The sequence below is a fragment of the Eubalaena glacialis genome, chromosome 9, assembly GCF_028564815.1.
Source record: "Eubalaena glacialis isolate mEubGla1 chromosome 9, mEubGla1.1.hap2.+ XY, whole genome shotgun sequence".
In the NCBI taxonomy this organism is placed as follows: domain Eukaryota; kingdom Metazoa; phylum Chordata; class Mammalia; order Artiodactyla; family Balaenidae; genus Eubalaena; species Eubalaena glacialis.
The window spans coordinates 38,973,845-39,045,933 of NC_083724.1; the positions used below are offsets into that span (position 1 = coordinate 38,973,845).

The 72,089-nt window shown below is 38.6% G+C and overlaps 1 pseudogene; it reads left to right on the plus strand.

The window, feature by feature from the left end:
- The first annotated feature begins 14,018 nt into the window (after nt 1–14,018).
- LOC133097311 (small ribosomal subunit protein eS6-like) lies at nt 14,019–24,489 on the plus strand (annotated as a pseudogene).
- The last annotated feature ends 47,600 nt before the right edge of the window (nt 24,490–72,089 follow it).

A 72,089-nucleotide genomic window follows, 5' to 3' on the forward strand; every position in this document is an offset into this window, starting at 1 on the left:
AAAGAAATCAAAGATGACACAGATGGAGATGGAGAGATATACCATATTCTTGGATTGGAAGAATCAATATTGTGAAAATGACTATACTTCCCAAAGCAATCTACAGTTTCAGTGCAATCCCTATCAAATTACCAATGACATTTTTCACAGAATTAGAACAAAAAATTTCACAATTTGTATGGAAACACAAAAGACCCCCGAATAGCCAAAGCAATCTTGAGAAAGAAAAATGGAGGTGGAGAAATCAGGCTGCCTGACTTCATACTATACTACAAAGCTACAGTAGTCAAGACAGTATGGTACTGGCACAAAAACAGAAATATAGATCAATGGTACAGGATAGAAAGCCCAGAGATAAATCCATGCACATATGGTCACCTAATCTATGACAAAGGAGGCAAGAATATACCCTGGAGAAAAGACAGTCCCTTCAATAAGTGGTGCTGGGAAAACTGGATAGCTACATGTAAAAGAATGAATTTAGAACACTTCCTAACACCATACACAAAAATAAACTCAAAATGGATTAAATATATAAATGTAAGACTGGACACTATAAAACTCTTAGAGGAAAACATAGGCAGAACACTCATTGGCATAAATCACAGCAAGATCTTTTTTGAGCCACCTCCTACAGTAATGAAAATAAAAACAAAAATAAACAAATGGGACCTAATTAAACTTAAAAGCTTTTGCACAGCAAAGGAAACCATAAACAAGATGAAAAGACAACCCTCAGAATGGGAGAAAATATTTGCAAATGAAGCAACTGACAAAGGATTAATCTCCAAAATATACAAGCAGCTCATGCAGCTCAATATCAAAAAAACAAATAACCCAATTCAAAAATGGTCAGAAGACCTAAATAGACATTTCTCCAAAGAAGACATACAGATGGCCAAGAGGCACATGAAAAGATGCTCAACATCACAAATTATTAGAGAAATGCAAATCAAAATTACAATGAGTTATCACCTCACACCAGTGAGAATGGCCATCATCAAAAAATCTACAAACAATAAATGCTGGAGAGGATGTGGAGAAAAGGGAACCCTCTTGCACTGTTGGTGGGAATATACATCGATACAGCCACTATGGAGAACAGTAGGGAGGTTCCTTAAAAAACTAAAAATAGAACTACGGTATGACCCAGCAATCCCACTCCTGGGCATACACCCTGAGAAAACCATAATTCAAAAAGACACATGTACCCCAATGTTGAGTTCAGCACTATTTACAATAGACAGAACATGGAAGCATCCTAAATGCCCATTGACGGACGAATGGATAAAGGTGTGGTACATATATACAAATGGAATATTACTTAGCCATAAAAAGTAACAAAATTGGGTCATTTGTAGAGATGTGGATGGACCCAGAGTCTGTCATCCAGAGTGAAGTAAGTCAGAAAGAGAAAAACAAATACTGTATATTAACGCATATATTTGTAATCTAGAAAAATGGTACAGATGAACCTATTTGCAGGGCAGGAATAGAGACTTAGATGTAGAGAACAGAAGGATGGACACGGGGGAAGGGGAGGGTGCGATGAATTGGGAGCTTAGGATTGACATGTATACACTACCACGTGTAAAATAGATAGCTAGTGGGAACCTGCCGTATAGCACAGGGAGCTCAGCTCTGTGCTCTGTGATGACCTAGATGGGTGGTATGGGTGGGTGGGGTGGGAGCAACGTCCAAGAGGAAGGGGATATATGTATACATATAGCTGATTCACTTTGTTGTACAGCAGAAACTAACACAACATTGTAAAGCAATTATACTCGAATTAAAAAAAAAAAGAAAGAATCCCATTTACCATTGCATCAAAAAGAATAAAATACCTAGGAATAAATCTATCTAAGGAGACAAAAGACCTGTACTCTGAAAACTATAACATGCTGATGGAAGAAATCGATGATGACACAAACAGATGGAAAGAAGTACCATGTTCTTGGATTGGAAGAATCAATATTGTGAAAATGACTATACTACCCAAGGCAATCTACAGTTTCAATGCAATCCCTATCAAATTACCAATGGCATTTTTCACAGAACTAGAACAAAAAATTTTTAAGTTTGTATGGAGACAAAAAAGACCCTGAGCAGCCAGTGCAGTCTTGAGAAAGACAAACAGAGCTGAAGAAGTCAGGCTCCCTGACTTCAGACTATACTACAAAGCTACAGTAATCAAGACAGTATGGTACTGGCACAAAACCAGAAATATAGATCAATGGAATAGGACAGAAAACCCAGAGATAAACGCAAGCACCTATGGTCAATTAATCTATGATAAAGCAGGCAAGACTATACCATGGAAGAAAGACAGTCTCTTCAATAAGTGGTGCTGGAAAAATTGGACAGCTACATGTAAAAAAATGAAATTAGAACATTCTTTAACACCATACACAAAAATAAACTCAAAATGTATTAAAGACCTAAATGTGAGACCAGATACTATAAAACTCTTAGAGGAAAACATAGGCAAAACACTCTTTTACATGAATCGCAGCAATATCTTTTTCAAGCTGTCTCCTAGAGTAATGGAAATAAAAAGAAAAATAAACGGGACCTAATTAAACTTAAAAGCTTTTGCACAGCAAAGGAAACCATAAACAGAACGAAAAGACAACCCACGGAATGGGAGAAAATATTTGCAAATGATGCAACCGACAAGGGATTAGTCTCCAAAATTTACAAACAGTGCATGTGGCTCAATATCAAAAAAACAAACAACCCAATCAAAAAATGGACAGAAGACTTAAATAGACGTTTCTCCAAAGAAGACATACAGATGGTCAAGAGGCACATGAAAAGATGCTCAACATCACTAATTATTAGAGAAATGCAAATCAAAACTACAATGAAGTACCACCTCACACCAGTCAGAATGGCCATCATTAAAAAGTCTACAAATAACAAATGATGGAGAGGGTGTGGAGAAAATGGAACCCTCCTACACTGTTGGTGGGAATGTAAGTTGGTATAGCCACTGTGGAAAACAGTATGGAGCTTCCTTAAAAAACTGAAAATACAGCTACCATATGTTCCAGCAATCCCACTCCTGGGCATATATCCAGAGAAAAACATGGTTCAAAAGGATACATGCACCCCAATGTTCATTGCAGTGCTGTTTACAATAGCCAAGACATGGAAGCAACCTAAATATCCATTGACAGATGAATGGATAAAGAAGATGTGGCCCATATATACAATGGAATATTACTCAGCCATAAAGAAGAATGAAATAATGCCTTTTGCAGCATCATGGATGCAACTAGAGATTATCATATTAAGTGAAGTAAGTCAGAGAAAGACAAATTCCATATGGTATGACTTACATGTGGAATCTAAAAAAAATGATATAAATCAACTTATTTACAAAACGGAAACAGAGTCACAGACTTAGAGAACAAACTTATGGTTACCAGGGGGAAAGAATGAGAGGGAGAGATAGATTGGGAGTTTGGGATTGACATGTACACACTGCTATATTTAAAGTAGATAACCAGCAAGGACCTACTATATAGCACAGGGAACTCTGCTCAGTATTCTATAATAACCTAAATGGGAAAAGAATTTGAAAAAGAATAGATACATGTATATGTATAACTGAATGAAATTGGTGTACACCTGAAACTAACACAACATTGTTAATCAACTATAATATAAAATAAAAATTTTAAGAAGTCTACAAATAATAAATGCTGGAGAGGGTTTGGAGGAAAGGGAACCCTCCTACGCTGTTGGTGGGAATGTAAATTGGTATAGCCACTATGGAGAACAGTATGGAGGTTCCTCAAGAAAGTAAAAACAGAGCTACCATATGATCCTGCAATCCCACTCCTGTCATATATCCAGAGAAACAATAACCTGAAAAGATACAGGCACCCTAATGTTCACTGCAGCACTATTTACAATAGCCGAGACATGTAAACAACCTAAATGTCCATCGATAGATGAATGGATAAAGAAGACATGGTACGTATATACAATGGAATATTACTCAGCCATAAAAAAGAATGAAATAATGCCATTTGCAGCAACATGGATGGACCTAGAGATTATCATACTGAGTGAAGTAAGTGAGACAGAGAAAGACAAATATCATATGATATCGCTTATATGTGGAATGTAAAAAAATGAAACAAATGAACTTATTTACAAAACAGAAATAGACCCACAGACATAGAAAAGAAACTTATGGTTATCAAAGCAGGGGAGGAGAGATAAATTAGGAGTCTGGGATTAAAATATACACACTACTATATATATAAAATAGATTACCAATAAGGACCTACTATATAGCACAGGAAACTATAATCAATAACTTTTAATAACCTATAATGGAAGAGAATGTCAAACAATATATATACATATATATATGTATAACTGAATCACTTTGCTGTACATCTGAAACTAACACAACACTGTATATCAACTATATTTCTATAAAAATTTTTAAAAAGGCTTTCAGTAGAAAGGGGAGCTTATCATATTCATTTTAGTATTCCCAACCTAGCATAGTTCATAGAAATTAGTAGGTTCTCAATAAATATTTATTTTAAAAAAGATTTGGAAATAATCAAAGACTATGAATGCACTCTGCAGGTGTTAGAAAATAAAGAAATACAAAACGGAGTATTTGGAAATCTTTTGTGTGCAAAAAAAATGACTATCTTTCTGTCTACCTTTTTTGTCTATCTGTATCTGTCTGTCTTGTTTTGCATGAATTTATACCCACAAAAGCTCTTTTTTGTTAAGCCAACATATTACTAGTATGAAAGCAGCATAATATATACCAAGAAAAAACACGGGGTTAGAGGATTTTAAGAAAGTGTCTCAGTTTAGGGTTGGTAATTAGGGTGATTAGGGTGATCCTGATTGGGTGGGCTGCTCCTTCTTAATTATTTTCAATGCAATTCTTCTCAGTTGAATTTCAGCCACAATAGCTTGGTTTTATTCTGTTGCACTTACTGGGTCAATCAGTGTCTGGTCTTGACACCCTCACTAGTGCCATTCCTTGGCACTGTTCCTTTGCATGCAATGCTCTGTCCATTTTTGAAAAAATTTCAATACAGTTTTCAGAAAGTGCCCTGCTATTTTCATCTTTGAAAAACTTCACACACGTCATTTGCTCTCTCTGCCTGGTGCTTCCTTCCCCACCCACATTTTTGCATGACCAACTCTACTCATTTGACAAATATCCCACCTACTAGGACATTTCTGATTAACCTGTAGATCCCATTGCATTTTGCTTATCTATATCTTGTCTTTTAATTCATTTTTTTGCTTTTTAAGTTGTTTGCTGACATCAAGGAATATATATTCAGTTCTGTATCCACACTGCCTAACACAGAGCCTAATATATAGTTAATGTTCAAAATGGTATTTAATATCATTGTTTTTGTTAGAGACAGAACACACATCTGAATCTTAATTAATCAAGTTCCCACCATTTTAAAAGCACAGATATAAAACACCTTTACTGCTCCATATGGATGTATAACCATACCTATCACATCAAAATATTTTTATTTTCCCACACTGTCTGATGTTGATAAATTGTTAATAATACAATGGAAATCAATGTAAATTTACTGCATGGGGAAACTGCAAATTATCTTGCAGACCATGCAGGATTTCATAGAGTTGATGAAAGTGATTTTGGAGAACTACTAGATTCCATTCAAAGTCATTGAAAAACATGGCTGTCCAAATGAAAAGTAAAGAAGGTAAGTTTGCAAAGATGGCTCTATTGGTACTTCAAACAAGAATAATTAGTATGATAAAGGATTAAGAGAAACCCTTGAAAATGAGTATGTATGTTTATAAAAATTATAGTAATATTGTAAAAGTAAGATATGATGTTATAAACATTCTATCAATATTTCATATCTCTAAACATTTTTTTTACCTCTTGAGAAAAACTAATTCTAGCTTATAGATACAATTCTCAGCTAAATTTTATTAGAGGTATAAGATAAATACACTTTTTTCTATACTTTTAAGTTTCATTTTCAAAGTGCTGGCCCAATCAAAACACTTTTTTCACTTTTCACCATGAGATTTTGGTTTCCACTTTAAGTGGATTTCCTCTAAGTGGTCTTCTTTTTTGAGTACTGATTATCCTTATATATGGAGAACCTCTTGTAGTTTCAGGGACAAAACTAGAACTAAAATATAGCAATTGTAGGTAGATGACCAGGAGACTTTTGAGAATGAAAGGGTACACACTTAATAGTCGTATCGGGATGGTAGGTATAACCTAGAATTGCTCTGGGCAAACCAAGGCACACAGCCACTTTTATTTTAGGGAGTTATATGTGTTGAACTATTTATGGAAGACGTATTTTCTGGTAGTATGAGCAATCTCCTACTGTACTGACTTCCCTGCCATTGGAAGTACTCAACCAGATTATCTGTCAGCAATGATAGTGATGACATCTGAGGACCCCCTTCTAATCTCCGAGAGCACTGCTCTTTGAAACATACCCAAAGCCATTACAGGGTTTTGCTTGGCCGTAGAGAAACTTTTCATCTAAAAAAAGGCATTGCATCTTTGTCTCCTGCCTGCCCTGTGAAGCTACCTGAGGGATGAGGTTTTTGGTGCTTGATAACCTTGTTGCTGGCTTTTTTCAAGTTTCATTACATTCCTCACCTGAGTTCCCATTCTACCTTTGGCTGAAGCTTGGATTGCCCTAGCTGTCTATCCCAGGCAGTACCCAGCCTTATGGAACTAGATTCACAAAGGTGAGAATGGAAGGGGGGGGGAACTTCATGTCCGAGATTAAAGCTAAAGTTTTAAGTATCATGTTCTTTATAGATGAGGAAGTGGAAGAGTTTACCAATTGGTTAGTGTTTTCAAAATCAGAGGGATGTTTCTTACTCTTTCTATGAAGAGAAAAACTGGACAAAAGTTCTACCATTCTCTTCAAGCATTGGGGTTGATTCATATTTCCTAAAATAAATTTTATAACATATTCTACTAGATTTTGATTCAGAATAACAACCTGAAAACATGAGTGTATAATCTAGGACAGGGGTCCCCAACTCCCCGGGCCGTGGCCCTGTACTGGTCTGCAGCCTGTTGAGAACCGGGCCGCACAGCAGGAGGTAAGTGGCTGGCAGGCGAGCGAGTGAGCGAACGAAGCTTCATCTGCTGCTCCCCATCGCTCACATTACCGCCTGAACCATCACTCCGTCCGTGGAAAAACTGTCTTTCACAAAACCAGTCCCTGGTGCCTAAAAGGTTAGGGACCGCTGATCTAGGAGACAGTCATTTATTATCTCGATATCTACAAAATCTGGAATGAAGCAAGATTTTTTTTTCTTGAGCCCTGGTACTAAGATAGTGGCCCTAACTTCTGCCAATCATATTTTCAACTTACTTAGAAAAGACCTTATCTGTCAATAAAACCAAAAAACCCCAGAAGACAACAAGGAAAGAGGTAGAATAATTGGACAATTCCAAATATAGAACTTGAAATAATCCTGTGTGTTCATTACCACTTCTCACCTGTCCTTTCCATTTCACTTGTTGTAGCTTATACCTCTCAGGGTTTTTGCTGCTGCTATCATCTTCCTTCTAATCAGCAAGCAGATATCCTTGTGTGTAGTCTAGGGCGAGCATCTCTGCTCTGCTTTGTTTTTGAGTTTTTCAATAGCCTTCTGTCCTTGAGGAAGTTTTTAATAATATTTTGTGTACTGATGACTCGCTCTCTGCCTGTACATTGTAAAGTGAAGTAGAGGAGCCCCACCTACCTACATGGAACTTCTTATTGGCTTCCTGATACCCATACTTTAATGAATGGAAAATTAAGAATCACTAGACATTTAAGAAATCCTGAAGCATGGAAGAGGAAGACAAAAATAAATAAGTAGTTATAAAACAGAAAATTTATAGGTAACAGAATAGAACTTAAAAAAAATATGATTGAAGACCGATATAGACCGACAGACCGATATCTCTTCTGAACTGAGATGCAAATATCCTCAACAACTTATTAGCAAGTTGAATCTAACTATATATAAAAAGAATTATGCACCATGACCAAGTTGGATATATTCCAGGTATGCAAGTCTGATTCAACATTCAAAAATTAATCAATGTAATCTACCATATCAACAAGCTAAATAAGAAAATGCATATGATCATCTCAGTTAAGGCAGAAAAAAAACATTTAACAAAATTCAAAACATGTTAATGATATAAAAATTTCAGCAAGTTAGGAATAGAGGGAAATTACCTCAGCTTGATAAAGATCATCTACCAAAAAACCTACAGTTAATATCATGACGAGAGATAGAATGCTTGCCTTCTAAGATAAAGAATAAGGCAAGGATGTTCTTTCTTACCACTCTTATTCAACATAGTACTGGAAGTTCTAGCTACTGAAATGAAGCAAGAAAATAAAGTAAAAGGCATTTAGGTTGGAAAGGAAGAGATAAAATTGTCTCTTTTTGCAGATGACATGATAGTCTATATGTAAAATTTCAAAGAATCTATAAAAGAACACCTAGAACTAATAAATAAGTTCAGCAAGGTCACAGTATACAAGATCAACACGTACCAAGATCAATCCTATTTCTATATACTACAATGAGCATATAGAAACCTAAATGAAAAGGACAATACCATTTACAATCACTGCAAAGAAATTAAAATATTTAGGTATACATGTAACAAAACACATATAGGATCTGTATGCTGAAAATTACAAAATCCTGGTAAAAGAAATCAGGGAAGACCTAAATAAATGGAGAGACATGCAGTGTTCATGAATTGGAAGACTTGACATAGTAAAGATGTCAATTCTCCCCAAATTAATCTGTCAGTTTAATGCAATTTACATAAAAATCCCAGCTAGGGTTTCTATATACATAGACAAGCTTGTTCTAAAATTTATATGGAAAGGCACAAGCCCCAGGATAGCTAAAACGACCTTGACAAAGAAGGAAAAAGTGGGCGGAGTCACTCTATCACATATTAAGTCTTGCTATATATAGCTACATAACCAAGAGAGCATGGTATTGACAAAGGGATAGAAACATAGATCAATGGAACAGAAAAGAGCACCCGGAAACAGACCCACACAAATATGCCCAATTGATTTTGGCAAAGAACCAAAAGCAATTCACTAAAGGAAGGATGGCCTTTTCAACAAATGGTACTGGAGCAATTGGACATTCATAGACAACAAATTAAACCTCGACTAAAACCTCATATCTTTTACAAAAATTAACTCAAAATTAATCATAGACTTTTACATGTAAAATGTAAGTCTATAAAACTTTTAGAAAACGAAAACATAGGTAATAATCTTTGGGATCTAAGGATAGGCAGAAATTTCTTACACTTGACACCAAAAGCATGAAAAAAGGGAGGGAAAAGGAAAACCATAAATTTGACTTCATTAAAACTTAAAACTTTTGCTCTGCAATAGCCCATGTAAAGAGGCTGGAAAGGCAAACTACAGACTGGGGGAAATTTTTGCAAACCACATATCCAATAAAGAACTACTATCTAGAATATATAAAGAACTCCCACCCCAAAAAACCCAAAGAACCCAGTGAGAAAATGGGCAAAAGATATGTAGAGACACTTCACTGACATGAATATACAGATAATAAATAAGTACATGAAAAGATATTCATCATTAGCCATGAAGGAAATGCAAATTAAAAGTACAATGAGATATCACTACACACCTATCAGAGAGGCTAAAATAAGAAAGTAGTGATAACCTAGAAGGCTGGTGAAGATATGGAGAAAACCAGATCACTTGTACATTATTGGTGGTAATGTTCAATGGCACAGCTACTTTGCAATAGTGGCAGTAGTTCCTTATGAAACTAAATATGCATCTGCCATATGACCCAGAAATTGCACTCTTGGGTATTTATACATGTTCACACAAAACCTGTACATGAACGTTCATAGCAGTTTTACTCATAATAGCCAAAAACTGGAAACATCGCAGATGTCCTTTAGCTGGTAAGTGGTTAAACTGTGTTACATGCACATCATGGAATACTACTCAAAAATAAAAAAAAACAAAATATCAACACACATAACAACTTGGATGAATTTCCAGGTAATTCATGCTGAGTGAAAAATGCAAATCCCAAAAAGTTACATAATATATTATTTAATTTTGATAGCATTTTAAAGTGACAAAATTATTGAAATAGAGAACAGATGAATGGTTGTCAAGTAGAGATGAAGGGAGCTGTGAGGGAGGTGGGAGGTTATAAAAAGGCAACATGAAGGATCCTTGTGGTGATAGAACTGCTTAGTACCTTGACTGTGGTAAAGAATACACAAACCTTCACAAATGATAGAACTAAATACACATACACACATATATGAGTCCAGTCAAAACCGGGGAAATCTGAATAAGATGAGTGTATTGTCAATATCCTCACTGTGATATTATACTGCAGTTTTGCAAATTTCGAGGGGGGGAGTGGAAACTGGGTAAAGTATGCTTGGGATTTCTGTGTATTTTATAACTGCATATGAATCCCAGTTATCTCAATAAACATTTCAATTAAAAAAAAAAACTTGAAAAAAATGTGATTGGGATTCTCAGAGAGTCAAAATGGGATGTCAGCTATAAAACATGAACAGGTTGCTAAGAAATGAACAATAAGAGAAGATACAATACTCTTGTAAATTGAAACATGATTGCTATAATAACACATTTAACAGAAAAATTGGAAGATTCCAGAATGTAGAGTAAAAAGACAAAGAGAAAGAAAATACTATGGGAATAATAAAAGATGTGGAGGATCAGTCCAGGAGTTCAAGCCTCTAATAGGATATCCAGAGAGAAAGCAGAGAGAATATAGAGGAAAGTATTAAAGAAATAAGAGGACAAAAAGTCCCAAAGCTATGGAGTCCAGTAACCAATAAGCAGCATGAATAGAAAAACCCCAAAACACAAATGAGCAAAAAAACCCCAACCCACAATGAGTCACATTCTGAGCAAAACCAAAGCATTCCAAACATGCAAGAACTCAGGAAGTTTACTTCGTATTCACCATATCTAAGAAAATTACTTGAGGATATACTCTAGCACCCAAAGGAAGGAACTTGTTGAAATCATGAATCCAATAAAAGGAAATACTAAGACAGTAGCTAAAGTAGTTGGTATACAAAGCAGCAAGTCCAAATTAGAACATGGGGTTAGTGGGAGCCAAGTAAACTACCTTCAAAAGATAGGGATGTATATCAAGTAAAAGAATGAGAGCCTGCAAAACATTTGGCACGTAATGAAGGGATATATTTCTTTCAACTATAAAAAAAAGAACGGCAATAAGAAATGACAGGAAAAAAGTCCACTCATGGCCCAAATATAAAACAACCCAAAATATGGCATGGTTTTGATTTACTGTTAGAGGGAAAGAAAGGAGATATTTCACCAGTGACTTTGATACTAGGATCATGGTGATTCAAATGATGGAGGGAGGTGTGATGTTATAGGAAGTGCAGACAATGAAATTTAACTCTAGCATGCGCTTTGACTTCACGGTGAGCAATATTTGTATATTTACAAGTGGTTGTAAACTTGTGAAATCAACTTGTAGTCAAAATAAGAGCTGCAGTTAAATGTTTAAAAAAGATTGGGAGGTGGAAGGATGGGGTGAGGGAGTGGGAAGGATACATGCACTAAAAATTCTTATTTTACAATTTTGGGGATTCAATCCACGTTTTCAAAAATGTACAGAACATGAAATCAGGGGCTACGAATTTCATTTGCAGTTTCAAAAGTAACTATTAGCAGCACTAAAAAATAGTGGGATAACCATTAAAAACTGAGAGAAGGGAAAGAGGGTGTGGAAGATCATATTAAAGAGTACCCTTTTCAATCATATCAGGAAGTTAAATTGATGTAAAGTTTGTACATCAAAAATTAGCCCTAAAAACAAATTATTCAGACCCATGTCTAATGCTCAAAAAACCTAGAAACAGAAATAAACGTTACTGCCCTTGGAGAGTGCAGTGGGAAGCTCTGAGGTGATAGACTCTTGCTGTATTTTATAAGCCAGTCTCTTCTATTTGATTTCCTACTACGTGCATACATTACATTGATCAAGGAAAAAAATTTATAACAGATTCGCTAGCTGTTGCCTCATGAGAGGCCCTGACCCAGTATCATTCTGCAAAGGGATGTAAAGCAATACAAGGGGTGCACACTCAGGAAACACCTGCCACTGTGGTGGAATGTTGAGAAGGGAACAATAAAAGCCACAAATGAGAATCACAACCCAAACACCACATGTAGGAACACCTGTGTTAATTCTGACAAATTCTGCCGGTCATGGTTTGACCTCATCCATCACTGAAAAACACCTAACTCAAACAGGGTAAAAACAGCCTTGCGTTTGAGAGATTAATTCCATCTTATCAATATAGGTCCACGTGCATATTGACTATATAATGGAGATTAGGTATCGCTGGGGTAATTTCAGGGTGATTGCTCTGACAATCCCAAAGCACTCTACATTTATAACGGCTAGTTATTCTCTTTATGTACTACATCAATTCTCATGAGAGACTATAGCTTAAATGATTTCTGCTCTGACACATATACATGGTGAATTAGATTTCTAGACCATATTCATCTGTTATTAGTCATCCTTTTAAGTACATGCATCTAGGTACATTTGCAGATTCTACCTCTGTCATGATTCCCTTCGTCTCTCACTTCCTGCGGGAGAATGCAGCCTGTGTGATCTTGGCAGCCTCTCTGATGGCTGTTTAGGGAGTAGGGTCCTCAGAGCTGACTGCAGGCACCTGGGAGCTGAGCGGGTCTCGGTTCTGGGCCAGCTGGGCTCTGGTGTTTAGAGCAACCTCAAGAAGCACAGTAGGTGGAGCTCAGGTGCCACGTTATACGCTGACATCCTGCCTTTGGAGGGAGGGACTTGCTGTTGCTCTTAACCAATCAGCGCCTCCATTGACCCTTTCCGTGCAGGGAACGTGTCTCTGAGCTGAAAGGCACACAGACGTGAATAATTATGAGAAGAGAGCAATTCTTGGGGGAAGACTTCTGGCCCATCCTGTCAGAAGAAGATACGCAAAGGTCCCTTTGGAAGCTGCTATTGGGAGGATTTGGGGGAAACTACACAATTGAAAACGGGTTTCTGACAGCATTTACCATACCCTCCTCTTTCTTAGGAATAGAAGTTTATACTGTATTTTAATTAATCTGCCAAGTTATAGATCTGCAAGCTTTGTGTCGTTAGGAGTGCTTTTTGTTTTAAGTGTCTGAGTTCTGGAGTCAAATTGCCCAGGCTTAACCTCTGGCTCAACCACTTACGAGCTGTATAGCCTTGTTCAGGTGAGTTAACTTCTCTGTTAAATGGGATAATGATCATAATAGCCTCCTTAGGGGATTGTTGCAAGTGCATGAGGTAACCTGTGTGCTGGATGCTAGTACATACTCAATAATTAATAGCGATTATTATTTTTTCCACAAAACTTACACCAGGCACAGAAGGTGTGACAAGAATATCTTGAGAATGCAAGTTGCAGCTGGGGACTTGGAAGTGGGAGAATGGTGAGAAAATAACTTTTCATATAAACCCTTGGGGTTTCTTTTCTGGACTTTTCTGTATATGACACTTCCAGTCATCAGCCATCTACATTGCCTCAAGGAGAATTAGAGTGGCAGGAATATAAAGAGGAAACAAAGCAGTTAATGTTCCATCTTGGACTTCAAAATAAGCTTGTGAAGCCAGCCCCAGAAACCTACTTGCACAAACTTTTTGTTTGCAGGAGCTGATTTTGTGGAGATAAAAAGAGGTTTTTAAGAACCCAAGCACAATGCCCTGAAGGAGGCAAGGAATCAAGTTTGTGCTGTAACAACAGATCGCAAGAGAAGACTGGGGGCCTCAGACAATGACCTCCCCAGCAAGACTGGACGCGACTAGGGTGACCACATAACTTAATGTCCAAATGGGTTACTGCTGAGAATGAAAAGGGGCATTATTATTCATTATGCTTGCACCAAATGAGCAAGTCAGGACATGACCCAGGCAAATCAGGGAATGTGGCCACCTTAGCCAAGGTGCGCTGGACTGAGAAAGGGGAAGAGGAGCTGGATGAGGGAGGGAAGTGGCACCTGAGCATCGTACGGAGGAAAGCAGGATCAGCAGAAAGAGCCCAACATCATCTCTTGCCAGTACCACAGAGCTGTAAGGAACCAGCAAGGACCGGCAGCCCATTCATCAACATGAGAGTAAACCCCACTTGTCACCTGCCTGATGAGCCACATTGCCCTCTGGGGAGGGCCTTCTGCCTGTATCTGCCAGCATATTGCCTGTGTATCATCCCACAGAAGTGATGCGCATGCTTCCCATAGACTTTGCTGAGCCACATTCAAACGTCCCTACATGGACACTCTCTTTTTCAATAGCCCAGGATATTCAGAAGCCTCAAGGAGCAGAGAGAGGTGGATGAGGGAGTCCCCAGCATCCAGAGTTGGGTGAAATTAGATAGTGTTGTAACCCACCTCCTGTTACAACAGATTCTAGCTGAATTTCTTCAGCAATGGCAAACGGCATCTGGGCAGATGAGGGTGGGAGATGAGAAGATACCAGTGTGAAGACCAGGAGGATTGAGATCTACCAGAAAAATCTTAATGCCAGTTTTCCCAGCCCAAAAGAGAAATACAGCTCATTTCCCAGAGGTGAACATAAAACTTGCAGGTTGGTTGTTTTATTCTGGTATCAACATTGTAGGAGTCTTAATTTGACCTTAAGGGCATTTCTTACTAGATCAGTAAGAATATTGATGTTCACAATCACCTACTCTTGTAACTACCAGGAATCTTTTGGAAAACATTTCTTAGGGTGAATTATGTATTTATATGTAAAATACAAGCAAACATCCTTATGGCCATAACTTTTGGATGTTTTCAAACCAGATTATAGTAAGACAATGTATTTTATTCAGCAGATTTGTTTTAATCTAATTATGTAGGTGAATAAAAATTACTGCATGCTGGTGCATCTAATGTAAGTTATCTATTATTCACACCACATTTACTTTTAATATTCATGCAGATTCCCTTTGACATAATCTACTGTGTCACAGTTAATCCAATAAAGATAAAATATAGCTCAGCAAAACACTAGTCGATTCCAGCTTTCTGGTAATTATTAAAGACTATTTCACACTGGTTCCTTCAATCAGTATATTTCCCCTTGGATATGATGGCTCTCCTCTTTGAAGCTTTCAATCCTCCCAGTGGATTCAGAGGAATACTCAAGCCCCTTTTCAGTCTCCGGTCTCAGAGGTAGTTCAAAGAGCACAGCAAGGCTTCACAGGTTTATCCTCAAAGGCTGACACTGTCTGTTTGATGTATGGTGACTTAAAAAGTCATCTCTGGCAAAGCATGTGTTTGCTACCAGTCTATCGAATCAGCCATTTATCAACTTATCTGTATTCACCCAGTGCGCCTGCTAACAGCTCAAATGAGAATACACACTGTCTCCTGCTGGACTGACTATTGATTTGATTCCCTCCTCTAATTTTATATTGTTTTGCTGCCCTGTGGATGAAGCAACTCCTTTACTGGATGAAATGAACATGGAACCTGTGAACCAATGGCCTTTGGTTGTTGTGTTCAAGAGCCCCGAGGGCAACAGACTCTTCACAGGTTGAGGACAGCTGGCCTGGGAGAGTGGCTTTCCTGTCCCAGCATGCCTTGCTTTTCACTATTATCCACATCTCAGGTATCTCATTGTTGTATGGGCCCTGCTAGGAACTTCAGAGAGATGACTAGGAACTCCCAACCTCATCATCAGAAGCTGGACATATCCAATGTCTAACCAGTGCACGCAAACAGAACCCTGGATTGAAGATAGGGATACATCAAATTCCTCTCATTTTAATCACCTCACCTCAACCATCTCTATGCTCCAAGGAAAATTTCCTTTATTCTTTGTAATCCTAAGCACTTGATTCCAGCTGAGACTTTTCCCCTTCCACTTCTCTGTCATTACTTTTTAATTAAAATGAGGCTACCTCGCTGCATCATGAAAATTATTATTTATGAATGACCTCCTCAGTTTAATCTCTGATATAGTCATATAATTTGATTAACATTATAGTTAATGCTTCAACTATAGAAAACACTATTTTGATGGATTCTTACAGAAAAGGACAAAGATAAGATCAATATTTTTCTGTGTAATATATATATATACTTTGAATTTCATTTATTTTTTATACAGCAGGTTCTTATTAGTTATCTATTTTATACATATTAGTGTATATATGTCAATCCCAATCTCCCAGTTCATCCCACCACCACCACCCCTACCCCCCGCTTTCTCCCCTTGGGGTCCATAGGTTTGTTCTCTACATCTGTGTCTCTATTATTTTGAGATGGAAATAATTCTGTGATTGAAGAGTTAGTTGTAACATGAGGTAGATCTAAGATTATTATTTGTTCCTGATTCCCTTCCTACTTTTACAACAAATCATTCCCCCCCTTCCCTTTTTTAGTATGCCTTATAGATGGTGCAATCACCAAGATTCTATCCATAATACTCTTTTATTCTTGTTTTGTACACATTCTCTGGATGGTCTGATTCAATCATGGCTCCAATTACCATCTAAATACAGAAAACTCCTCCAAATCTATTTCCAGCTTTGATTTCTCTGCCAAGCACCAGCCCCTATTTCTCTCTGATAAATGTTTCCATTTAGATAGGTTGCAGGCAACTTAATCTCAACATGTGCAATACTCAACCCATTATCTTTACACATAATTTCTCCAGAATTCTTTGTCAGTAGCCTTGCTAGGTATTATGTCCCTTATCAATGGAGTCAACACCCTAGATGTAATTGATCTCCAAGTAGCATCCATTAAATCTTTCTCACATCTACCACTTTCTCTATACAACCATTGTCACAGGCCTGTCTCAGGGCCCTGTCATCTCTAGCTCTGACCACTTCAATAAACTCCAGATTCACCACCCATCTTCTTTATGATTGTTATTATATTTGTTTAAAACAAGATTTAACCATGAAACTCATGGTCTCATCTAACTTCTTTATTAAAAAGCAATAAAAACTCTAATTGCTTGCTTAAGTTGTTCTACTGCCTCCTTTTCCCTTTAGGATAAAGTACAAAATTACCTAGCAATGCATAGCAAACTGACCATAGCCAAGTAATTCATACAGTGAATCCTAGTTCTTTACAGTAAGCATTGGTAGTTTCAGTGGTTAGAGGCAGATGGAGGCCACCCTTACAAACTCCCTACCAGGTAGCACATGCCAATCAAAATCAGTCTCAGATCAAACTCAGTCAGACTCATGATCTTGAAGAACAAAATGCAAAGACTTACACTATCATATCACTTGTAATAAAGCTATAGTCATTAGCAGTGTAAGGATAGAGAACCAGATTGATGGAACAAGTAGTCCAAACATAAACTCACATATACATGGCCACTGATTGATGACAATTTGACACCACAGAGCAGTGGAGAAAGGGCAGTACTATCACTAAATAGTGCTGGGTCATTGGATAGCCACATGGAAAAAAGAATGATTCTTCAGCACTCCCTTATACCATATCCTAAATCAGTTGAGGAAAACTGTACATTTAAACGTGGAACATAAAACAATGCAGCTTCTAGAAGAGATATTCCAAGTGTGAGAAGGATTTGATGTGTTGTTGCTGGCTCTGAGATTGAGGGGGCCATGTACAAGGACTAAAGAGTGACCTGGAAGAACTAAAGGAAGCTTCCAGTTGACAGCCAGCAAGGAAACAGGGACCTCAGTCCTACAATTACAAGGGACAATCTTCTATCAACCACCAGAATGGGTAGGAAGCAATTTCTTTCCCAGAGCCTCTGGATAAGATCCCAGGCCAGCCAACACTTTGATTTCAGCCTTATAGGACCTGGAAGAAAGGAACTAGTTGAGCCCACCCGGACTTCTGGCCTACTGAACTGGGAGATAATAAATTTGTATTGTTTTAAGCTGCTAAATGTGTGATAATTTATTATAGCAGCAATAGAAAACTAGTATACTCGTTAAGAAGAAAATGGAGAGATAAATTGTAATAAATACTTACAATGGACTGCAATAGAGCAGGGGTCAGTAAACTATGACCCACAGGCCAAATCTGACCTATGCTTGCTTTTGAAAATAAAGTTTAATTGGAATAGAGCCAGGTCTATCCATCTGTGTATCATCTGGGGCTGCTTTCATGCTACAGCAGCAGAGTTGAGTAGTTTTACCAGAGCCCATATGGCAGCCAAAGCTGAAAAAATTTACTATCTGGCTCTTTAAAGAAAAAGTTTGTTGACTCTGGTAGACAGGAATGAGAAACAACTAACTACATATAATAATGTAGATGAATATCACAAAAATAATGGTGAATAAAGTTAGAAACAAAAGAGTACTTACTGCACAATTTTGTTTATGTAAAGTTTACAGCAGACAAAACTAATCTCTGCTTGTAAGAGTAAGGTTGGTTTGAGAAGGAGGACGGGGAAAATAGTGATTTAGACACGGGTGTGGGGAGGCTTCTGGGATGCTGGTAATATTCTCTTTCTTGGTCTGGACGGTGGTTAAATGGCTTTGTGAAAAACCCATGAAGCATAATCTACTCACTTATTATGTATGCTAGTTATTGGGTTGGCCAAAAAGTTCATTCAGGTTTTTCTGTAACATCTTACGGAAAAACCTGAACGAACTTTTTGGCCAGCCCAATACTTCCACAAAAAGGAAATTTAAAATAGTATGACTTTATTCAGACATTTAAAAGAATATATACTTATGAGGTCCTTAGTACCACTGAAATAAAATTCAAATCTTGTATTTAGAATGTCCTCTGGAGTTCATATGAGGACTTCACTGTCTCTAATATCTTTTTTTAAAATTTATTTAATTTTGGCTGCATTAGGTCTTTGTTGCTGCACACGGGCTTTCTCTAGTTGTGCCAAGCTGGGGCTACTCTTTGTTGCAGTGAGCGGGCTTCTCATGGCAGTGGCTTCTCTTGCTGCGGAGCACGGGCTCTAGGCACGTGGGCTTCAGTAGTTGTGGCGCATGGGCTCAGTAGTTGTGGCTCACGGGCTCTAGAGCACGGGCTCGGTAGTTGTGGTGCATGGGCTTAGTTGCTCCGCGGCCTGTGGGATCTTCCCGGACCAGGGCTCGAACCCGTGTCCCCTGCACTGGCAGGCGGATTCCTAACCACTGCGCCACCAGGGACGTCCCTCTAACATCTTGCTACTTGGACCAGTAGCATTGACATTGCCGGAGAGCTGGTTAGAAAGAATCTCAGCCCCACCCTAGACATGCTGAGTCAGAAACTGTATCTTAGTAAGAGCTCAGGTAATTCCTTTCCACATTAAAGTTTGAGAAGTACTGCTTGTATGGATTTGCTATTTCACTGCTGCTTATGCTTCACAAAACATATATTTCTACATGGACAAAAGTGCAGTTCTTGGCAGCCCACACGCCCCAAACTTCTCGCAGGCACCTGGACAGGACTGCTCTGGAAGCAAACATACCTGCGCATGCTACCTAAGTTCAAGCCCTCTGATCGCCACATGCTCAGGCATCAGAAGACACTAGGGCCCACATTTCCCTAATTTGCATTTGAATAGGCAAATAGAGCCCAGACGTATCTTTTTATAACAATAAAGGGAACAAACATGAGAAGCTTATCCGGAATAAATACGTCAGCCTCTTTCTCTATCTCCTTACAATTCAGACCTCAGGGGGAATATAAACATATCTGTGGATTATGTTTATAATCTCAAAGGGTCAGTTTTTCATCTTCAGAGAGTTTCATCTTCAGAGAGTCAAATAGAATGAGAAAAGTTGTCTCTGGGAGAGTAAGATCTCGTTCATGTAGGAAACAAAACAACATTTTCTTCTGTAGAAAACTAAAGAAAGGTTATATATCATAAAACTAGATGTGGGAAACATAATAATGTATGGTTCCATTAGAAGAGAAGAATGGAAAAATGACCCTTGCTGGCTAACAGTTCTTGTGTTAATGATTCACAGCATGAAAGTTAGAAAAGTTGTATTAGAAATTTCTAGCCAAAAGAAAAAGACAAAAAAGGCCTTCCCTGGTGGCGCAGTGGTTAAGAATCCACCTGCCAATGCAGGGGGACACGGGTTTGAGCCCTGGTCCGGGAAGATCCCACATGCCACAGAACAACTAAGCTGGTGCGCCACAGCTACTGAGCCTGCGCTCTAGAGCCCGCGAACCACAACTACTGAGCCCGTGCACCACAACTACTGAAGCCCACGTGCCTAGAGCCCATGCTCTGCAACGAGAAGCCCCCGCAATGAGAAGCCCGCACACCGCAATGAAGAGTAGCCCCCTCTCGCCGCAAGTAGAGAAAGCCTGCACGCAGCAACAAAGACCCAACGTGGCCAAAAAAGTAATAAAAAAAATTTCTAGATAATTGTCCTATGATCTGAGTGCTCCTGATATTTCTTTCTTACACATAATACGGCTTTAAAATGGCCATTATGGTGACTATAATGCCGTTTGTTGCTCCTCCCAATTCTGAAATGTGTTACTGGAAAAATCAAATCACCCAATGGTGCAAAATTTGAAAGCACGGGGGGGTGAGGGAAGAGAGACTTTGAAGGAAAGTAACTAACCCTGCTCTACCAAATAATGTAACTACTATGTCATGAAACCAATAACGCCACTGTGGCAGGGACGAGTAAGCAACCAGCTGTGGGACCTCAGTCTCTGCGGAAGAATAGCCAAAATAAGTAGTTTTCTGTTAAATTTTAAATTTTTGTATTTTGAGGTATAAAGCCCTCAACTTTGCCAAACCTTTAGTAAAGACATTGAATAAGGGAGTGAATGAGTGAGGGAGGGAGAGAGGGCAGGTGTGCATATTCTGAAAATCAGTTGAAAGGAGCTAATTTCCATATTAGGGTCAAGATGCTGAGAAAAATGTTTGGGACATATTGGGAACTGAACTACACTGAGTCCAGGCATGGAGCTTCTTGTACCTGCCAGAGCCTGAGGGGACCTAAGACTGAACGTCTCCTGGTATTTCCTGCAGTCTTACGTGGGACAACAGAGCTGCCTTTGGAATCAGGGTTTGAGCCAAACACCTAGAAACTAGGAAGCAGAGTGACTCCAGCTGATGCGTGCTCTCTCAGCTGAAAAGGCAAGCATAAAAGTTGCTGCTCAAATCAACATAGGATATTGGTCATATTGCAGGGTATGAAATTATCTGGGAGTGGCTGGGTTTTCTTGTGTTTATATAAATAATAGGCAATTTTGCTTTTATATTCTCTCACATTCAAGAAGAGAATATTGAATATATTTAGGGTCTATATTGGAATGTACTTCATTTGCCAATTATTAAAATCATTATTTTTAAAAAGAAAATATTAAAATGGTTTATCATTTATGTTATGTTGCTTGTTATATACTTTAAAATACTCAACACAACGCTAGTATAATATAAATGTATGTGCTGACTTTTCTACCCAAGGGGCAGTTGTTATAAATAGGAATCCACACTTCATGGGTGGTTATCTAACATTAAATAACAAAGGCCACACTTCAGAGGTAACTATTAAAGGCATGTTTTTTATCCTTATCGCTTATCCACACCGGTAGTTTTGTTAACCAGCATAGTGAATATTTGACATAGATCCTTACTGGAGAAACTGGCAACTGGATATTAGAAATGGGCTCTCATTGGTGAAATGAATGGTGTTTAAGATATGTGGACTGGCTAAGGTATTGAGGAGCACCTGAAAGGACAAAAGTTAGGACTTCTTTAAATTTACTGGGCGGGTTGCATGAACTACTTAGTGTCAGCTTGCTAATGGATGTTTGTTTACAAAGTCCTGGGCCACTTTGCTGAGGTATGTTTTTTAAATACTTGTCTGTGTATACGGCAGCGTTTCGTCTGAGATTCGGTTTGAGAATGAAGAGGAGGAACTGTCCTTCACCTACCTTCAACATTTTAGCAGCTACCATTTTTCAAAAGCGAATAACTAAGAGTTGTTCGTGACCAACTTGCTAAAGTCAGCTTTCAAGAATTTGTTAAAACTTTATTTATATGTGTGTTTCATTTGTATAAGTGTTCTTTCACCAGTCTGTTGACATCTATGGGGAATAAAAAATGTTCAGACATTGGAGCTGGGGGCCATGAGTGACATTCGCTTTTGGCAATTCCCTGGGTGACAATAGCTATCATTTCCCAATTTGGTTTCCTGATGCACTTCTGCCTACTTAGGCCTATCCCATTAGTCTCCATCTGTGGGGATATGAAGATTAACCTTGCTCAGTGTTATGTTGGAGATTTGAATTGGAGATCAATTTCCTTTAGGGAAGAGACTATCAATCAATGTCAACCTTTTATTTATTCAACACCCACTGTATGCACAGTATTGTTCTAAGTCCTTGGAGAATTATCAAGATTGCATATGTATTGTAGACCATGATCTCCAGAACTCTTGATCTACAGGGGCACAGAAGATAAAAAAGTGTATTTAATTTCATTATCTAAAAATAACCTTCAGTGACAGCTATCTATAGATTCACTGCTGAGGGCTCTAATTTGTGGTAGATTCCAAGTCTTTTAAAAGTCTCTTTTTTCCTTTAATTCCTTTATTCCTCTATCCTTTCTTTTCTCTCTCCCTCCATCTCTTCCTTTCTGCCTTCATTTCTCCCCTTTCATTCTCCCTTTCACCTCCCTCACTTCTTTCTCTTCCACTCCCCCCTTTCCTTCTTTCCTCTCTTCCTCCCTTTTCCCCTCTCTCCCTTCCTTTCTTCCTTCTACCCTTTGCCTGAATAGTTTATTTGAGCATTTCCCCCAAGATAGTAAAGAATCTACTGCTTTGTTCTCCTGTCTTACACAGCACGAGGTTTAAATGGCTTTATTTAAAAACAAGTGTTCTCTCCTCTCTCAGAATGTGCCTGTTGTGGGATGCTGGCTTTTGAGCACTTCCTCTGTAAGGCCATGCTGAGGGCAACTGGCCCTCTGTTTTCACTGAGTGTTGGTAAATTTCCTAATAGCCCAGAGGAACCTGAACCCTCCTGCTCCTGAAAGCTCCTTGCCCTCATCTTGCTACTTGAGGAGCCAGGCATTTTGGGGTTTGAATCTTGGTTCAGCCACATTCTGACTCTGGCACTGGGCGAGGTGTCTAAATTTTCTCAACCCCAATTTCTTCACCCACAAAGTAGGAGACACAATGTTTACCAAACAGTACAGAGATAATGCTCTCCAACTTTGGTTACTGTCATCACTTTTGCTTTATTTTCACTCTAATTCTTGGTTTCTGATCTTACTGGACCCTGAATCCTCTACTCCACTGCATTGGGATGACTTGCCTGTGTCCATTCACCAGGTATCAGACCCAGATGTTTCTCCTAACCTCAGTATCCCAGTCTCTATCAGAGTACCAGGTCCTCCGTGCCCACACACAGGCTGAAATGATCACAGAGACTCCTGGTTCTTTCCCTAATCTATACCTGCATACTGGGAGCCATGTATGCCAACAGGATTCATTTTAATTGGGAAGATCAATAATTCTTCCTTTACTTTCCTCACTAGTTATAAATTTATGTAACCCCCTTCCCAGGATATATTTAAGCTCCAGATTGATACCCAACTACATGAGAAGATTTAGAAATCCTAGTCATCCAAGTGCTTAAGAATTTAGGACCTAGGGTCAGAAAGACTGGTTTCCAATCCTAGCTTTGCTATTTAGTAGCTGTGTGAATTTGGGGAAGTGTTTTAACAGAGTTTTAGGCCTTAGTTCCAACCCTGCATATTTATCTAAAGACAGCTGTTTCATGTAGGGGAAGAAGCATGGTCTGGGGCAGCAGAGACATAGTTTCAAATCTTGCACCTAATATTTATGGAATGAATCTCTCTTTCTGCTTCTGTTTTTCGTATATAAAATGGGATAATGATGCACAGTAAACAATTGTGCTTGCCTGCCACTGAGTAAGGGGCATTCCTGTTATAGACCAAGGAGAACTGGAGAGAGGAGCACAAATCTGTTCAAGGTTGCATTGCAGACGCCAGTCTGAGTGTTCTCAACTTGGTTATTATTTTTTTAAAAAAAGGGAGAAGGATATTCCTGGACTAATACTACTGCGGCTTGTCACCTGGGGCCCAAAAGAACTAGCAGAATTGCAAATTTTCAATCTCTCTGAAGATGATGCCTACTAGTGTATTGTAAGGAAGCCCCTGAGCAAAGAAGGTAAGAAACCCAGGACCAAAGTGCTCACGATTCAGTGTCCTGTTACTCCACGTTTCCTGCGACACAAACATCAGTGTATCGCTCTGAAGAAACTGCATACTAAGCAAACTAAGGATGAGCCTGCAGAATATGATACACTTTTGGCCAAGGGAATGAAAGAGGCCAAAGGAAAATGCCAGGAACAGACTGCCAAGAGACAGAGGCCGTACCTGCTGCGAGCTTCTACCTCTGAGTCCAGTAAAAACATGATTTCCTAAGAGTACAAATTAACAAGATCAGACATTACAAAAGATTAAATGAGATACAAATCTATGAATATATTTCACCACAAAACGATTTTGAAAATGTTACTTCTACCTTCCGGAAGGGTACCCTCAGATAAGGGTCCTAGTCAGGGTTCAAATGGGTCAGAGAAAGAAAGAAAGAGGGCTTCTTTCTTCAACCTGCTTTCCATGGTGCTTCTGGCTTTCCTGGGTCTCTCTCACTTTTCTCTGTTCCCGTGCTTCCTCTTAGGTATTGCTCCTGGGACCCTCTTCCTTCTCTCTTTTCTGGGTCAGCTGCCCAGCCCAAACCAACACACAGCAATAACAACATCACTCGCCCCTAAATCTCACTTCTTGCTACAGGGTGCACTCTCCTGTCTGTGATTTTACTTCCAAGTTCCGATGTCTCTTCTCCGAGGGTCTCCTCTGTGAGAGACACACTGTGATGAAACGTGGGGTAGCAGAGTATGCCTGAAAGCCCACTCATCGCTGCAGCTCATCCAGAAGACAAGCTGCTTTCAACAGTAGGGAAGCTGGTTGAAGATGATTCTTTTTTTTTTTTTTTAATATTTATTTATTTATTTATTTTTGGCTGTGTTGGGTCTTCGTTTCTGTGCGAGGGCTTTCTCTAGATGTGGCGAGCGGCGGCCACTCTTCATCGCGGTGCGCGGGCCTCTCACTATCGCGGCCTCTCTTGTTGCGGAGCACAGGCTCCAGATGCACAGGCTCAGTAGGTGTGGCTCACGGGCCCAGTTGCTCCGCGGCATGTGGGATCTTCCCCGACCAGGGCTCAAACCCGTGTCCCTTGCATTGGCAGGCAGACTCTCAACCACTGCGCCACCAGGGAAACCCCGAAGATGATTCTTTTGACAACGCTGCTGATGGATTGAGGAAGCCGTGCGGGAAGGGAAGAGCTCTGAAAAGATCTCTCCCTGTGCTTCTCTTCAGGATGAGCTCCTAACCATCCCCAGAACAAGTTAGCTCAAGCACCCCATCACTTTCAAACCTTAAGAGAACATGGAAACCCGGAGCATTTGTGACCAGAAGGCATTCCCTTCTGATTGTGAATAAAGAGGGTGAAGAATAGGGCTTCCCTGGTGGCGCAGTGGTTGAGAATCTGCCTGCCAATGCAGGGGACACGGGTTCGAGCCCTGGTCTGGGAAGATCCCACATGCCGCGGAGCAACTAGGCCCGTGAGCCACAACTACTGAGCCTGCGCGTCTGGAGCCTGTGCTCCGCAACAAGAGAGGCCGCGATAGTGAGAGGCCCGCACACTGCGATGAAGAGTGGCCCCCGCTTGCCGCAACTAGAGAAAGCCCTCGCACAGAAACGAAGACCCAACACAGCCATAAATAAATAAATAAATAAATAAATAAATAAAAAAAAAAAGAGGGTGAAGAATAGATTTTTATGTGCAGGGCAAAAGTTCTGGTTAGAAATTGTCCCCAAACACTGACAAACACAGAGACTATATGAAGAGCAGTATTGGGAATGAGTTCGTGTTGGGAGTTATCCTTTCTAAATTTAGAATCTCAGAATGTTGTAGCTGGATACTCTAGAGTGAGGGGTCTAAACTCAAATACCAGTAGGAGACAAGCACATATTCTTAACGAGAGAAGTTGCCTGCTGGGGACCGTGGCGTCAGGAGAGGGCTGACATCTAAAGGGGCAGATGCAACTCTGCTTCTGGTGATTGTTGCTTTGATGTTCACTGTAGTCAGATTCTCCAATTTGTTAGGAGTAACTGGATTTTAACATAAAATCCTTTTAAATATGTGCAGCTAATTAAACAAACAAACAAGTGGATGCTGTGTTGTAACTGCCAATCGAGTTAACGGACTCCTAATTTTTAAAGAAACTGAGGCTCAGCAATGAGAAGTGACTGCTTCACAGAAAGCTGTCAGAGACAAGTATTCTAGATATGATTGATGGTAAGACCCTAGTCTAAAGTTCATTTATTAAGACCAATTCCATGGCCACTCGAATGCTAAAAATACACTGATGGAACCTAGTGTGGTAGATCAAAAAATTAATCTAATTCTTCACTTCGCTTTAAATAGAATGGTACATTCATGCCGTTACCATGGCTTTGCGGTGGTTAGAGTATATATACCCCCCCGTGACTTTGAGCTTGACCTTGTGGACTGCTTTGACCGATGGGATGTTAGTGGATGTGACTCAAGCAGAGGTTTGAAATGTGTTTTCATATGTCTTTCTTCTGTGCCCGTACATTACATTTCTTGTATTTCGTAGTGTTTCCAAATGTCCCCTTAAATAGATACCAGTCAGACTGGATTAGAGCCACCCTAACAGCCTCATTTTAACTTCTGTAAAGGCCCTCTCTCCAATACAGTCACATTTTGGGGTACTGGGGGTAAAGGCTTCAACACATGAATTTTGGGGGACATGATTTAACCTATAACACACAGGTTACCACTTGACTAGAGTGGCCATTTCTTGTTCAAACCCAGACACACCAAGAGTGCTAAAATGCCAACCCACATCAGATTCTGGGACAACCTGCAGAAACTAATACTGGATATATTGCCATGCCATCCTGGTGGTGGGGGGAGTGGGATATTTAGCCTTCCTCACTCTGGATCAGGGTCTGCTCCAACAGTTCTGACGGCTGTTACAAAAGCTTGTTTCAGCTCTCAGGCTGAACTAAGAAATGCCTCGGCTGACTGACATGAAAAGAGATTTAATTAACCTCTTTGAACACCATCCCCCAGAACTGGCCATGTCTGTTTTCTCACTTCTGCCTGCTGATCCCCTATCACCTGTCCTTAAAAATCTGTGATGCACATGTACCTGGTTCCTTGGGCAGCCTTTGTTTTGATGCTGCACAAACCCCAAAGTCAGACTCAGTAGCCACCACTGAAGATGATGCCCAGTGTAGCCCACTTGCCCACATTGTTAGATTTGTGGAAACAACAAGACTGTTTCTGCCTTTTCTCAACAGCAGTGGTTCTCAACCTGGGCTGCACTTCAGAATCACATGCGAAGCTTTTAAAATCCCCGATGCTGTCAGCACTCCTGACCAATTCAGTCAGAAGCACTGGAGGTAAAACCCAGGCAGCGGTAGTTGTTATATAGCTCTGCTGGTTTCTCCATCGTGCATCCCCTTTGAGAATTAGCTCTCTAGATCCTGGCTGCTAAAGTGTGGTCAGTGGATCAAGAGCTTTACCGTCCCTTGGGAGCCTGTTAGAAAAGCAGAATCTCGAGCCTCACCCCAGACCTGTGGAATCGGAATCTGCATTTTAGTGATTCCTAGATACATTAATGTCTGAGGAGCGCTGAGCTATGTCATCTGTTCTCACCTTTGGCTGTACACTAGAAATGCATGGGAAGCTTTTAAAATGCTGGTGCTCTGGCTGCACAGAAACCTGATTCAGTTACACCCACAGGAGTGAGGACCAGCAACCAGGATTTTTTTAGATCTTAGATCTTAGCAGATGATTCAAATTGAGCCACTGCTTCAGGCTCTAACATTTATCTGTTTGAAACAAAATTTTCTAAACACTCAAATGCCGAAGGCTTAATAGGTCTGTGAGCCGTACTGTCTCCCAATGCCACAGTGCCAGCCTGGAGTGATGCATCATCAGAGGAGTTGTAGAGTAATTGCAATCTGGACTTCTCTGCTCCATTGGTGCTAGCTCATTTGTAGAATCACTATGGCTGTTGGGACCTGGAGGGCCTAGAAGTGAATTCTAACAGAGGGTCAGAATAAGTGCCCAGATATTTTATTAGGAACTTCAGGAAAAGTCCTGCCAGAAAGAGATCCAGACCTGCTTCTGTCCTGCAGTTTGCCTGGGATGGGCTGGACCAAGCTACATTTGTGGGCAGACATCCCAAGCTGTGAAGGCCTAAGGCAACTGGAAATGACTTAGGGATCACTAAGTGTCACTTTCTTTGATGCTGTTGAATTTTTGTAGCCACACTCTATATATAAACAACAAAAATGTTATTACTATATTAAGTACATAACAATAAATATATCATGGGTTGATTGTGTCCCCCCCCAAAAGATGTGTTGAAGTCCTAAGCCTCTGTATCTCACTATGTGACCTTATTTGGAAGCAGGGTCTTTACCAAGGTAATCAAGTTAAAATGAGCTCATTAAGATGGGTCCAAATCTGACATGACCAGTGTCCTTAAAGAAGGGGAAATTTGGACACAGAGACAAATGTGCACAGAGGGAAGACCATGTAAAGAAACACAGGGAGGAAGACAGCCATGTGACTATAGTGATCTATCTATAAATCAAGAAACACGAAGGATTACTGGAAAATACTAGAAGCTGGAGGACACAAGGGAGGATTCTCCCCTAGAACCACCAGAGAGAGTTTGGCTCTGTGGACCGTTTGATTTCAGATTTCTAGCCTCTAGGACTGTGAGACTATAGATTTCTATTGTTTTCAGTCACTTTGGTTTTGGTACTTTTTTATAGCAGCCCTAGGAAACTAATACAACAAGTAAGGCTAAAAATGAATTAAGATGAAATTTTCCAAAATTACCCTAAAGAACGAAAAAACTGGATAAGGAGATTCTAAAACTGAATAGCTCTTTTGAAAGATTCTTTTTACTGATAAATATAAGTATACAGATGCTTAAAATAAAAAGCTGAAGAGTTCTTTGCTTAAAGATGTCGTATTTTCCAGCATTCAATGAATGGAACTTAACTTAGAGCTGTTTGTGGAAATGTGTTTTCCCTTTCGAAATCATTAAAACATACATTGTTGCTCTTTATGTTAGTTTTATGATGCATGCTGGAATTCCAAATAAAATATTGTTTAGAGGCTTATGCACTAAGGATTGTTGCTTTGCAATGAGACACAAGACTGGGTGGAAGAATATCTTTTTATATCAAGGCAGTGAATCCTTAGTCAATGGTCAAAATGTACTTTACAGTAGGATTTTATTATGATATCAAAATATTTTGATAGGCAAAAGACTATGAATACAGAAAGACCTCTGTGTTCTACAAATCCTAATATCAAGCACATTTGCCAAGAAGTCAGATACTGCCTTTTAAAACATGCTCATATCTTTTGTTTTATTCTTTGCTTCTGTGTCACTACACCTGGAAGTGTTAAGTCCAAGGGACCTGGAAACCTTTCCATATTTCTCCTCCCGATAGCCCCAGATGAAAGTACACATGCTAACTTGGCTGAGCTTTTTCATCAGTTCCTGAAGTTTCTACAAAAGCAGGTTGCTGACCAGGAAACTGGGTCAGGCAATTGTTCTGCAATAAAGATGATCTTTTGAAGTGTCTCAGCAGCTGCCTACCTTGAACAGGAGTCCCGTGGACCATGCTTTTCACAAATTGAGCCTCAGGCCTCAGATATTATTTCTCTGCTTTAATAACAATGAAAAAAAACTTTGCCCTTTTGTTCTCCACCTTCCTTTGGGCTTTCTGATTGATGAACCTATTCACTTAAACAGAGTTTTTAAAATTGCTTTAAAAAATACAACCACTTCCTGAAATATATTTGTAAAGGAAAGCTATCTCTTGAAACTCCATGAAGCTAGTACATAAGAAATACTGCCATGTTGCCATAGGACAACCACCATTGACTTGGGCAGAATCTCTAAGAGGCAGTTTGATTTCGACTTGAACAGGATTTGATCTTTCAGAGTCAGAGGTATTTTCCAGGCCTTGGGATTTCCTACGCACCCACAACAGAGGCATTTTCTTCCTTAATTCCTCAGTAAAGAAAGAAATAAGTTGTGGTTTTTCTTTTGATATCAACTGACAACATTAGCATATTCAGAGTGAAATATGTATAACTCATTGGATCAGATACCGTTTAACAGGGACATGAATTATGAATCAATGAAAGAAGCTGTCACCAGCTATGTTACCTTGACATTAATAGCATGAACATTAATAGCATCAATGTTGGAAGTATTTGGGGCACATGTGCCATTAAACCCATGTTGTCTTTCAAGAATGAGATAGAGACAGAAGAGGGAGAGAGGGGAGCAGCGTGTGAGAGTGGGCGAGAGAGATCGAGGGATAATATTATTTATGAGGATTTCTTTTAACATCCAGTGGAATTCAAATAACTCACCTGTTAGAGTCCCAAGTTGATGCAGTTTCACTCGGATCATGCAACCTGAGAAAAGAGATATCATCACTAGATTAACCTTTGTTGTCTACAACAAGGGCCAGCAGCCTATGGCCACTGCTGCTTTTTGTATGGTCTGAGAGCAAAAAATGTTTTTACATTTTTAAATAGTTGAAAAAAATCAAACAAAGAATATTATTTTGTGACATGAAAATTACATAACACTCAAATTTCAGTGTTCATAAAGAAAATTTTATTAGAACACAGCCACAACCATTCCTTTATGTAATGTCTATAGATGCTTTCCTACTATAATGGCAGGGTTGAGTTATTGTGACAGAGACCATGTGGCCTTTAAAGCCTAAAATATTTACTATTTATCCCTTTGCAGAAAAAAGCTCAAAAAAAAAAAAAAAAGAAAAAAGCTCACTGACTTCCTGTATATTCAAATACATGCATTTATATGTGCCCGTATATATAAATGTAAATCATCTATCTACCTACCTATCTACCTATCTACCTACTTATCTAATCTATGTAGCTAATATTTCCCTTCCATACCTAAGTAAATCTTTCCTGTAGCTTTTATTTCTTCTAATCAATGTAATATAAGCCCTGAAGCATAGTAACTATACATCTCTATCCTCTTTTTCCATTTTTGTAGTTAAAAACAAAACTGCTTCAATGCACAAGGCAATGTCTTATTCTACTGAGTGCACACCTTGATAAAACTCAACACGCTTGATATTTACTCTGGCTGGCAGGGAAGTATATTCACCTAGACTCTGGGCCATAAAAGTATCTGATATCCCCACAATAGCAACTTCAAAGGTGATATAAAAATGTTAATAGTTAATATACTAAAGCCCCAAATGCCCATCTGGGGTGGTGGAATTCATTTCCTATCATCTGTAGTTAAAAGAGACAAATTCAGGCTTTTAACTGGGGATTATTTAAGCTGTGTTTTAAATGAATAGTCAAGGAAGAGCTTAAAGATCATTACTTCCAGTGGGAGAATTTTGATCCTAGAATTGAAGACCCTGGCATTTAATTTTTACAAAGTGGCTAACAGGAAGCTGGAGGTAGCCAACTGAACTCAATTTGACAAATGTGTCTCAGATGGTGTGATATAATAAAGCATATATCCAGTCTTTGTCCCTGCTTCCTGGCACAGAGCTTCAAAAACTCTTGGAATTTTCCTGATAGGAGTGTCTGTTTTAATTCCTTACAAGCCCCTTCCCACCATACCTGAGTTTCTACTAACAAGGTGATTCATGGTGGGGCCCTACATAGTTTCCAGGGAGGGGCTGACCATGCTAGAAAGACCAAGCTCATTATTACAGGGTTGGAACTTTCAGCACCGCACCCCCCAACCTCCATGGAGAGAAGGGGGACTGAAGATTGAATTCAAACATGTGACCAGTGATTTAATCACTCATGTCCACCTAGTGAAACCTCAATAAAAACTCTGAAAAATTAGGCTCAGAGAGCTTCCAAGCTTATGAACATATCAATCAATGTACCAGGAGGATGGCACACCCTTGAGTCCACAGGGATGGAAGCTCTGCATCTCTCTTCCCCAGACCTTGTCCTGTTCACCTCTTCCATTTAGTTGTTCTTAAGTTATAACTTTTATAATAAAATGGTAGTTGTAAGTGTAGTGCTTTCAGTGAGTTCTGTAAGTCATTCTAGTGAATTATGAAACTTAAAGGGTATTGTAACAACCCTCAAATTTGTAGCCATCTGGGAAGAAGTGCAAGTAGTTTGGGGACACCAAAGACTTGTGGCTGGCCTCTGAAGTGGGGACAGTCTTATGGGACTGAGCCCTTAACCTGTGAGGTCTGTAATAACTCTGGTAGTTAGTGTTAGAATATAATTGAGTTGTATCCACTATATTTCAATTAAACAAGAATATAATTGAGTTGTAAGACATCCAGTTGGTGTCACAGAATTGTTGCTAGAATGCACATGGTAACTTGGGCCAGGCCCAGTGCTAGGTGCTGAGGATGGAAAGATGGGTAAGGCAGTCCTTGATGTCAACGTGCTCACAACCTGGTTGTGTAACTGTTTAATAAGATCAAAATGTGATTTCAGCATAAGAGGGTGAACCTCATCTTTTTAGAAGGGAGTGAGAGGAGTGGAACGTAAGGAGGAAGCAAAAGGCCCTTGTTTTTAGTGTTTATGAGTAAACACATTGTAAACTGTGAAAGCTGAGGCTCTATTCCTATGTCCATCCTGCAGTTTTATGTGTGCTAATTCTCATTATCTATTTGTTACTGAGTTTGTGTTCTTGGGAAATTCTTCAGGTTTGTGTTCTTGGGGTATTCTTCTTTGAGGGATTTGTAGTTGGTGGAACTATTTGACACTGGGAAAAAGGGGGATGTTTTTCCCAAAGTGAGTAGATGCAGAAGCCCTCACTGGGGTAAGTTATTCACTGGGGCTCAGTGAGTGTCCGTAAATCATTCATAAAGAACAGTGTCCTTCCTAATGAGAAACGGAATCTTTGGGCTGGAAAGCAAACTGAGTGGGGTGGTTTATAACCTTGAGGGAATTGAGAAGCAAGAGGTATGGCCCTGGACACTAACTCCCATATTGAGAAAGGCAACATTATTAAATCAGTTTCTGGTACAGGATGGGAAGGGTTGGAGGAAGAAGGATGGGGAGCCAGGAGAAGAGAAGATGTTGGCTAGAGAATAAAATGACCACAGCAACAACAAAGCTGCAAGAAAAAGATCCCAAGGGGATTGTATCAGTATTATTCTAGCTATTTTAAGCAGAAAAGAATTTAATACCAGGACTTAGGTTTTTACAAAATTGTGGTTGGGCTAGAGGGAGTGGGCTCCAGTAATGATTTTCAACACAATTTTGTAGAAATAACACACCCAAGTAGTAGCCGCCTTTGCTGCCATAAGACAGCCAGGGACCTAGATCGCCACAGGCCCCAGTGCTGGCTCTAGGACCACAGTACTCCAGCTGTGGTCTAAGGCTGAGGAGGGCCACATGTGCCTGAGAGAGCTTTAGCCTTGCTGGCAAAATAGACACTGCCCAAACCATTCTCTGTCTCTCCACCTTCTCCCCACTAAATTCAGTGCTAGTGACTGGAGAACCTATTTCCCATTTGCAACCCAGCTGCAAAAGCATTTGGGAAATTTCGTTTGTATCTTTCTAACTTCTGCAGTGTAGATGGAAATTAGAGCAGATATTGAACAAATGAACCAATCGACCATAGCTTCTATGGGGTGGTGAAAGGGTACCAGGACATTAGGACTTCTTAGTCTTGCCATCATAAACCTATACTTGAGAAACTTGGTTATTTTTACGTTCTTTTGTAGTTTTGGACAGCTATTGTGAGAGTGTGCCAAGAAGGAGATTTCAGTCCATATCTGAGGTAGGGTTTACAAGAGGGAGTAGAATTTGTTTTGGAGGCCTTACATGCTGGTTGGTGATAGCATAAACAGTCTCACTTGGAGCAGAAAAGAGGGTAAAAGAATTGAGGACCAGGTTTACAGTGATTTCTTTTTACCTAGAAGCTCTAATCCTGAAGCTGTTCTCTTCAGCTTCAGATGAATTTATACTGTTTTAATAAAGAGGCCACTTTCTCATACTTCCATGTTATGCATATGATCTCTGCTCAGTGTAACAAGTCAAACTTGAAACAGGTGAACCCTCCTTTGGAGAATTTTAAAGAACCCTAGACATAATTAACACAATAATTAAATAATTGGTATATTTAAGCATGAGCATCTTGTTCATTCATCGATCAGCTTTATGATCTTTAATTTTCACTCATTTAACAGACATTTATGAAGCACCTACTAAGTGCAAAGCACAAGGGAACACAGAAACAAAAGATTGGTTCCTGACCTCAACTTGCTCACAGTTTAGTGAGAGGTATGACAGTAAATATGCCAAAACACTGGCGTGTTACTAATTGGTGATTATTAGTTAACATCTATGGAGAACTTACAATGATTTGGGTGCTGTGCTAAGTTTTTTACTTATATTGTTCCACTTAATCTTTTTTTTTTTTAATTATTATTTATTATTATTATTTTTTTTGGCTGTGTTGGGTCTTCGTTTCTGTGTGAGGGCTTCCTCTAGTTGCGGCAAGTGGGGGCCACTCTTCATCGCGGTGCGCAGCCCTCTCACTATCGTGGCCTCTCGTTGCGGAACACAGGCTCCAGACGCGCAGGCTCAGTAATTGTGGTTCACGGGCCCAGCCGCTCCGCGGCATGTGGGATCTTCCCAGACCAGGGCTCGAACCCATGTCCCCTGCATTAGCAGGCAGATTCTCAACCACTGCGCCACCCGGGAAGCCCCACTTAATCTTTATAGTAATCTTTGAGTGTGGTACTATTAATATCCATCTTATAGATGAGGAAACTGAGGTACAGGGAGGTCAACAAATACTTTAAGTGGACTCAGCTATTAAGTGGCTAAAGGACAGCTTAAACCCTGCTGTGTGACTGCAGAATTGAGCTCTTGACCACCTGCTGTGCTGTAGTCAATGGTGAGAACACTAGCCCATACTTTTCATTCAGTCTCGGTAAGATGATTTGGAGAAGTGACCCAGAGAAAGGAGATGCAAATTGACATTTTAGGTTGAGTTGAATGGAACTGACCAGGTAAACAATTGAGGGACCACTTTGGGGGCAGAAGGACCAGTATGGAAGGCAGGCCATAAGGGTTGAGAGAGTAAGTCATGTTTTGGAATTTGCAAGTAGTAATACATGATACACAGTATGGAGCTGTGTACAGGATTGGTGAGAGGAAGGCTTTGTGAGCCTTGGTAAAGAGTTTTATCTAGAATCAGAAGGCATGGAGGAGGAGCTTCAAGAAGGCGGAGGAAAAAGACGTGGAGATCACCTTCCTCCCACAAATACATAAAAAAATACATCTACACGTGGAACAACTCCTACAGAACACCTACTGAACGCTGGCAGAAGACCTCAGACTTCCCAAAAGGCAAGAAACTCCCCACGTACCTGGCTGTGTGGCTGACAGGGTATTGGTGCTCCGGCCAGGTGTCAGGCCTGAGCCTCTGAGGTGGGACAGCCGAGTTCAGGACATTGGACCACCAGAGAACTCCCAGCCCCATGTAATATTAATCAGCGAGAACTCTCCCAGAGATCTCCGTCTCAATGCTAAGACCCAGCTCCACTCAACGACCAGCAAGGTCCAGGACTGGACATCCCTTGACAAACAACTAGCAAGAGAGGAACACAACCCCACCCACTGGCAGAGAGGCTGCCTAAAATCATAAGTTCACAGACACCCCAAAACACACCACCAGACGTGGTCCTGCCCACCAGAAAGACAAGGGGAAGGGGAAAGGGTAAGCTGGGCAAAGTGAGAGAGTGGCATAAACATATATACACTACCAAATGTAAAATAGATAGCTAGTGGGAAGCAGCCGCATAGCACAGGATGATCAGCTCCGTGCTTTGTGACCACCTAGAGGGGTGGGATTGGGAGGGTGGGAGGGGGACACAAGAGGAAGGGGATATGGGGATATATCTGTATGTATAGCTGATTCACTTGTTATACAGCAGAAACTAACACAATATTGTAAAGCAATTACACTCCAATAAAGATGTTAAAAAAAATTAAAATATGAATAAATAAATTTAAAGGATAATTTACATATAATAAAATGCTCATTTTAAATTAAAAAAATCAGAAGGCATGAAAGGCTTTTAAGCAAATGAGAGCTAACATTCTTTAGAAAGGTTTCTCTGGTGATATATGCAGGGCAGTGATCTTGGAGCAAGAACTCCATAAACAAAAGTAAAATTATTGCCTGCTATTTTTTGGCAAGGATTCAATACCATATAGGTTGAATGTTAATATAAAACCCCCTAATTTTAAAATCTCATTAAATAACTCAATCTCCCATTTACTTGTTTTTTTTTTTTGAATGCACATCATCAGAAAATCTACAAATAATAAATGTTGGAGAGGGTGTGGAGAAATGGGAACCCTCTTGCACTGTTGGTGGGAATGTAAATTGATACAACCACTATGGAGAACAGTATGGAGGTTCCTTAAAAAACTAAAAGTAGAATTACTGTATGACCCAGCCATCCCATTCCTGGGCATGTACCCAGAGAAAACCATGATTCAAAAAGACACATGCACCCCAATATTCACTGCAGCACTATTTACAATAGCCAGGTCATGGAAGCAACCTAAATGTCCATCAACAGGTGAATGGATAAAGAAGATGTGGTACATATATACAATGGAACATTACTCAGACATAAAAAGGAACAAAACTGGGTCATTTGTAGAGATGTGGATGGACCTGGAGTCTGTTATTCAGAGTGAAGTAAGTCAGAAAGAGAAAAACAAATATCGTATATTAACGCATATATTTGGAATCTAGAGAAATGGTACGGATTAACCAGTTTGCAAGGCAGAAATAGAGACACAGATGTGGAGAAAAAACGTATGGACACCAAGGGGGGAAAGTTGGGGGATGGGATGAATTGGGAGATTGGGATTGACATATATACACTAATATGTATAAAATAGATAACTAATAACAACGTGCTGTATAGCACAGGGAACTCTACTTCATTTTGCTGTACAGTAGAAAGTAACACAACATACCCCAATTAAAAAAACAAAACAAAACAAACAAACAAAACTTTCCAAGTTCATCCAAGTTGCCAACAGTTCAGAGATACTTTAAAAAAAAAAACAAAACCCACAATTTATAGTTACTCCTTATTTTTTTATATTCATTTTTTTATTGGAGTATAGTTGATTTACAATGTTGTGTTGTTGACTGTTTTCTAGGACTAATCAAAAACTATCCAGGGATAGCTGATCTAGACCCAGGCAAAGCTGAGAAGGATAATATAACAAGCATGCCTTTTTGGTCTCCAATCTCTACCTACCCCTTATCTAGTTAAATGGACTGGCTGTTAATGATTTCTCTCTCATGTGTAGAAACTGAGGTGCATTGATGAGACCTGAGATGGGCTATACTCTACTCCCATTCTCAAAGTCTGTTGTGTCCAAGTCTGCTAGTGGACTAGCCCCTCCCCTCTAAGATCTATAGATTGAGAGATACCCTCCTGCAGGACGTATTGATTCCACATGGCTGCTAAGGCAACTTCAGAAATGAACAGCCCATTCTAGCTCTCTCTGGTCCATTTCTGCAGATGAACCAAATAAAGCACATGAGACCTGGAATTTAAAAAATGGAGGAGGAGGGTCTATTGAAATGTGGTTCTGTGCAGGGATTAAGCATGCAACCTCTGGATTCAGCAGTACATGAATTCATATCTTAGCCTCAGCATTTAGCAGCTATGTTACCACGTGTAAGATACTTAACCTCCCTTTAAGCCTCAGTTTCTTTGACTGTATGAGGTAAAAATAGTAACTCCTTTACAACATGTGGGAGAGTAAAAGAGATATTTCACATAAATGTTATCACAATCCCTATCACAAAGTATCTATTCAATAAAACATTTGTTTATTATTGTTATTGTTGTTGTGGACAAAGAAGGACATGGCACAACTGGCCAAATTTCTCTTCTCTCACATTCTAACCCAGGAAGAATTTTAAGCAGATGAGATAATCTCAGGATCCTGGCATTTTCTTCCCTAGAACAAATGTGGATAGCAGTGGAACTACTTTGGGAGATGTCTCTCTAGCCATTTCTTGACTAGCTTTATCCAATCCCACTCCTCTGTTTCTTGACTAGCTTTATCCAATCCCAAAGAAAAGTGGGCTACAAAATGATCTACAGATTCCATGCAACCCCTATCAAAATTATAATGGCATTTTTCACAGAAATAGGAAAAACAATCCTAAAATTTGTACAGAGCCACAAGAAACCCTGAAAAGCCAAAGCAATCTTGAGAAAGAAGAACAAAGCTAGAGACAGCAAATATCCTGGTTTCAAACTATATTACAAAGCTATAATAATCAAAACAATGTGGTACTAGCATAAAAAAAGACACATCCATCAATTAAACAGAATAGAGAGCCCAGAAATAAACCCAAGAATATATGGTCAACTAATCTGTAACAAGAGAGCCAAGAACACACAATAGGGAAAGGATAATCTCTTCAATAAATGGTGCTGGTAAAACTGCATATCCACATGCAAAAGAATGAAATTGGACCCCTATAATATACCACAAACAAAAATAAACTCAAAATGGATTAAAGACTTAAATGTTAGACCTGAAACGATAAAATTCCTAGAATAAAACATAGGGAAAAGCTCTTTGACGTTGGTCTTGGCAATGATTTTTTGGATGTGACACCCAAAGCATAGGCAACAAAAGCAAAAATAGACAAGTGGGACTGCATCAAACTAAAAAGCTTCTGCACAAGAAAAGAAACCATCAATGAAATGAAAAGGCAACCTATGGAATGGGAGAAAATATTTGCAAACTACATATTCAATAAGGGGTTAATATCCAGAATATGCAAGGAACTCATATAACTCAATAGCATAAAAACAAAATAATGGGCAAAGGACCTGAATAAACATTTTTCTAAAGAAGACATACAATAGTCAACAGGTACATGAAAAGGTGCCCAATATCACTAATCATCAGAGAAATGCAAATCAAAACCACAGTGACATATTACCTCATATCTGTTTGGATATCTATGATCAAAAATACAAGAGATAATAAATGCTAGTGAGGATGTGGAGAAAAAGGAACTTCTGTACACTGTTGGTGGGAATGTAAACTGGCATAGCCGCTAGGAAAACAGTATGGCGTTTCCTCAAGAAATTAAAAATAGAACTAGTGTATGATTTAGCAATGCCACTTCTGGACATATATGCAAAAAAACCCCAAAATCATTATCTCAAAGAGGTATCTGCACTCCCATGTTCATTACAGCATTATTCATAGTAGCCAAGGTATGCAAACAACCTAAGTTTCAATCAGTGGATGAATGGATAAAGAAAATGTGATAGGTAGGTAGATAGATAGATAATTATTCAACTTCAAACAAGAAGGAAATGCTGCCATTTGCAACACCATGGATAAACCTGCAGTTTATAAGGTAAAACTTATAAGTAAATAATACTAAGTAAATTAAGCCAGACAGATAAAAACAAATACTGCATTGCTTATATATGTAATCTAAAAAAAAAAAAATCAATTCATAGAAACAGACAGTAGAATGGTGGTTGCCAGGGGCTGGGGCGGTGGGGGAAATGGGGAGAGGTTGTTAAAAGGTTACAAACTTTCAGTTATAAAATGAATAAGGTCTGAGGATCTAATGTATCACATGGTGACTCTAGTTGATAAGCTGTATTGTATAACTGAAATTTGCTGAGACAGTAAATCATAACTGCTCTCATCACACCAAAAAAAAGGTAACTATGTGAGGTGATGCATGTATTAACTTGATTATAATCATTTCACAATGTATATGTCTATCAAACCATCACGTTGCACACCTTAAATATATACAATTTTTGTCAAGTATATCTCAATAATCCTGGAAAAAAATAAAAGTAACTTAACATTAAAGAAAAATAAACTATTACAATGCTTGCAAAAAAACAAAATAAAACAAACAACCAAACAAAAATACAAAGACAAATGGGTTAGTGGGGTCTCAGCACATCCTCTGAAAGGGACTTGCTGGGTGTAGCAGTTCCTTCCATCCCCTGATATAAGGTGTAGTCCTTACTTAATGTTAAATAATGTCCTACTCTTCTCTCTCCTTCTGCACCCACATCTCACTCCTCCAGTCAAAACACAATCAGCTGCCTATTGGTACACTGAAAATGATGCTTCCTTTTTATTGGTTTATTTACTCCTAAAGCCCCTGTAAAGTGTTGGCACCTCATTAATGGACCAGCTGCTTTAACTTGATTAAATCATATTAGATTGACTATTAAAAGATTAAGTAGTAAAGATTAAATAATATTAGATTTTTTTAAAAAAAGCCAAATTGTGGTGTACTGATCAGGACAAAATTATTTTTTCCTCTATTAAGTACCATACACACTAAATCAAAAACACTCAATATGTAAACCTAAGCTTATTAGGAATGATTTTTATTTCTTTTTTCAAGGTGAGATGATCATAAATAATATTTTCAGAACTCTCTCCTCCCTACCACCACTGTCACAAACACACAGAGGCTAATATCTGCTCTTCTTTCCTTATCTCCTGGATAAGATGGTCAGAAACAAAACTTTAGGAAATCTAAACTCACCCACATAGAATACAAGGAGGATATGTCAAGACAATAATCAACACATCAATAGACAGTAAGCTGAGGTCAAAGGTAACTGAGCAGAAGAAGCCAAGGTAAGAAGAGCCAGCCTTTGGCAAACACCTTAAATAACTTCAGTTTGCTTCTTGGTGCTCTCTGCACCAAGTATTTTTCAACAAATACAAAGACCAATGATAAGCTAGATGTGTTGAGAATTTCAAAGATAAGTGTTCACTTCTTTAAAGAGTTTATAAACCATGTCTGGCTTTGGTACCCTATTAAAATTGACCAATCCTCTGCCTCACTTCTTCTAGCTCAAGGTGACAACAAGCTAATCTGTTAACCTGCTAACCTAACGTGTGACCTTCCTGCCATCTCTTCTCTTTATTTGCAGTGTAAAAGGAACCTGAATAAATTGTGATAGTGTCTTAATTCCAAGGAATGCCTCTAAAGGGGTGTCAGGCTTGTGGGCAGATATTTTTGTGCAAATTCTGACTTCACTGCATATATGCAGGGCAGACTAAGTTGCAGGGTAGGATGACTGGGGCTTGAGGAAGTGGTGAGGTTTAGTTCTTTTTGATCAGTCTGCAGAAGCACAATTTCAGACACCGTACAGATCTACAGATGTTAAGTTCTTCTGGGTATTTTATGACCTCTTGGGAATTCAAATGCTGAATTGTGCTAACTTAGAAACCGACAGACGTGACTCTTAAGCAGTAGTGTTGAGTCACAAGTCAGAATTACAATGCTGATGGTGAAGATCATTCAGAAGTTTCTATTTTATGGGAGCTTTATTACTTTAATCAACAATTGTTCTTTTTATTTTCAAGAAACAGAAAGAAGCAAACGACAATAAGAAGCAATGGAAAGGGACTGGATTGCAGATTGCGAAGTAGGTAGAAGACACTCAAACATGCAGAAGGTGAGAGTAGGAAGGAATACATTATAGACTTTGTGATGCTTATCTAGGTCAGGAATTTACAGTATATGATTTCAGCAGCATGAAATGAAACACCCTCTCTAAAACCCAGGGCATGTGCCTTTTGATAGATTGCATTCTGAGATCTCTTAAAGGAAACTACTGACATCTGCATTATTATCTGCATAGCAACCTGTGTGGGGACTTTAAAACATGTGTATGTGAGAGGAGTGGGGATAAATCATTTCCTGAAATATTGAAAATAAAACATAAAGAAGGAAAGATTTAGTAGATGATTAAGTCTGTAAAGGGACTTGTAAGACTGGGATTTCATGGTGAAATTTTGCATGATGTCAGCCATTTGAAGATTTTGGGTTTTTTTAAATCTGAATGGACCTAGGTATTTGCATTTTACAACAAGCTTCCCCAGTGAATGGGTGCAGACTTTTGGGGGCACATTCTGAGATGCAGACCTAAGATCTGTGATGACTTTCTTGATGGTTAGCACTGCTTGCTGTCACAATACTAAGCAGGGCAGTAGTATAGGAGTGTTTCTAAACCCTCCACATTTTTCTCCTTGTCACAGGCAAAGATAGCTCTGCCTTTCCCAAGTACCTGCTCTTAGGTTGAAATCTGATATAACTCCCCTGCAGCTTAAAAATTAAGCCAAATTGAAATTTGACAATTACCTAGAATGTGGCTGTAATACAATGGATGTGAACATAGACGATGACTTGGGAATAATAAAATTTTAGAGCTTAATTTAGTCATAGCAAGACGGACATCAATGTCACTTTTCAATTGGACTCCCACTTTTGGTTTAGCCCAAGGTTTCCATGAGTGCTCACATCTTCTTTCTTACCCATTTTAATGACCTGTATGCTTTCAGTTCTGAGACCATAGCTGAGATGCTTCCAACAAAATAAGAAATGGAAGTCCAAGGAACAACTGAATTTTCCATATAATCCTTTGCATTCTCTAAATTCCCTAAATTTGAATCCCTTGCTTTAAAACCTCCTGAATGGAAGACCAAAATTTTGGAAGGCTAGAAGCTAGAAAAGCAAAGATTTTGACAGTTTTCATACTGATTACCTTCAGGGTAAGAATAATGATATGAGTTGAGTAAAAAAAAAAATGTAATTGCATGGAACTCTTAAATTCAGTTTTCTATGAGCACTCAAAATATTGTTCTTATTTCAATGAGAAATCCCTTTGTCTTGAAGTAAAAAGAGTGGTTTAATGAAATTCAGCTATTAATGAAGTAATGGAAAGAAAATTTATTAATAAGACCCCTGGCCCAGTGCATTTGCAAAGGTGTCAGTTAGACAGGGGGCAAAGGTGATGTTTCCGACAAGGTCATTGGCTTTCAAAGTCTGGGGAACAGACATTGAAGGTCAATAATTTTATCCATGCAGAATACCTTAAAACTAAGTCTTGTAATAGGGGAAACAACAATTAAACTATTAAGATGGCAAAGACTAAAAAAAAAAGAAAAGGTGTAAACAGAACCTGTTCATTCTGCCTCCTGCTGCTGTGGGTCCTGTATCCTTAGTTCTGGAGGGCGATTCAGAGCTGCTATGATGTTGGACTTAAAAATAACTCCAACCTCCAGACAAACTAGTAGGTGGAAGAAGGGTAAATGTTTTCTTGGGTTTGTTCCGAACTCTTGACCTTGGAAATCATTGCCTCACATTGGGAATTCCTTCCAAGAACAAATGTTTAGATTTCTTTCTAATATACTTCCTGCTATTACCAGGATCTTAATGTTTTCCAGGTCTTTCCATGTTTCTCTCCAAAATTTAACCCAAAGTAACAGAGATTCCTGAAGACAGAAATGCAACAGTAACTTAGGGAATACAGACAGGTGGATGTGATTTCTAAGGACAGGCTTCAGCAGTGGGTGGGGATTCATATTCTATTTAGTTGACAAGGAAGAGAAGACTCAGAAGCACAAAAACTGTTCTTCAAATGTCTGAAAGTGTCTAACAGGAAATGAGTGTTGGATTCATTCTGGATGGCCTTAATGGGTCAATACCAACCCATTAAAGTTATACATAGAGATTTTTTTTTTTTTGCCTCAGTATAATGGAAAAATTTCCAAAAGTTAAAACAATTTAGAATCAACATTAGTCTCTTTGGGAGAGAATGTTTAGCCATGCAGGGTGACTATTTATTGGAATGTTGTAGCAAAAAGTTAAGACACACTGGATGAGAAATTGGAAAAATGACCATTTCTGGTCTCTTCAACCCTGGGATTTTATGACTGCATGATACTATGATTCTAAAAGGCAACAAATAGCATGACCATAGAGACATTTCTTTGTACTTATAGATGATTAAACCTTTATCACCTTCTCCCAGTCTTTTGCTGCTTTCACTAGATTTAAAAATGATAAGAGCCCTAGTCATTATTTTAATTTTGACTTTGTACTATTCTATAGTAAACCATTTCATGGATAATCATTGAGATATCCTCAAAAGTTCTATAGCATTGTTATTATTATTATTATTGACATTGGGTTATCATGTAGGGTCATTAGATGTTCACCTGGAAATGTTATCATGTTGCTGGCCTGGAACACCAACATGTTTAGGTGTTCCTACATGGAAAGTCATATATTAACCCCTTTACCTTCATGATATGTTCTTACAATATTCATTTAATGGGAGAATAGGTATGACTATATCCAAAGTTGTGAGGTCGTTTACAAAAATGAGATTCTTCAGGGAGTGTGAAAATAAATGAAAATTAAATTAGAAACATGACTCACTTGAATTAAAAATGATAACCTTCAATCTTCATTAGTCAGTCAACAGATATTAATATATACTATGTAGAACATGTTGCAGTATATATCATGAGGAGTATAAAGATGTGTATGACATGAATGTGGTATCAATAACCTTGTAATTTAGTATGGAAAATATGAAATTTAGTACCATAAAGCAAAGGATACTAAGTGGGAAATGAGTGACTGATTATTGAATTAGAAAATGGATAAGGACTTTTGTTTTTTTCATCAAATAAATACAAAATATGGTTAAAAATAATAGAGAAGGACTTTCAAACAAAGGAAGTCACTCTGAAGTATGCTAAGATCCACTCCCCAGAGACAACTGCTTTTAATCACTTCTTCTTTTTTACTTTTTTTAAACATCTTTATTGGAGTATAACTGGTTTACAATGGTGTGTTAGTTTCTGCTTTATAACAAAGGGAATCAGCTATACATATACATATATCCCCATATCCCCACCCTCTTGCCTCCCACCCTCCCTATCCCACCCCTCTAGGTGGTCACAAATCACCGAGCTGATGTCCCTGTGCTATGTGTCTGCTTCCCACTAGTTATCTATTTTACATTTGGTAGTGTATATATGTCCAAGCCACTCTCTCACTTCATCCCAGCTTACCCTTCCCCCTCCCTGTGTCCTCAAGTCCATTCTTTACGTCTGCATCTTTATTCCTATCCTGCCCCTAGGTTCTTCAGAACCATTTTTTTTTTTTTTTTTTTTTTAGATTCCATATATATGTGTTAGCATACAGTATTTGTTTTTCTCTTTCTGACTTACTTCACTCTGTATGACAGACTCTAGGACCATCCACCTCACTACAAATAATTCAATTTCATCTTTTTTTATGGCTGAGTAATATTGCATTGTATATATGTGCCACATCTTCTTTATCCATTCATCTGTCGATGGACACATAGGTTGCTTCCATGTCCTAGCTATAGTAAATAGAGCTGCAATGAACATTGTGGTACATGACTCTTTTTGAATTACGGTTTTCTCAGGGTATATGCCCAGTAGTGGGATTGCTGGGTCATATGGTAGTTCTATTTCTAGTTTTTTAAGGAACCTCCATACTGTTCTCCATAGTGGCTGTATCAATTCACCTTCCCAACAACAGTGCAAGAGGGTTCCCTTTTCTCCATACCCTCTCCAGCATTTATTGTTTGTAGATTTTTTGATGATGGCCATTCTGACTGGTGTGAGGTGATACCTCATTGTAGTTTTGATTTGCATTACTCTAATGATTAGTAATGTTGAGCATCCGTTCATGTGTTTGTTGGCAATCTGTATATCTTCTTTGGAGAAATGTCTATTTAGGTCTTCTGCCCATTTTTGGATTGGGTTGTTTGTTTTTTTGATATTGAGCTGCATGAGCTGCTTGTATATTTTGGAGATTAATCCTTTGTAACTTGCTTCATTTGCAAATATATTCTCCCATTCTGAGGGTTGTCTTTTCGTCTTGTTTATGGTTTCCTTTGCTGTGCAAAAGCTTTTAAGTTTCATTAGGTCCCATTTGTTTATTTTAGTTTTTATTTCCATTTCTCTAGGAGCTGGGTCAAAAAGGATCTTGCTGTGATTTATGTCATAGAATGTTCTGCCTATGTTTTCCTCTAAGAGTTTTATAGTGTCTGGCCTTACATTTAGGTCTTTACTCCATTTGGAGTTTATTTTTGTGTATGGTGTAAGGGAGTGTTCTAATTTCATTCTTTTACATGTAGCTGTCCAATTTTCCCAGCACCACTTATTGAAGAGGCTGTCTTTTCTCCATTGTATATTCTTGCCTCCTTTATCAAAGATAAGGTAACCATATATGCGTGGGTTTATCTCTGGGCTTTCTATCCTGTTCCATTGATCTATATTTCTGTTTTTGTGCCAGTACCATACTGTCTTGATTACTGTAGCTTTGTAGTATAGTCTGAAGTCTGGGAGCCTGATTTCTCCAGCTCTGTTTTTCTTTCTCAAGATTGCTTTGGGTATTCGGGGTCTTTTGTGTTTCCATACAAATTGTGAAATTTTTTGTTCTAGTTGTGCGAAAAATGCCATTGGTAGTTTGATAGGGATTGCACTGAATCTGTAGAATGCTTTGGGTAGTATAGTCATTTTCATAATGTTGATTCTTCCAATCCAAGAATATGGTATACCTCTCGATCTTATTGTGTCGTCTTTAATTTCCTTCATCAGTGTCTTATAGTTTTCTGCATACAGGTCTTTTGTCTCCTTAAGTAGGTTTATTCATAGGTATTTTATTCTTTTTGTAGCAATGGTAAATGGGAGTGTTTCCTTAATTTCTCTTTCAGGTTTTTTTGTCTTTAGTGTATAGGAATGCAAGAGATTTCTGTGTATTAATTTTGTATCCTGCTACTTTACCAAATTCATTGATTAGATCTAGTAGTTTTCTGGTAGAATCTTCAGGATTCTCTATATAGTATCATGTCATCTGCAAACAGTGACAGTTTTACTTCTTCTTTTCTTATTTGGACTCTCTTTATTTCTTTTTCTTTTCTGATTGCTGTCGCTAAAACTTCCAAAACTATGTTGAATAATAGTGGTGCAAGTGGGCAACCTTGTCTTTCTCGTGATTGTAGTGGAAATGGTTTCAGTTTTTCACCATTGAGAATGATATTGTCTGTGGGTTTGTCATATATGGCCTTTATTATGTTGAGGTAACTTCCCTCTATGCCTGCGTTCTGGAGGATTTTTATCATAAATGGGAGTTGAATTTTGTCAAAAGCTTTTTCTGCATCTATTGAGATGATCATATGGTTTTAATCCTTCAATTTGATATGGTCTATCACACTGATTGACTTGCCTATATTAAAGATTCCTTGCATTCTTGGGATAAACCCCACTGATCATGGTGTATGATCCTTTTAATGTGCTGTTAGATTCTGTTTGCTAGTATTTTGTTGAGGATTTTTGAGTCTATGTTCATCAGTGATATTGGCCTGTAGTTTTCTTTCTTTGTGACATCGTTGTCTGGTTTTGGTATCAGGGTGATGATGGCCTCATAGAATGAGTTTGGGAGTGTTCCTCCCTCTGCTATATTTTGGAAGAGTTTGAGAAGGATAGGTGTTAGCTCTTCTCTAAATGTTTGATGGAATTCACCTGTGATGCCATCTGGTCCTGGGCTTTTGTTTGTTGGACGATTTTTTAATTACAGTTTCAATTTCAGTGCTTGTGATAGGTCTGTTCATATTTTCTATTTCTTCCTGGTTCAGTCTCAGAAGGTGGTGCTTTTCTTTCTTTTTTTTTTTTTTTAATTAATTAATTAATTTATTTTTGGCTGTGTTGGGTCTTCGTTTCTGTACGAGGGCTTTCTCTAGTTGCGGCAAGCGGGGGCCACTCTTCATCGCAGTGCACGGGCCTCTCACTATCGCGGCCTCTCTTGTTGTGGAGCACAGGCTCCAGACGCGCAGGCTCAGTAGTTGTGGCTCACGGGCCTAGTTGCTCTGCGGCATGTGGGATCTTCCCAGACCAGGGCTCGAACCCGTGTCCCCTGCATTGGCAGGCAGATTCTCAACCACTGCGCCACCAGGGAAGCCCTGCTTTTCTAAGAATGTCCATTTCTTCCAGGTTGTCCATTTTATTGGCATATAGTTGCTTGTAGTAATCTCTCATGATCCTTTGTATTTCTGCAGTGTCAGTTGTTACTTCTCCTTTTTCATTTCTAATTCTGTTGATTTGAGTCTTCTCCCTTTTTTTCTTGATGAGTCTGGCTAATGGTTTACCAGTTTTGGTTATCTTCTCAAAGAACCAGCTTTTAGGTTTATTGATCTTTGCTATTGTTTCCTTCATATCTTTTTCATTTATTTCTGATCTGATCTTTATGATTTCTTTCCTTCTGCTAACTTTGCAGTTTTTTTCTTCTTCTTTCTCTAATTGCTTTAGGTATAAGGTTAGGTTCTTTATTTGAGATGTGTCTTGTGGTAGGATTGTATTGCTATAAACTTCCCTTTTAGAATTGCTTTAGCTGCATCCCATAGGTGTTGGGTCGTTGTGTTTTCATTGTCATTTGTTTCTAGGTATTCTTTGATTTCCTCTTTGATTTCTAGTGATATCTTGGTTATTTAGTAGTGTATTGTTCAGCTTCCATGTGTTTGTATTGTTTACAGGATTTTTTTCCTGTAAATGATATCTAGTCTCAAAGCATTGTGGTTGGAAAAGATACTTGATGAGATTTCAATTTTCTTAAATTTACCAAGGCCTGATTTGTGACCCAAGATATGATCTATCCTGGAGAATGTTCCATGAGCATTTGAGAAGAAAGTGTATTCTGTTGTTTTTGGATGGAATGTCCTATAAATATCAGTTAACTCCATCTTGTTTAATGTATCATTTAAAGCTTGTGTTTCCTTATTTATTTTCATTTTGGATGATCTGTCCATTGGTGAAAATGGGGTGTTAAAGTCCCCTACTATGATTGTGTTACTGTTGATTTCCCTTTTATGGCTGTTAGCATTTTCCTTATGTATTTAGGTGCTCCTATGTTGGGTGCATAAATATTTACAATTGTTATATCTTCTTCTTGGATTGACCCCTTGATCATTATGTCATGTCCTTCTTTGTCTCTTGTGATAGTCTTTATTTTACAGTCTATTTTGTCTGATATGAGAACTGTTACTCCAGCTTTCTTTAGATTTCCATTGACATGGACTATCTTTTTCCATCCCCTCACTTTCAGTCTGTATGTGTCCCTAGGTTTGAAGTGGGTCTCTTGTAGACAGCATATATATGGGTCTTGTTTTTGTATCTATTGAGCCAGTCTACGTCTTTTAGTTGGAGCATTTAATCCACTTACATTTAAGGTAGTTATCGATATGTATGTTCCTATTACCATTTTCTTAATTGTTTTGGGTTTGTTTTTGTAGGTCTTTTCCTTCCCTTGTGTTTCCTGCCTAGAAAAGTTCCTTTAGCTTTTGTTGTAAAGCTGGTTTGGTGGTGCTGAATCCTCTTAGCTTTTGCTTGTCTGTAAAGGTTTTAATTTCTCCAATGAATCCGAATGAGATCCTTGCTGGGTAGAGTAATCTTGGTTGTAGGTTTTTCCCTTTCATCACTTTAAATATCTCCTGCCACTCCCTTCTGGCTTGCAGAGTTTCTGTTGAAAGATCAGCTGTTAACCTATGGGGATTCCCTTGTATGTTATTTGTTGCTTTTCCCTTGCTGCTTTTAATATTTTTTATTTGTATTTAATTTTTGATAGTTTGATTAATATGTGTCTTGGCGTGTTTTTCCTTCGATTCATCCTGTATGGGACTCTCTTCGCTTCCTGGACTTGATTGACTGTTTCCCTCCCATATTAGGGAAGTTTTCAAGTATAATCTCTTCACATATTTTCTCAGTCCCTTTCTTTTTCTTTTCTTCTTCTGGGACCCCTATTATTCGAATGTTGGTGTGTTTAGTGTTGTCCCAGAAGTCTCTGAGACTGTCCTCAACTCTTTTCATTCTTTTTTCTTTATTCTGCTCTGCTCTGGCGGGCTGCACAGGCTCCTGGGAGGGGAGGTGTGGATAGTGACCTGTGCTCGCACACAGGCTTCTTGGTGGCTGCAGAAGCAGCCTTAGTGTCTCATGCCCATCTCTGGAGTTCATTTAGTCGGTGTTCTGAATCCCCTCTCCTCGCGCACCTGAAACGATGGTCTCTTGCCTCTTAGGCAGGTCCAGACTTTTTCCCGGACTCCCTCCTGGCCAGCTGTGGTGCACTAGCCCCTTCAGGCTGTGTTCACGCAGCCAACCCCAGTCCTCTCCCTGGGATCCGACCTCCGAAGCCCGAGCCTCAGCTCCCAGCCCCCGCCCGCCCTAGCGGGTGAGCAGACAAGCCTCTCGGGCTGGTGAGTGCTGGTCGGCACCGATCCTCTGTGCGGGAATCTCTCCGCTTTGCCCTCTTCACCCCTGTTGCTGCGCTCTCCTCCATGGCTCCGAAGCTCCCCCCTCTGCCACCCCCATCTCTGCCAGTGAAGGGGCTTCCTCGTGTGTGGAAACCTTTCCTCCTTCACAGCTCCCTCCCACTGATGCAGGTCCCACCTCTATTCTTTTGACTTTGTTTTTTCTTTTTTCTTTTGCCCTACCCAGGTACGTGGGGAGTTTCTTGCCTTTTGAGAAGTCTGAGGTCTTCTCCCAGCGTTCAGTAGGTGTTCTGTAGGAGTTGTTCCTCATGTAGATGTATTTCTGATGTATTTGTGGGGAGGAAGGTGATCTCCACGTCTTACTCCTCTGCCATCTTGAAGGTCTCTATCCTTTTTTTCTTTTGATGTTAATAGTATATCCTAAACACACACACGATTGATTTATTAACTTCAGAGTTTTGTTTATTACATCTTGCTATATAGATGATGACCTAGCTCATTTACAACAGCACATTTCAGCCGTTGGTTAAAGAACATGTACAGACTTTTGATATTGAAGCGCTTTATATTGAAAAGTGAAGGAGATATTGTATTCATTGATTTCAGTCATTCCATATGTATGGGCTTGTGGTCTGTTTTCCAAAATATCCTTTCTGGTAAAGCATTACTTATGAACATGAAGTGTAACCTCTTCATTCTTGCATTTATTTATTAATTCACTCAATAAATCTTTATTCAGTGCATACTATATGCCAGGAACTAGGTTGGGTATTGGGAATAAAGTCCAGAACAACGTTTTCCCACATGGAGCTTATTTTTATTCTCAGCTGACAGCCTCTTTACTTTTATCTGTAGTCTAGTCACTGAGACAGGTATTGAACAGTTAATTATAATTGTGCTGTGTGCTATGAAGAAGTGTAGGGTAATTTGCAAGTGTAATAAAGGGGTACCTCCAAGTTACCCTGAAGGTCATGGAATTTATAGATGATTAAACTTTTATCACTTTCTCCCAGCATCTTACTGCTTTCACTGGTTTTAAGAAATAAGAATTCCAATCATTATTTTAATTTTGACTTTAAACTATACCCAGCCTCCATGAGATAATGGCATTTCATTTGAAATATGAAGGATGAAGAGGAGGTGGTTGACAAGTCATAGGCATGCAGTAGGAAGAGGATTCCAGACAGAAGGAACCATCATGAAGTGAGAATGAGCATGGTATGTGGATAAACAGGAAGTGACTTCTCAATTTGATAGAACTTTAAAATCAGAGGTGCATTTACTTCACTCTTCAAGTGCTCTTTACAATTCTTTAAATCTTTAATTTCTTTAAAATAGAACTTGCAAGTAAAGAATACTATGCCATCCTTCTACTCAGATAGGAAAGGAGGTAATAGATGTTAAATGATACTTGTCAGACATCCTTCTCAGCTCTTTTAAAAACTGTGAGGTATATGTCCTAGCTCTCCTTTTATGGACAGCCAAACCCTGGCACCCACTTACAAATGCGTTTGTTATTTTATTGTAGATGAACCCAAATAGCTAATGAAAATCATCTAACTTAGAGACCAAAACAAAGGTGCTCTAAGAACGTGTGCTGAAGTAGAAACAGTAAGGTGCCATTCAGAATTCAGTCAAAGATTTTCATGCTCTCATGTCTTCCTGTATGTCACATGCAGGCAAGAACTGGGAGAGAGCTGAGTGAGCATGAAAAGAACACTTTTAAAGACTCCGTTCTTGCCTCTTCCTCCACCGCCCCCCACCCCCAGCATTGTAGAAGCACAGATGAGAGAGGAGACTTACGGATTGAGCGTGAGTACCAACACAGCAGTTTTAAGTGCTATTTCCCTCTTTAAGCATCAGTGAATTTAAGAGCTAAGAAAAGCTGAGAGTACAGGTGTGCAACCTTCCACTCGTTCTCTCTCCAAAAACCCTTTGCAGTTCCAGTTTCTCCCTCCTTCCTTCTGATTTCATATTTAATGTATGATGAGGTAGAAAGAAGAGAGAAGGCTGTCAACTCATGATAAAAATAAACTAGCTCTACCTGGCTACTTCCATTTTCTTGGGAAAATTCTGGCATTTGTTATTAGATCAATACCCCACATGGAAAAGATGTTCACTAAAAAGCTGAAGGGAATGTGAGGGGTGATGTTTATAGGCAGAATCAGGTCATGTGGTTATAAGACCCATGGATATCATATAAAAACAGGGACTCATGTTGCATGTTTATGGTTAAAATGTATAACTCCCTTATATTGTTTCACTAAATCCACATATCAACCTATGATGATTTAATCTTAGTCTATAGGTGATCATATTTACTCAGGCAAATTTCTTAAATTTTTCTCTAATATTAACTTAATGAAATAGAGTGGAAGGCAGTTTGCTCATAATGTCTAGAAATGCTTGATCTCCCAGTTAATGATATTTCTGGAGTTCAGCTATCATAAGTCTAAAGGAACACTGTCCAGTAATATAATGTAAGCCACATATTGTTTTTAAAATGTTTGTAGCCACATTAAAAATGTAAGAATAAATAGACAAAATTAACTTTAAGGACATGTATTATTTCACTCAATATAGCTAAACTGTTATTATTTCAACATGTAATCAATATGAAAAATCGAGACACTTTACATTTTTCTCATACTAAGCCTTTAAAATCTGATCTGTATTTTACACTTAAAACACATCTCAAATTGAATGCTAAATTTTCATTGAACTACTTGATCTGTAAACTCATAAAATTTAGAGTTGAAAAAGTAGATTCACGTGGAGAGAGTAAAAAGATCAGTGGTTGCAAGGGGCTGAAGGGAAGGAGGGATGAATAGGCAGAGCACAAAGGAGATTTAGGGCAGTGAAGCTATTCCATATGATAATATAATGATGGAGACATGCCATTACACATCTGTCAAAACCCATAGAATGCACATCATCCGGAGTGATCCCTAATGTAAATTATGAACTTTGGGTGATAATTGGTTGTCAATGTTGGTTCATCTGATTGGTAACAAATGTCCCACTCTGGTGCCAGATATTGATAGTGGGGGAGGTTTTATGTGTGGGGAGAGAACAGGGGGTCTATGAGAACTCTCTACTTTCTGCTCAATTCTTCTGTGAACCAAAGCTGCTCTAAAAAATAAAGTCTATCAAAAATCAAATTATGAACTGACTAGTGAATTTTCTCCTCAAACTTTCATTCTAACTTATATCTATCTCTTCTGAGAAACTTAATATATGTTTACATAATGCAGCATACAGTTTAGCACTTGCATAATATCTTGTAATTAAAAACAATTTTTCTCTTCCCTTTAGTTAAGTCAATTACTATATAATAGAACTTGGCAAAAGCTGGACCCTTGTTTCATATGCCTGTGTTCATATAGTGCGCTTATTACATTGAAATTTACCTTCCAGTCTACTAATAGTAGAATAGAGTGGACATACACATATACCTTTAAACCATCACCACATCAGGGTAATAAACCTTGCAGGCCCCAGTCACTGAACCTAAGAGAGTAGCGGGGAAGGTTTTTTCCCTCTCTTACACTTGCTTTTGTGATTATAAAGGCACGCACTTTAAAGTGGATCAATAAAAAAATTTGACTCTTAAAAGTTTATGGTATTGAGATTCCTGAGTAAAATCCTATTGCTGTAACATAAAATGGTATTGCTCCTTCATCTGAGCCCATCACCTCTCAGAGTCTGTGGAGAGTGGTAGAAGGAATAGATTTTCCATAGCATTCCTTTGAGAATTAACGTTAGTGAATCTTCACAATTTTACTTGGGGAGGTAGGTGAGAAAATGTAGATTTAAGCAAAGAAAATGTTTTCAAAATAAGTGATCATACACTTGCTTCAGGGATTAGCAATACCTCACTACAGACAAATTGGATGTCTGGATCAATAGCATATACTGTGAAGCCAAGTGCTAAGTGAGGACTGCTTTCTGGATCCTTCTGTTCTGTTACAGCGATTTCAAATAACATGGCCTATTCTATCAGGATTTTTCAGACATAGGTTGGGCAGAGCAATACGTATCAGGCCATTCAGTTCATTTCAGAGAGCACTGATTGGAAACATGAGACATTGATTTGTGTGCCAAACAGAATGAAAAGTGTGTAAGACTGGGTCCCTGACTTCAAAGAGCATTGCTTGTCTGAAAGTTCAGTTCTCTAAGGAAGACAGGACATTGCCAGTATACTTTTATATTAATAGCTTCAAATTCTAGCCTCATGGGGAAACTCTTTTTTCTACTTTTCTTCCTTATAACAAGAAATGGAGATTAAAATGCTACCTGATGTTCTAGAACATTATCTTCCATTTCTCATGTCCTAAAAATTCTGGGCAAAATTGTATTGGAAAGTTCCTTTCAGCACCCATTCTCTTGAGTTTAAATCCAAAATCTTTGCCAATGCCCCCGAGGGAACTAACTAGAAGATCTCTTGCCTGTCTATCTCTCTAACTAACTTCATCTCTCCCTAGCTACATCTGTCTTCAGCCACACTGGTCTCTTGATCTACCTCAAACATACCAAAGGGCTCATGACCTTTGAATTTGCTGTTCTCGCTGCCTGGAATTTTTCTTCATATAACTGACTTTTTCATCAGTCAGTTTTGTTCTAATATGACATTTCTTCAAGGAGCCTTTCTCTGACCGCCTTTTCTAAAATAACCTTCCTCATGCCTTGTTTCTCTCTAACCTTTTTCCTTTTTAATTTTCTTCACAGGACTTATCACTTACACTATTTCTTGTCTCCCCGATTGGTATCTAAGGTCTATGATGAAAAGGGCTTTGTCTTATCCAGGCCACAAAAGAGTAGTAGGTATCTCATATTAGGTGCTCAGTAAATGGTTGTTAAATTAATGAATGTTTCGTTCATCCATTCACTTCTTGAGGGGTGCTGGATAAGTCAGTTAACATCTTTTAATCATAGTTTCCTCATTCATGAGATTTCTACCTAGATTTAATAAGATAATGCCTATGATAAAATAATGAAAGTTGTTAAATATCACAGAGATGTAATTAAGTATTGTTATTTTTCCTACTGAGGTTAGCTGGGCCTCCAAAGAGCTATCAAACTTCCTTAGATTCAGAGCAGAAAACACCAGTGTCTGCTTTGCACAGCAGAAATGAGTCTCTACACTTCAGCCAGCAAATGGAGGTATTGTGGGAGGCATGCCATGACGTCTTTCCACCTCCATACAACCATAGTTGTTAATGAGTCCTTTAAAGGAAAAACAGACTAGAATGTTGTAAGATGGTGGCTCATCCCCAAGGATGCCATGGTCTTATGTGAGGGTGTCTTTTGGGAAGGCAAAAATCCTTACGGCATTCCCATACACCAGTCTCAATTACTTGTTGTCCACAAAAGTATTTTGTATTTAGCTACTATATTTTTGTCAGCTTAGGCATTATTCTACTTCTGAAGGGTGCATGTAAGAAAACTGAAAATGAAAGGCAGCCAGCTACCACTTTTTAGATAATGACAATAATAATGTGGTCAATTGATATATTCTTCAAGGAAATATGCAGGAAGACTCATTTCAAACAAGCTACCTTGTATTAAATAGGGTCTACTTAAAATAATCATGCAGTTCAGATGGCCATGATATGGGCATATTAATAGTTACATAGAAACACTTCAAAATAAGGGTAGCTAAATTCTGCCTTCGAATCTCAACAATGTTCATATAATGTATAGGAAAGAAAATAAGGGAGTAAATTATTAGCTGACAGTGCATATTAATTGCAAAGTCACTAAAACCTTTTCATTCACTTAAACTGATGGTAGTACAAGCCACGTGCTAATAAACAGAGGAGAAGCAGCTTGCTGTGTACAGTCACTCCTTAGTAAGGTTAACAAACTACATTAACCATTCACTCATCTGTAACTTGTAATTAATCACTCCTTGAAAATTACATTGTATAATAAATGAGGACAGACATGATTCATTAAAACTTCTAATTAATTCTATTTAATACTATTTCATAGTTCATTGATAAGTGCTGAGAGAAAGATTACACTGTAGGATATTTGATGCATTACTGCTGAAGAAGTAAATAGGGGGAACATTATCTAAAATGAAACATGAATACTTGCAAATGAAAATGTCAGATGTTTATCACCACAGAGCCTAGTTCTGTACTCAAGGGTCTCCGGCATTACCAGTGGAAAACTCCATTTTCAGAGCTGTATCAATTGGTTGTAAAAGCTCTTCTGAGTTCAACCTTAATGCTCAGCATCTCAGGCTGGGAGTGAGTGCTGAGTCCACTTTGTTTTTCTAATAAATGTCTATGCCTGTTTTGTGGGCTAATGGCAAGACTCTTGTTAAGCAGGTATTTCCACATTTGGAAAAAGATCCATCTACATAAGAAGACAAATACTTAACAGGAAATTATGGTTTGGGGTCATTTAATTGCATTGTGTGTGTGTTTGTGTTTATGTGTGTGCAGGTCTGTGTGTGTTAAACTAGACATTAAAATAGCAAGGATATTAGTGTCAAGAAAATCCCTGTGCATTAACTATAATGTACTATTTTCAGAGAAGAAGAATCAGACCATGAAGTATATAGTTTATAGCCTAGGCTGAGAAGAAGATAATCACTGCTAATTAGTGAATAATGTATATTTTAAAATTACGTTATAGAATAATGCATTGTTAACTTTTTTCTTTTGCTTTGCCAGTCATATAATATGCCTCAAAAATGGGTTATAGGAACCATTAGTGGTTCCATGGTGTCAATAGTGAGAACTCTTAACCGGGAGAAAATATTCACAAAGAAGACACCTAAAAAAAGAAGTTGTATCCTGAATTTACAAACAACTTTTACAACTCATTAATAAGAAGACAATCAACTCAATAATTTGAACAGACACATAAAAATGGAGATGTACAAATGGCCAACAAATACATAAAAATATGCTCAACATTATTAATCATTGAGGAAATAAGACCATATAATACCAATATATACTCATTAAACTTCTTAAAATTTAAAAGACTGATAATACCAAGTGTTGGCAAAGATGTGGAGCAGCTGAAATGCTCATATACCACTGATGGAATATAAAATGGAAAACCACTTTGGAAAAAATTTTGACAGTTCTTAAAAAAATAAGTATACATCTACCATACAACCCAGCCATTCTACTCCTAGGTGTTTACAGAAGAGTAATATAATTTTTGTTTACACAAATACTTGTATGTGAGTATTCATGGAAGCTTTATTAATAATGGCTCCAATTATAAACAAACCAAATTCCCATCAACAATCAAATGGATAAACCAAATGTAGTATATTCATACAATGGAATACTACTCAGTAGGAAAAAAACCTGTCCATATGGATGGAAAAATTCAGAAACAAAAGTCTTCAGAGCATATGAAAATCTAGAAAATGCAAATTAATCTAGAAAATGCAAATTAATCTAGAGTAACAAAGAGTAGACCAAGTATTGCCTGGAGCTGTGAGCTAAGGGAAAGATGAATTATAAGTGAGTCTGAGGAATCTTTTGGAGGTGATAGAAAGGTTTTGTATCATGATAATGGTGGTGGTTCGCTGGTGTAACGGTCAAAACTCATCAAATTTTATTCTTTAAATGGATGCAGTTTATTGTAAGTAAATTATTTTTTAATAAAGTTGAATTTTTAAAATGAGTTATAAATTTGGTTGATATATCTCCCACTCAAAATAATAGGACTCTTTAGTAAAACAACTACTTTGAAGCTTCAACTAAATTATATCTACATATGTGGCAGGTAGGATGGAGAAGGGTAGTGCTATAGGAGAGGGAGCAAGTTTTGAAGAATACATAGCTGCTTTCTGGTCCTGAACAGGTGGACCTCTAGTCAACATGTTTCATTCTGCAGGAAAGGTGATTCTGCAACTTTTCCTATTGTTAGAAAAACATTTTTTTAAAGTTGTAAATCACAGGACTTGATTCCTCCTAGCCCAACGTTGCACAGCTCAAAAAGGGGGCAAACTCACAAAAATATCTATTTCAATAACACTTTTTATTGTTGGAATTATGCTTGACATGCACTGTTTCAGCAAATATCATTTTAAATAATACTATCAAATCTAATTAACACTTTCCTAGAAGAAGAGCAGACAGCCTCAGAGTTCTTCAGTGGTTTACTTTACAGAACACTTTAAAGGCAAGATCTTTGCAATTCTCAAAACCAGAGCTAGTGCTTATGAAAGACTAGTATACATGTGTAGAAAATTAAAAGGCAGTAAATCCTATATGATGTTAAATTATTAACTTGCCCTATTTTCTCTCCTTATAGGAGTGACCTTTTAGTGGTGTGGATTATCCATTCATTTTCAATTAAGTTTCCATATGGCAAATTGAAGCTGACCCTGTTACAATTAGAAAACTACACGGAAGGAAGGAGCCCATAAATAATGTGAGAGAAATTATATTTTGTTCATTATGTACTTAGACTTTCTGGGCCAGTAAAAAAAAAAAAGAAAGAAAAGGAAAAAGAAAGAAAGAAATGGAGGGTTGTTACAGCACACTGAATAAAACAGGTAATAAGTTAATTGCTCATATAATGATATACTCCTCTCATACCAAAATCTTATTTGTTCCAGTTGCATGGGCATTTGATGTAATTTCCCTATGTAGCCTGTGATGACATTTTATTTAGGTGTTAAATAAGTATTTTAACAAGTTTTAATTGTTACTAAGAGGCAACAAAGTAAAAAAAATATATGCATCAAAGGAGGTAAATTGGCTTTTCAACTGGGTTCTGTGACTTACTAACCTGGGAAAGTTATTTATCCTTCCTGTATCTCAGTTTTCTTATCTCTAAAATGGGAGTGATAACACTTATGTTTCTGGGGAGTCATCAGGATTAAAGGACACAATACACGTGATAGCCCTTACAACTAATATGTTGATATTAATTTTTGCATTTGATGAAATCATTTCTCACATATTGCTTCTTAGGTTTCTAGTCCTTTAAAGTGTTTGAGGTAACCTGGGGGATCCAGACAAGACAGTGACATAGGAGGCTGCTGAATTTCCCTCCTCCCATGGATGCACTGAGTACAGCCACATGAAGCAATTCCCTCTGAGAGAAATCCGGAGTTGAGTGACTCTTACACATTAGGTGATAGAAAATCCCCACATCAAAAAAGGTGAAAAGGTAGTAAATGCTGAGACACACTCTCACCATAAAAGCCACCCCTGGCACAGTGCCGTATAATCAGGAGGGAACCCCCACTCCCAGCTTCTTCCTGAAGAGTGAAGGATTTGCACCACAATTTCCTCTGTGTACCAACTTTTAAGGCTACCACCCAAGGGACAAGCACCCAAATCACCTAGCTCTGAAAGTGAATGGGGCTTGCATTTACAAGTCCCACAGGACTACAACAAACAAAGAAGCAGTTGTTAAAGGGCACATAAGCGCTTGCACAGCTATGGTCCCAGGGTTCAGTAGAGTGAGAGCAGGCAAAAACACTTATCTCCCAGTCTTTCCCTGGTAGGGATGTGACTGCATGCTTCACAAGTGGCTGGCTAAGGGTACCAGGTGGACCTAACAGATATATATATATTACAATATATTATAATTATATTATATATTATAATTATATATTATAGTTATATATAATTCTATACCATATATATATACATATAAAAGCCTATACAATAGCAGCACAATACACATTCTTCTAAGAATACAAATGGAACAGCTTCCAGGATAGATCATATGTTAAGCCACAAAACAAGTCTTAAAAACTTAATAAGATTGAAATCATATCAATCATCTTTTCTGCCAGAAAACTAGAAATCAATTACAAGGGGAAAACTGGAAAATTCACAAACGTGTGGGGGTTAAACAACATATTCTTGATCAACCAAATGGGTCAAGGAAGAAATCAAAAGTGAAATAAAATATCTTGAGACAAATAAAAATGGATACATAAAATACCAAAACTTACAGGATGCAGCAAAAGCCGTTCTAAGAGGAAATGTTACAGTGATGAACTCCCACATTAAGAAAAAAGATGGATTTCAAATAAACAACCTAACTCTACAGCTCAAAGAATTAGAAAAAGAAGAACAAACTAAGCCCAAAGTTATTGGAAGAAAGTAAATAAAATGAAATAAATGAGTAGAGACTAGAAAGATGATGGAAAATATCAATAAAAGAGCTTTTTTTTGAAAAGATAAATAAAACTGACAATCTTTTAGCTAGACTAATAAAGGAAAAAGAAAGAAGACTCAAAAAAATAAAATCAGAAATGAAAGAGGAAACATTACAACTGATACCACAGAAATACTAAGGATCATAAGAAACTACTACGAAAATTATATGCTAACAAAGTAGATAACCTTTAAGAAATTGATAAATTCCTAGAAACATACAACCTACAAGACTAAGTCATGAAGAAATAGAAAATCTGAATAGAGCAATTACTAGTAAGGAGATTATATCAGTAATCAAAAACATCCAAACAAAGAAAAGTCCAGGACCAGATGGGTTCACTGGTAAATTCATCTAAACATTTAATTAAGAATTAAAACTAATCTTCTCAAACTCTTCCAAAAAACAGAACAGGAGGGAACACTTCCAAACTCATTTTACAAGGTCAGCATTACCCTGATACAAGCCAGACAAAGGACACTAGAAGAAAACTACAGGCCAATATTCCTGATGAATATAGATGCAAAAATTCTCAACAAAGTATTAGCAAACCAAATTCAACAATTCATTCAAAGGAAAATACACCATGATTAAGTGAGATTTATTCCTCAGACACAAGAGTGGTTCAATATATGCAAATCAATAAATGTGATACACCATATGAACAAAATGAAGACTGTAAAAAACCATATGATCATCTAAATAGATGCAGAAAAGCATTTGACAAAATTCAATACCCATTTATAATAAAAACTCTCAACAAATTGGATAGAGAAGAAATGTTATATAATAAAGGCCATATGTGACAAACCCACACCTGACATCATAATGATGAAAAGCTGAAAGCTTTTCCTTTATGATCAGAAACAAGATAAGGACACCCACTCTCATCACTTTTATTCAATATAATGATAGAAGTCCTAGCCAGAGCAATCAGACAGGAAAAAGAAATAAAAGAAATTTTAAACAGAGAGGAAGAACCAAAATTATCTCTGTTTGCTGATGACATGATATTATGTATAGAAAACCCTAAGGACTCCACCAAAATTTGTTAGGAATGATAAATGAATTCAGTAAAGTTTACAGGCTACAAAATCAATATACAAAAATCAGTTGCATTTCTACACATTAATGACAAACTATCAGAAAGAGAAATTAAGAAAACAATACCATTTACAATAGCTTCAAAAAGGATAAAATACTTAGAAGTAAATTTAACTAAGGAGGTGAAAGATCTGTACACTGAAATTATAAAACATTGGTAAAAGAAATTGAAGAAGACAAATAAATGGAATGCTATTCACATTCATACATTAGAAAATTAATAGTGTTAAAATGTCCATACTACCAAATGTAATCTACAGATTCAATACATTCCTTATCAAAATTCCAAAGGAATATTTCACAGATAGGAAAAATAATCCTAAAATTGGTATAAAATCACACACAAAAAAACCCAAATAGCCAAAGCAATCCTGAGAGAGAACAAAGCTGTAGACATCATAGGTCAATGAAACAGAATAGAGAGCCCAGAAATAAACCCATGCATATATGGTCAATTAATTTTTAACAAAGACACCAAGAATATACAATTGGGGAAAGGATAGTTTCTTCAATAAATGACACTAGGAAAATTGGATATGCATATGCAAAAGAATGAAACTGCACCCTTACACCATAAACAAAAATCAATTCAAAATGGATTAAACGTAGACCTGAAATCGTAAAAGTCCTAGAAGAAAATGTAAGAAGTAAACTCCTTGACATTGGTCTTGGCAATAACTGATCGGATTTGACACCAAAAGCAAAGGCAGCAAAAGCAAAAACAGACAAGTGGGACTACATAAAACTAAAAAGCTTCAGTACAGCAAAGAAAACCATTAATGAAATGAAAAGGCAATCTATAGAATGAGTAAAAATGTTTGCAAACCAAATATCCAATAAGGGATTAATATACAAAATATATAAGGAACTCATACAACTCAAAAGCAAAAAAACAAATAACCCAATTAAAAAATGGACAAAGGACCTGAATAGATGTTTTTCCAAAGAAGACATAAAAATCGCCAACCAAAAATGTGCTCAACATCAGTAATCACCAGGGAAATATGATTCAAAACCACAAGAAAATATCACCTTAACACCAGTTAGGATGTCTATTATCAAAAATACAACAGATAATAAATGTTGGCACGAATATGGAGAAAAGGGAACCCTTGTATATTGTTGCTGGGAATGTAAATTGATACAGCCACTATTGAAAACAGTATGGTGTTTCCTCAAGAAACTAAAAATAGAACTACCATATGATCCAGCAATGCCACTTCTGAGTATACCTCCAAAGGAAACAAAATTATTATCTCAAAGAGATATCTGTATTCCCATGTTCACTGCATATTTATTCACAATAACCAGGTATGGAAACAACCTAAGTGTTTGTCAATGGATGAATGGATAAAGAAAATGTGGTGTGTATGTACAATGGAATTCAACCTTAAAAATAGAAGGAAAGCTTGCCATTTGCAATGACGTGAATGAACCTGGAGGGCATTATGCTAAATGAATTAAGCCAGAGAGAGGAAGACAAATACTGTATGCTACCACTTATATGTGAAATCTTAGAGAAAAAAAAAGGTTTGAACTTGGAAACAGAGAGTAGAATGGCAGTTGCCAGAGCTAGGGGGTGAGAGAAATGGGGAGAGGTTGTTAAAAGGGTACAAACTTTCTGTTATAAGATGAATAAGGTCTGATTATCTAATGTATAACATGGTGAATATAGTTGATAACACTCTATTGTGTAATTGAGATTTGCTAAGAGAGTAGCAAAAAATCTCCTTCACCAGCTAGTCATAGAAATTTCATTTCCCATAATTTGTGAAATGCACTGTATACCACCATAAACATGAAGTTGAGAGGCAGGTGTCCTGGGGCGACAGGGTTTGGCAAGTGACCAGACCACATTGATAATTAGCCTGTAATCAAAGGCTTCATTGTCTATAATCAGGTCCTCTTGCTTTCTCTGTGTGAAATGCACAGATTTATACAATCATAAAAAAAAATTCAGATTTTGCAACGTCACGACATGAGAATTAGGAGACTGTTGCAACTATTTTGAAACATAGACAATTTTCTCTTAAATAAAGAAAAAGGAAATTTATCCAGCTATTTCATCAGCTGAAATTTTACAATTAGAATTTTGCAAATAGCTTGTTAGAAAATTTGGGAGGATTCTGGGTTTAACTTCTCTCAGTTAGGTTTCAACTATTTTCTTGAATTAAACAATTATGATTATCATTCTTCTTGTCAGCAAATGGTATATAACTAGTTGGGCCACCTACTAATTTATTGTCTTTCAGCTTCAAAATCAGCCTTTGTTACCTGCTGTGTGATAATGGAGCTTTACCCCTTAAACATTCCTCCTTTGCAGTGGGCATGATGATAAGCTTTGTCAGTAGAGGGCAGTGGAGAGACAGTGAAGGAGGAAGGGACTCAGTTCTCCTGCATGGTTTCCAGTGGCATGTTTGATGGAGACAGCCAGCATGCTCTACCCAACTGTGTACCTGAGATGAATTTGAGACACTATCCCTGGCCCAGTGATTTCCATGCTGAGACTCTACCAAGGTGGACACTGTGTGCCCCAGACTTCATGCCACCCAGACAATAAGCAGGCTCCTGATGCCTCAACTCCCTCTGTGGGCACGCTCCTCAGCCTCAGCCAACCTGTACCCTAGAAGGTTGTTTCTCATGGCCCTTGTGACACAGACAATGTGTGCACAGTCTCACACCATCTTGCAGGTAAGGAAGATGCCAATGCCATAACTCCATCCACATGTCCATCTACCAGTCTTGGTGCATCTGTACCCTGGACGAGTATTTCCTGCTTGCCCAGTGATCCTGAACCAGCTCTGGCCTGTGCATGCCAGAGAAATTCTTCATTACCTGCAACAATTCCTTCTCAACAGGGTCTGAATGCCAGACTTGGAGAGGATCACCCCCCTTCAGAGTTTGTTCTTTCCTTGGGTACTCTTGCTCAGCCTAGGGCGTTTTTTAGTTTTCTTTACCCCTTTAGAGTTACACCCCTGTTACAAGTAACAGTTATTTGTATTAAACTTTCCATGTTCAAGTTACTGTGTGATTTCTATCTTGTTTGGACTTTGAATGATACAGAATTGGTAAGGAGAGTGATCCCAGGATACAGACTTGGAAAGATGTGATTTGGGGATTAGGCTTGTTTGTGCCCTTTGGCTTGAGTACAGTGCTGAGCTTTTTGCCAATAGGAAATGGGACACCAGTAACCCATGGCATGCAGGGATATCATAATAAATCAAACCATCAGCAGTGTTAGATTGTGATGAAGTATGCACTGCAGCAAATGCCTTGAAAGCCCAAGAGGTTGGTCCACATAACAATTACGACAGTAATGACAACTGCAAGGACTGCGGTGTGGGGTGGATATTTTTAAGTGCACTTGAATACACCAGAAAGAACATGAGAATCTCAGGTCCCTTAACATTCAGCTCAAGTCACAGTTTGAGAACCAGAGAGTTTCTACGATAGCCCTAAACATTCTCTAATTTCTTGTAGACTCAGAGTTAATATTGCTGAAAATCAAACACATAATTTAGTTGCACAGGTTGTTGAATTACAACAACAGTTTTATTCAGAATCTTGTAAGGTTTCTTATATGAAAGTTAGAATATGGATTGGAAAATAATGAGACCCTGAATCTTGGAATGAGGCTATATTGTTGGGTTCAGAAAAAACTGGTAATTTTGACCCCCAAGTTTATTCTGAGCTTTTCTTACCAGCTTTCCAACGTCTGAGGAAACTAGCCTTCCTTTGCATGAAAAGCCTCTGGCAATCTCAATAGGGAAAGATGTCGTATTCTCCTCAAGACACACCACAACCACTTCCTGTTGCTACCAGACCTATAGCCAGAGTCAAACATCACCACGCTATAGGAAGCAGGAACACACTATGGCCCAGGAGGAGACAGTTTACGTATCAAAAGAATCGAAAGACTTTCTTAATATGTATCAGCAGAAACCGGGTAGAAAATGTGCAGAAACGGAGTCTAAGGGTCTTAGACCAAGAATGACAGAATACAACACTGGGTAGCTCTAATAGCTAATTCGTTGGTAGACAGAAAGTTGGATTTCATGATAAACCTATGGTTAAAGAAATCGAGATTCCAGAGCTTCCCTGTCATGTTATAGAAGAGAAAATCCAAAGGCTTTGGAGAGAATCCAAACAGTAGTCTGACTCTGTCATGTGTGACCTGCACCCTACCCCCTCCCAAGTATGATCCCTGAGAAAGTCCAGAAGGCACTCCCTTCACTAAAGCATTTGGAAATGCATTAGTGGAAGGAGCACCTAGATCCTTGAAAGGTTCTCTGTCTACTCTCTTTTGCAGGCTAGGTATACCCCTCTATGTAGGCTCCTTGATTTCAGTGGGGATGAGGAGAACCCAGAGTAGCAGAGGCCAACAGCAGTATCTAATCGCCAAAGAGAAGGTGGCACATATACCATGAGGGGCAGCAAACACATGTGAGTAATCAGAATTTTTTTAGCCTACAGAGATATTTGGCAGAGGATAATTGATAATAGTGTTTCCAGAAACAACTAGACGAGCAGCCTATTAGAGTATTGCTGGATGCATATAAGAGGAAAACGCTAGCTCTCAAAGCCAAAATCCTGATCTGTGGACACTCATGATCTTATAAAATGGGCACAGATTGTGAAGGTATTTGTGCTCCATATGAATGTCCACCAAAAGGAAATCACTGTAGAGAGGATTCCTAATAACCAGGTAGATAAAATGATATTCTCAGTGGATATCAGTCAACCATTTGTCATAGTCACCCAGTGCTTGCTCAATGGACGAAAGTGGCCATGGTGGCAGGGGTGTAAGCTATGCACAGGCTCACAAACATGGCTTTACTTTCACCAAGCTACGTCATTGCATGACTTGGCTCATGCAGTGCTGAGTGCCTAATTTACCAAAAGCAGTTCACATCCCATTCAAAGATATGAATGGAGGTCCCACCTAAGCTTAGTCCCTCAGCTTAGATGTTAAGCTGAGTCAGTTATGAGAAATGCTACACACACACACGTGCGCACACACACACACACACACACACAAACATGCACACACACAGAGTCTGAAGCAGTAGAAATTTTTAAGCTTCTCCAAGTGATTCTACTGGGAAGCCAAGGTTGAGAATCACTATGTTAGTATACTCCAGTACAAGCATATGATCCAGTCAATTTTTTTTTCTTCTAGAAAAATAAGACTCTTTGAAAACGACTGACAATCTCTAATTATTGTTGTAGAACAAATTTGTCAATATAGGGCAAGATTTAAATTAATAAAGAGGTTTAAATGAATGTTGAACAGATTTTTACCACTAATTCTGCTTTATCAGTTGCTGCTTAACTTTGACTTCCTACTCTTAAGCAAACTTTTACTATTTAGGATCTTTTCAGCTTTGGGGGATTCATAAGACCAACCAACTAACCTGAGAACCCCCCTGTCTGTGTTTGCTTTGTAATAAACAGGTAGAGCAAAGATTTAAAGCCTAGAGTGGGATGCAATGCAGCTGCTGGTGCTGTGAATTTTGGATGACTTCCTCAAGCCAGTGCAAGGTGATAAAGCCACAGAGGCTGCCTGCCTGGGTTTGAATCAAAATTCTGGCCCATTTATATAGGGTCATCTCATAGCCTTGTGACCCTATAGCCCTTCAATTTCCTTATCAGTGAAATGGGAAAATAATAGTAATCATCTCAAAGACTTTTGGGGAATAATAAATGGAATATTATAGGTAAAAAGTTAAAGAAGTACCTAGCACATATTAAGCGCTCAGTAAATGACAGTTATTACCTCATTAATTCTTAGAGGATTTTTGTTAACACCTGGCAAACCTTTAAATCACTCCACCCCCCACCCCCTATTACTCTTTGTTAAAAACTGAGTTTTGCACCATGCTTGTGCCAAGCCTCCAGCCACTACTCAGACACATAAATACATAAAGATCAGTTTCACTATAATGAGGATATGCACCATAAAATCTAAGTTATATAGTAGCTGCCTGGAGTATGGAGTATCAGCTACTGTTGAGGAGGAAATCGTGGAGCAGAGCACAGTCTAGAGGAAGGGGCATGTAAGGAGAGATCTGGATAAGGGGAGAACCAAGAAAGGGTGCTGAGAGGCTAAATACTTAGTCTACTTCTTAATCTCTGTCCAGTCATCCATGGAAGCTTTCCCTTGAAGAAGTAAGGACAAAAGAAAGAAATATTAACCAAAGCTGAAAAACCCGTGTCTCATTGATGCTACAAACTTTTGGGAGGAAACAAACATTGTAGTCATGGCTAAAGCATATCTAAGGAGGATACTCCATAGAAAATATGCATCCTCAAGTCAGAGCACTTCATGTTCCAAGCTGTCCACTAGAACTTCGAGTGCTGATGGAAATGTCTTAACTCTGTATTGTCCTATATGGTAGCTTTAGTCAAGCTTTGCTCTTTAGCACTTGAAATATGGCTAATGCAGCTGAGAAACCAGTTTTAATTGCATTTAATTTCAATTAATTAAAATGTAAATGTGAATACCACACATGGATGGTGGCTACTGTGTTGCACAGTGCAGTTCTAAACCCTAAAGGTAAATTGAAGGAAAAGGCAAATCTCTACAAAGCTTTAAAAAGCTATGAAAGTAATAGGGTTTGTTGCAGGTTGTGTTTGCCTCCTCCAAGCCCATCCTGCCCCTCCCTCGTGGCACAGCAGCCTGTTGTTTGGGTAGACCTGTCCTCACTCAAGTAACTTCTGTTCTATTCAGACAATTCATACCAAAACCAATCAACACATGGCATCTGGTCATGAGGACTGGTTCAGAGATGGTCCAGTGAGCGCAAAGCTCACTGATTGTAGGAAGCCCCTCTTGCCCTCCCGCAATTAGGAACAAGAAGCATGAGGCTCCATTGATACAGGCAAACATCTTGCAGTTGAGAAGGAAACCAGCATTAAAGTTCAGCTGACAGAGGAAGGAAAAGCAGCAAGAATTACAGAAAAGTGGAGGCATGTCCTAATCATACTTGAAGCTCACCCCCTCTGCTTTTTGTATTTTCTAATGGTGTGCTATTATCAAATTTCCTTTTCTAATGGTTCCAGTGCCACGCCATCCCTCACCTCATGCCAATCAACCACGAATGTTCCTTATGTGAAGATCAAATGGATTTTCTTTTCCTTTTTTTCCTAACTTTATACATTGTTTAAAGCCATGCTGAATTTCAGATTCATATTGGCTCTATAGTTTTTTTGTACTGCATTTTCCTCCCATGGAGTTTCTGATTGCTTTGCTTTTTTTCTTGGAAGATGATACTTACACCTTTCTCATCATATCCCTAAATAACCTCATTTCTTACTCATTTTGTATTTTCCTAAAATCCTTTTCTTTTTCTTGAAGATATTTTAGTTGGAGCCTACTGACTTACTGATCTAATGTGATGATCAACTTGCCAAATACTTAAATCATTAAATAGTTGATTTTCAGGGAATTTTTGTTCCCCTTATGAAAGCTTAATATTTGCTCTTTTTTTTTTTTTTGGCCCTGCTTTCACTCTTAGCATTTTATAAAGGAACAAATAAATGGGCTTCCCATTAACACTGTTTACTGGCTTTTCTATTTGTTCCAACTCATGTCCTGTCCTTGCCCCTGCTATGGCAAAACTGCTATGGCAAAGTATTTCAGACCAAGACAGTAGAAGGGAAGAGCTTCAGTCAGCAAAACACCCCAGGGGATTGCATTTAAAGGAAAGCTCACCGAATCAAATAAAGGGTGAGTAGTTAGAGCAAAATAAAGGCTTCAAAAGAGCAAATCCTACCATTTGCAACATCATGAATAGGCCAGGAAGATATTATGCTAAGTCAGTCACAGAAGGACAAATAACTGCCTGATTTTACTTATATGAGAAATATAAAGTTAGAGAAGCAGGAAATAGAATGGTGGTTTCCAGGGGATGAGGAGTGGGGAAAACAGGGCTTAAAGTTACAGTTATACAAGATGAATGAGTTCTAGAGATCTGCTGTGCAACATGGTGCCTACAGTTGACAACACGGTGTTGTGCACCTAAAAACTTGTTAAGAGGGTAGATGTCATGCTAAGTGTTCTTTCTCCTCCCCCCCTTATTACCTTGTTTGTGGTGATGATACATGCATATGTCCAAACTCATCAAAATGTAAACATTAAATATATGCAAATTTTTATGTTAAGTATACCTCAGAAAAGTTGAAAAAACATAAAAAATACTTCAGAAAAGTTCCTAAATGTTCAGCAAATTAACCCTTTGGTGATTTTGTCTGCTTCTACTTTGTTCTGGACTGACCGTTGAAACTCCCCTGGCCGGAGTACCAAGACCCTGCCAGCCACACGCCTTGAAAGGAAAGGAAGAAGGAAAAGGAAAAAATGCAACAAAAACCAACCAAACAAACAAAGAAAAAAAGAACATATAGAACCCCAAACCAAATGGTAAAAGTAAAACTAAGCAGACAAAATCAGACAAAGAAGCATACATATACACACTCACAAAAAGAGGGAAAAGGAAAAAAATAAAAAATAATAAAATTAAAAAAATAAAAGATTAAAAAAAAAAGAAGAGAGCAACCAAACGATAAATCCACCAATGTTAATAAGGACTAAAAACTAAACTAAGATAAACATAAAAACGAAAAACAAATCAGATGCAGAAAGCTAACCCCAAGGGTACAGTTGCTCCCAAAGTCTCCACCACCTGAATTTTGGGAGCCTTTGTTGTCTCTTCAGGCATTCTACAGATGCAGGGTTCATCAAGTTGGTTGTGGAGATTTAATCTGCTGCTCCTGAGGCTGCACAGAGAAATTTCCTTTTCTATTCTTTGTTTGCACAGTTCTTGGGGTTCAACTTTGGTTTTGGCTCCGCCTCTGTATGTCAGCTGCCGTCAGGCATCTATTCCCTGCCCAGACAGGAGGGGGTTAAAGCAGTGGCTGATTAGGGCTCCTTTGCTCACTCAGGCTGGGGAGAGGGAGGGGTACGGTAGTCACAATTGGAATGCAGGGTGAGCCTGCAGGGACCCTGGCAGTGGTGTGCTGCACAGGCTCCTGGGGGGGGGTGGTGTGTGTGGGTAGTGACTTGTGCTTGCACACAGGATTCTTGGTGGCAGCGGTGACAGCGTTAGCATTTCATGCCCATCTCTGTAGTCCGAGCTGATAGCTGTGGCTCACGCCCATCTCTGGAGCTCGCTTAGGCAGTGCTCTACCTTCTGTGGGCACACAGGGAAGGAATCCCCTCTCCTCTCGCACCCCGAAACAACGGTCTCTTGCCTCTCCAGCAGGTCCAGACTTTTTCTCGGACTCCCTCCCGGCTAGCTGTGGCGCACTAGCCCCCTTCAGGCTGTGTTCACGCAGCCAACCCCAGTCCTCTCCCTGCAATCCGACCGAAGCCCGAGCCTCAGCTCCCAGCCCCCACCTGCCCCAGCAGGTGAGCAGACAAGCCTCTCAGGCTGGTGAGTGCTGGTCGGCACTGATCCTCTGTGCGGGAATCTCTCCGCTTTGCCCTCTGCACCCCTGTTGCTGCGCTCTCCTCCATGGCTTTGAAGCTTCCGCCCCACCCCCACCCCCCCCCCCGGCCCCACCAGTGAAGGGGCTTCCTAGTGTGTGGAAACTTTTCCTCCTTCACAGCTCCCTCCCCGAGGTGCAGGTCCCATCCCTATTCTTTTGATTCTGTTTTTTCTGTTTTCTTTTGCCCTACCCAGGTGCGTGGGGAGTTTTTTGCCTTTTGGGAGGTCTGAGGTCTTCTGCCAGCGTTCAGTAGGTGTTCTGTAGGAGTTGTTCCACATGTAGATGTATTTTTGATGTATTTGTGGGGAGGAAGGTGATCTCCACGTCTTACTCCTCCACCATCTTGAAGGTCTCCCAATATGCTTCTTAAACTTACATAATGGGCATACAGAGATATTGAAGGTGGTGGCTGAGCCCGGGCAGGGTTGAGGCCGGGCAGAGCAGCACAGCGGGCAGTGTGCGAGTGGGCTCCTGTCAGGGCAGAGGTGAGGGAGCCAGAGAAGTAACATTTTAAGATGATGTCTTATTGAAAAGAATTCCATTTTGCCCTCAGAATCCATCTAAAAATTGGCTAGGTTTAGAATTACAGGTTCTAAATCATTTTACTTTCAAAGTTTGAAGGACAGAATTGCTGCCTTTAGCTTGTATTTATTCTGATGAAAAATTTGATGCCAATCTATTTCACGTTTCTAGAGGTCCCACTTGCCAAGAATTTCTTTAATCTCTCGTTGGCAGACGTCTCCATGCTGGCTTCTGTCACTCTTAGGAGTTGCCATTACAGATTTAGAGAAAAGAGAGAAGACAAATGCATGTGCTCAGCCCACATTTTGAAAAATTAGCTCCTCCTGATTTTCCTGAATTAAGTCAGCTCCTTTGGTTTACATAGTGTATAACAGTGTATAAATGTCTACTTTCAACAATAGATTTTGTGACACTGGAGGGAAAATTATGTGGCTTTGGATCAATCCAATTGGGTCAATTGTAAATTAGATTGTCTTGAGAGAAAAACTGAAGCA